The 72089-nt window shown below is 35.9% G+C and overlaps 4 protein-coding genes and 1 long non-coding RNA gene across 11 annotated transcripts; 4 read left to right on the plus strand and 1 right to left on the minus strand.

The window, feature by feature from the left end:
* Window positions 1-15616: 15616 nt before the first annotated feature.
* On the plus strand, window positions 15617-19075 carry LOC113347912. Of its 4 annotated transcripts, none has more exons than XM_026591599.1 (2): window positions 15617-16723; window positions 16936-19075. In XM_026591599.1, exon 2 carries the CDS (start codon window positions 17240-17242, stop codon window positions 18539-18541), a length of 1302 nt encoding a protein of 433 aa, XP_026447384.1. In that variant the 5' UTR covers window positions 15617-16723; window positions 16936-17239; the 3' UTR covers window positions 18542-19075. The 4 variants fall into 4 exon arrangements, with proteins under 4 accessions (XP_026447384.1, XP_026447385.1, XP_026447387.1 ...); XM_026591600.1 differs by lacking the exon at window positions 15617-16723 and adding an exon at window positions 16757-16804; XM_026591602.1 differs by lacking the exon at window positions 15617-16723 and having other exon boundaries at window positions 16811-18246; window positions 18365-19075.
* Window positions 19076-25867: 6792 nt separating this feature from the next.
* LOC113347914 lies at window positions 25868-28214 on the plus strand. Of its 4 annotated transcripts, none has more exons than XM_026591603.1 (2): window positions 25868-26344; window positions 26557-28214. In XM_026591603.1, the coding sequence occupies exon 2, from the start codon at window positions 26861-26863 to the stop codon at window positions 28082-28084; it is 1224 nt and encodes a 407-aa protein (XP_026447388.1). In that variant the 5' UTR covers window positions 25868-26344; window positions 26557-26860; the 3' UTR covers window positions 28085-28214. The 4 variants fall into 4 exon arrangements, with proteins under 4 accessions (XP_026447388.1, XP_026447389.1, XP_026447391.1 ...); XM_026591604.1 differs by lacking the exon at window positions 25868-26344 and adding an exon at window positions 26378-26425; XM_026591606.1 differs by lacking the exon at window positions 25868-26344 and having other exon boundaries at window positions 26432-27867; window positions 27986-28214.
* A 3542-nt stretch (window positions 28215-31756) lies between these two features.
* Window positions 31757-34716, minus strand: LOC113351266. The gene is made up of 5 exons (XM_026595282.1): window positions 34370-34716; window positions 33204-33841; window positions 32686-32969; window positions 32485-32566; window positions 31757-32403 (listed from the first exon to the last, which is right to left on the minus strand). The coding sequence occupies exons 1-5, from the start codon at window positions 34714-34716 to the stop codon at window positions 31757-31759; spliced, it is 1998 nt and encodes a 665-aa protein (XP_026451067.1).
* A 7503-nt stretch (window positions 34717-42219) lies between these two features.
* LOC113347915 lies at window positions 42220-46861 on the plus strand. Its single transcript, XR_003359324.1, has 2 exons — window positions 42220-42994; window positions 46348-46861. It is a non-coding gene; the product is annotated as an uncharacterized LOC113347915 (long non-coding RNA).
* Window positions 46862-48649: 1788 nt separating this feature from the next.
* LOC113353446 (jacalin-related lectin 19-like) lies at window positions 48650-50089 on the plus strand. The gene is made up of 3 exons (XM_026597045.1): window positions 48650-48817; window positions 48920-49144; window positions 49459-50089. Exons 1-3 carry the CDS (start codon window positions 48815-48817, stop codon window positions 49843-49845), a joined length of 615 nt encoding a protein of 204 aa, XP_026452830.1. The 5' UTR covers window positions 48650-48814; the 3' UTR covers window positions 49846-50089.
* The last annotated feature ends 22000 nt before the right edge of the window (window positions 50090-72089 follow it).

The following is a 72089-nucleotide window of genomic DNA, read 5'->3' on the forward strand; positions in this document are numbered from 1 at the left end:
TTTCCTAACCAAAACTTTGGCAAGGAAAAACCCAGTGGGATAAAACGTTGGTACAACGTTTCACATGTAGTACTTCACATGTTTTCTTGTACTTTACATGTAGTTCATCACATGCAATACGATCTTTAAAGATCGATGAGTCTAAGTTAATTTCCTCGTTAAAACTTCGTTAAGAAAAACTCAGAGGGACAAAACCTGAACTAAAGAAAAAGAGTACAATATTAAGTAAACTTAAAACATAGTTGGATGTGTATACGTTGCCTCATTAAAACCTTGATAAGGAAAACCCAGTGGGACAAAACCTTGACGAAGGGGAAAGAGTACAACGTGACAAATGCAAGTAAAGGTGGATCTATTGCAGATGATCACTTTGCTTCGTTGCTTCACAACTCCTAAGGCAGAAATTCCTCGTGGGAACGACAATAGCCTTAGTTGGGAAATTAATTCCCAGTGTTTGTTGTTGTCTCATTAAAAACCTTGCCGAGCAACAAACTACTGTGGGAAAAGTAACCTCGATGAAGGAAAAGAGTTCAACACACCATCAGATGCTCCCCCTGATGTCAGACAATTTTCATTAGTCTAATGCAGTCAAAAAGGAGTTTATCACACATTACTTTGGTGATCTGAATGTTTATAAAACCATGTTCTTGATTTTGGAAGTTACATTGCTTAACAGACTATCGCGTTTCATTTCTTTGATTATGATATTTTCAGTAATATCAACGGCGATCTTTATGTCTTCAACGTTCAACATACTTGATGTTTTTAGTGTTGTATCGCTAAAAACCTTGTCGAGTAACAAAACCCTTTGGGAAAAACTATTCTCGATCGAAGGTAAAAATGAGTACAACACAACTTCAATTTCTAAGTAAAATATGTAGACATCAAATCCTTAGATCCTCCCCCTGATATCGGAATCTCCCGCTGATTACTTTCAGAGTTGTTCCACATAATTCGTTTAGTCATGTACTTTTCGAAACTGAATATCGGTAATGACTTAGAAAATAGTCTACCATATCTCCCCCTGATTACTTTCGTTGGAGAAGATATTATTGTTCTTTCATAATCAACAATATTTGGATTGCACTTTCGTTAGCATTCCTTTTTATGTCTTTGCAGGGATAATTTTTTTTTATGTCAATGGTTACTTTTAAGTACATGATTACATTCACTATACCATTCTAATGACGTTGCGTTGGCGCTGAGCTATATCTAGCTAACAAATTCCCTGAGGATGTAAAATTTAATCGAGTATATTATTATACTAAGTACAACAATGCGTCTATTGTACTTAGAAATGGGAATTTCATCTCCTAACACATATTCGTCATCTTCCTTTAGACGAAATGGTCACACACTTACATTTGAACCTCGACTAATCATGGGAGTGCTATCAGGATGCATGTCTTTGTTAAGTTTCCTTTAGACATATGCAAACTGGTGGAATAATATACCAGAAGCTCAATATTAGGTTGAGCTTTCCCCAGATTTTTCATCTCAAATTCGGATTTCAAATAGCTTTTAAGGTCTCTTATTACATCAAGAGTACCCATCATATATGTACCATCGACATAGACAACTACAATTCCAAATCAATAACTTATTACATCAAGAGTACCCGCCTGATTGCTTGTTCCATCTAATTGTAAACGCACTCTATGGTTTAGAGTTACTTGATTTGGGCAACAAAAGTCTAACAAGTACTTTTGTAAATATCTTCTATCTCTTGATTCTTTTAGAGATACGTAACAACCACATACATATGCTTCATTTCAAGTCCTTTTGAAATTACCAAGCTAATTAAGTAGCGGAACTCTATAACGTTCATTACAAGAGAAAAATTCCAGGGCTTTGTGAGAAACCTCGCGCCACAAGGCGAGTCTTTGTAATTTAAGACTACTTTCTTCTCATTATGCTTTATGACAAATTAATTATGTATGTCCAATAAGCTTTATACTTGGTTGGTTAGCACTACCACACTAAATACCTGTATATTTTCCAAAGAACTAAGTTCTACCTAGATTATGTAGGCCAAATATGCTATTTATTTGAAATTAATCAAAATAAAGCATGGTTCGATCTCATTGTGGTCTACTTCGGAGCAACTGTTTATGAATTATATCATCACTGTGCACGCATGATCCTTCCATTGACTCATGTGCATTCTCATAATACGTCAGGATTTCATTGTTCTCTTGAATCATTTAAAACTTCGGAGCGTCCTCCAGTTTGATTCATGGACATATTCAGAGACAATCTTATGAGATGATTTCTGATGATATAAATTAGTTGTGATTTACTCACCAACTTTCTTTCTAGGTGAGGACTGATCGAACCAAGTGGTCTCTCCAACTTCCCTTATGGAGCCACGACCTCAATCACACTTCCACTGAGTGTAGTTGCAACAATAATGTATATCCCGTATTGAGGATTTATAACTTTGCAGGAAGGTTTGCAGCTGGTATGTGTGATCTCATCACTTTAGCAACATTAGTGTACATTATGAAAATCAAATATTCTTTATCACTTCACATTTACATTTATGGAGTACAAGAATTAATATGAGACACAGTGGGAACAACCATGATAATTCATGTCGTTCCCTTAGAAAATACTTTTTTTTTCTCCCCCTAACGACGGGAAGACTGTCTCATTAAAGTGATAGCCCGCATATCTAGCGGTAAAAGATCTCCTTCCAAAAGTTTTAAAATGCGGATAATTGTTGGGGACTCATTTCCAACATAACTACTTAACAGTTTTGAAGACCCATCATAGTACGATTTGGAGTCGTAATGGCACATATATAGTGCAACCGAAAATGCGTAATAACACGAATATCAGGCTTAAATCTAGTTACCAACTGGTACGTAGAAAAGGTTGACTAATATTGGGCTCCAAAAATGAATTAAGTAAGATGCGTGTAATATTGCATATCCCCTAAGAAATAAAAGATAGGTTGGTATGCATAACCTATTCCTTAGGCACCATATGTAACCTTTGATGATAGCCTCTGCGAGACCATTGGGTATAAGATACTCTATATTGATCCTATTAAACATGCAATATTCATCAAGTCCTTTTGATGTAAATTCTCTAGCATTAACAAGGGTGGTTAGCCTTTTCACTTTGTATTGTATACGTAATATGTGCTAGGAGTTTTCAAAAACGCAAATTTCTTGGGAACCATAACTAGTCCAAAATGTCAAAACATTCACCAGATCCATCAGTCACTTTAATGGTCCGCATTCTGCATGAATATTTTTCTAAATTTCACCTTGTTTTCTTTGTAATATGGAGTTTTTACCATTTGCAACTTAGGATGGTCTCGATCCTGTTTTATTGAAGACTTTGTAAAAATGAGTGATATGCTTTCTTACCTGAAAGCATAATGGGAAGGGGGGTTGTGCATCTAGTAATTTAGAAAACACTTATTGAGATATATGCCGTCACTTTGCATTCTATCAATCTTTTTCCCATTTTCGTTCACTCAAATAAAGTGATATTTGTATGAGTTCTTTCAAAACAATCATCATGTCACAACCAAAGTTTCTTTATGGTTATACCCAAAGCATGTATGAGTCAGTTTCCAACATTTCATCGTCGGGGTCAATATGGATTCAATAATCCAAATATTATAGTGAATTACATTGCACTGGGTTGACTCATTCGTTTCTCTAAAATATATTTTCTTCCAAATATATTAGAGACTATAAAGATGCAATCAATTACATTCTCATCATTTTGAAGTTCCACATGATATCCATTTGCACGGATTACTTGGGAATTTAACAAGGTGTGATTATGTCTTGATACATCTAGAGATTTTGCGACGTCTTTGTTCTATCTTGAAAAAAATGAGCAGTGCTGCGCTCGATAAGATAGTCAATTGGCCAGGCAAAATTCTTGTTGCCATTAAAGTTGATGTGAAAATTGGTTGCTATTATGATACATACAGTAAATTGTATATAACAACATATGTGACCAGGTGCATTTCCAACTCTTTCAATTATGATGGGAGCTAGAGTTACATTTTAGCTTCGTCCCGTATTCAGTTGATCCTGTATTTTGGTGTCACCACTACCGATGAAATAAATACATCTTTGTCTCATGATATATATGTCCCTTTTCACATGCTTTATATGAGTCAGTACGTCTAACCCTTATTACTTCGGGGTTCTTTCCATTTTCAATTTTGCTACATTTAGCTTAATTTGAGAAATTTCTTTATCTCAATAGGCCAAAAGAATCTCACTACACATGTCAACCAATTACTTTAGGTTGAGTAGGTTACTAAATATAGTTCTCTTGTTGTCATATTTCAACGTATACTGGTTCGTTAGTATCATGGATGAAGTAGAGAAATGGAAAATTTCTGACTCATATCATCTTTTGTGAGTTCTTCCACAAAATTTGGAATACATGTGATTTTATTTGCAACGTATCTTTTGAAAATACCGACTCTGAATAGTCGAGCCAGTGGATTGCATCCCACGGAACATTTCAAATTTGGGAAGAAAATATCAAGTACACAATAATGGTGCTCAAGTACTTCTAAACCCAAATAAATACATTGGAATTGAGTTGGTACAACCAATTAAACAAAATATACCATTCAACTATAGCCAATATCATATTCAAGAAAACAAATAGCATTAAGACCAAAATTCTTAATGATTGAGATCAATAAAAATAATTTAAATTGACCGTTTCTATGCTGTTGACTTATTTTAAGACAAAAATAAAAAAACTAGGTATATTCTAAAAACAAATAAATTAGCCTTGCAAGTATTCAATGTAAAAGTCTGAGTTATGGTTACACACCTTAAACCTTGGTTCCCACTATATATACCCAAAACCGGAACAACATTAATCGTGCAGAGGCCAAAAACAGGACACGGAACAGTACTAACTAGGCCAAAAACAGGACACGGAACAGTACTAACTAGGAATATGGACAGACTGGTTCGGTTCGAGTTGTTTCGGTTCAGTTGAACCAGATCTGTTGCAATCGGACCGACCCGGGATGGGTGGGACTGGACCGGACCGGGTTGTCTTTTCCTTCACCTCTTTTCAGGAAGACAGGGATAGACGGATTACCTCTTCCCCGGAGGATGTCGAACAGACGATTACCACCAAAGAACAGACATACAACATAGAATATAATCATCAGTGATTTGGATTTCAATAAATATAAAAATAGTGATCGAATTGGATATCGATCAAATCAATTTGATTGTGCCAAAATCAAAAAGAAAAACAGGAAGAAAAAAAAAATATAAATAGCAGAACAACACTGATGTAATTAGCATCAAGCCTAATCATCGGTCATTTATATAAATACCAGAAGCAACAGATCTACAAATTTATCATGAAAACGATGTTTGCAGACAAACGCAAGAGGGAAAAAAACAAAATTAGTCGTGTGCATCATTCACCCGGAAAAGCCATCAAAGCATCAATTTGGGGCAAGATAACAAATGAGCATGAAGCAACAAATGCATATTGATTTTAAAACGTATAGGAATTAATGATGCATATGTTATAATAAGACAAAAACTTCAACAAAACAGTAATACCAAATGATACCAAAATGATTCACCAAATCAAAGTGATACACCAATCATACATCAGATGTGAATCATGTGAGAAACACAAACAAAAGGTAGTGAAAAGGTTTAAGCATACCTTGTTGCGTATCTCACATAAGGAACAACATAAGTACGAAAATCTCACAGAGATGGAGGTTGTTGAGATCAAACAAAAAGAGAAAGGAGAAAAATTCTTGCCGTAGGGAAGGCCCGACATCTGGAACAGGAACGTTACTGGTCCGGTCGCCTCGGGACGGACTAATGTTTTACTTGCACAACTCTTCATCTCTGAGAAAGGCGATCAGACTCCAGCGGATCCCAAATAACAAAAAACTCTATCATTAGAGTTAACGATTAAGGATTATGATTAATCAAAGTAATATCAAATTACAACACGATTAGGTTAGATTAATTGATCAAAGTAAATCCTTATTAGTAACCTGATTAGTACCAAAATAATCAAAATCATAAACAATACCACCAATAATAAATCAAAATAATTCATAATTTCTGATTAAATCAAATCAAAACAAACCAAATTTAACTTGACAAATCTAATTAAATCCAACTTAGCTTGACGATGATCGTTGGGTTGATTGTAAATCAAAACCCCCTTTTTTTTTCTTTTAACTTGTGCATATCAACCATTTAAAATAAAAAAAATCAATCGATCTGCGGTATAGCATCGGGCATGATAAGGTGTTCAAGAGGAATTTAGTAGAAGATGAAGAGTATGAGAAATGGTAAAAGGGTTCTTATTCATAGCAACAACAACCATATAACATAGCATAGTATGCTTTATATACAAGTAGGAAGAGAACCCTAACTATATTGGGCCGCACAGACATGGGCTTCAAGCCTACAACATAATCCATATTTTTACAGTTGAACAGAGTTTTTTTTTTTTTTTGGAAAAAGAGGAGAACCCCATTCTATTGAAATTCAGTTTCCAGTTGCTCCATATGGGAAGTTTCTGTGAATCATTACACCATTGTTCCAATTTTAAATGTTTAAATACTTTAGGATTGCCCATAAGCTATATCCAGGTGTCCTTAATTGCATACTTATTACAAAACACTACAAGTTTAGCTGCCCAAAAAATGTCTATTCTCCTTACTAAAATAAAAGCATTCGCTCTAAAGTTTATAGGAAAATAACTGTTGTTTCCAAAGTCCCTGCTAATTATGTATCTCGTCTCTCTAGCCTTTGTGTACTTTCTGATCAGCAACATGAAAGTCTGTTGAGACAGTCATTTCTGAAAGTGATTTTATGTCCACTCCATTCTGTTGCCCAAAGGAAAGCCGTTTCTGCGCCTCTTCTGCTAGTTGCTCTGTGGTGTCGCAATCCGTGATGATTCCTCATGCTTCTCTTGTATTTCCTGAGTAATCACGTAATGTTAATGCAATAACAACATTTGAGCCTGAATTCATCATTGTCAAAGCTATATTTATCTTTAAGTCCAAGTACCCTGTCTGCCCTTCTATTTCATTATTAGTTACTGTCAGAGATTCATCATTCAGTGGGTTGTAGTATAGTGTCTGCATTACATTATAGCCTTTTTTGTTTCCATCTTATAGTTATTCAAAAAATTTACTATACTATACGCTGTGACTGCTTTCACTATCCTGTTTTTCTTTTCTTTTTTGAAGACTACGTTGCACCGTGCCTTCCATATATACCATATAGTTACAATACACATGACTTTCCAATCTACACCGCATCTATTGTTATCTTCAAAACAATCATTCAGCCAATTGTGAAAGTCAGATTTCTCATATATTTGAGCCGAAAATTCTACTTATACACGAAAACTATACCCCGCTTACATGTCAAATTTGCATTCGTCCATTCCTTAAAAGGAATCCCTTGTTTTTCCCGGTGAGGTTGGGTGGAGAAGCAATGAACGGTAGAGATCGCTGCCACATAGGGGTGTATCTACCCGGTGTAGATATGTAGCAGCTTCGTATTTGAGCAGAGTGATTAACCGTGAACCCACTTATTCAATAGCTTCTATTTAAACACCTACTTTTAGTTTTCAGTTTCACTATTTCATGAATCATTAGTAATTCATTGAATTGTGTGAAAATGTACGCGTCCAACATTCTAAACACTATGATGAATAACTCTCAGGAAGTAGGAAATGAGGTGTGATTTACATCATGTTTTATTGTTGCAAGTATTTTTACTTGTTAAAATTTGTTACGAGATTAGGCCAGACATGACCAAACATGGACAAGTAAGGGCCGTTGTCCCATATGCCATCTGACTTCTGAGCAGAAAACAACTACGGGTACATTCAAAACCTTTACACAATATTCTGCATCGGCCACACCAATGGCACATGCTTCACCTTCATGAGAATAACATGAATGATTTTTAGCATCCTTATAAATTTATATTAGCTACAATAATTTCGATTAAAAATATATGTGATATGCTCCGGTTTGATTTACTTGTGCGCATGTATGTCGATGGAGAGGCCCAAATTAAGAACAATACTAAAAGGATTTTGCTTTTTGCTTTTTGTTTTTAGAACTTTTAATGCAAAATTTGTATAAATGTGATGCACCTAAAAAGTAGTCTGAAGAACTCAAATCATATATAGGTATTCCTTCAAATTGACTCTTGGTCACTTTTATGGTATCTTATAATTTTAAGGCTTGACGCATTTCTTGCCTCGGCCTAAGTAGATTAAGCAACAAAAATTAGACGAATATGGTAGAAAAACAAAGAAACGAACACATCATGCATTAAGTTAATCTTGATTTAATATTCATAATCTACGAATTACATAGTGCAAGTAACCTTAATTATTCTTATTCATTTTTATTTATTACTTATATTTCATACACTTCACTTGTATATCCCATTTCCCTTGAAAGATTTTCTCCAAAACTGTCATCTTCTCATACAACACTGCAATAATGAATATAAACAAAAAGTTAGATAAACTCATCGGTGGAGAAAAGAGAAGAAATTTGTGATGATATGTAAGACTAATTCACTAGTTAGATAAAAGATTTAGTACTTGTCGCAGTTCATGTCAGGCGAAATGGGTGGGATTTCATAAAGCTTAGACCCGCAGCTGTTTGAGACATCTTGGACACGAGTATTGTTAACAGTACCGATAATAGGAACAGCAAGCTTTATACATTGACACACACTTTTTCTATCTTGCTTCTCGGGCAGTTGTTGGTTGATGTTATCGCAACAACTTGTTGAAGGTACGGAACCAACGTTTTTCAAGTACGATAAACATGGGGCAAAGCTAGTTATCACAGCTAGCATCACATGAAGGTGCAACACTCATGGCTGGCCTGAGAACCAGCAAGAGAGTCATTAAAACGCACACGATGAGGAACTTAGAGTTCATGATGGGAAATGGTAATTAATGAAAGAAAGCACCTAAATTTGTTTCAATTAGTAGTGGAAAGTTGAGTTTGTGCTTAATGGCGATCATTCATGGGGACATCTTAATTATATAGATATTCACTCAATTCAGTTCGGGAAATATTCTTAAAAACTGGTCATGCTTGTTAACTTTTGGTTTTCTTGATTGTAATTATCGCGCAGCTTAATTTATGTATACCCATACAAATTTCATGATCCGTGGCTTGAATATTTGTGGTTCTTTTGGGTCAGCAACAATGGATCAACAGAAACAGCACACTGAAGAATTATGCTTTACATATAGGACTCCTTTCTTTTACGTTTGCTAGGTTCAATGACGGTACATAAATTGTAGAAATTTTGCTATGTGCATGCTTATGCAGTCATATGCATTTTTGACGGAAGTTCGACCTTGACTGAGGTTTGGCATCCTTGTTTTTTTTTTAGGATCCGAGGCGTGATCTAAATTTAATTAACTCACCCCGAGAAAGATGTCAGATTACTTTTTTTTTTTTTTTTAATTATTATTCTGATGTCTAACTCGAAATTTGAGTTTTGAAGCAGATGTAATAAAATCAAGAAAAAAACAAACAACTAAGCATTTGGAACTTACTTTAAGCAGGTTAGCATATACCTATGTAAAATAGCTCAAATCCTCAAATCTTTTGGATTGCATCCCTTAATAAAATTAGCACTCAAGACTCTCTTCACCGAAGGAACTTCAAACTAGCCGGTCGATGTCCTCTTTGCCTCTCTCAATGTGAATCCACTGAACACTTGCTCTTGAGCTGTCAATTTGCTCGCAAGGTGTGGTCCCTTATTCTCCCTAGCCATTTTCCTTGGATCCCATCATTATCAATTCTGTAATTGGCGCAAACCTGGTCAAGTACTACCATCACAGGACCCGCTAAACTGATTTGGGACTTGGTTCCTGCGGCCGTGCTCTGGGCAATTTGGAATGAGCGTAACGCAAGAATTTTTCAGGAAAAATCCCAATCTTATTTTCAAGTAAGTGTCGATGTCAAAGCGTCTCTTCTTGCATGGAGTTTAGCCTTCAAAAGAAACTTTAACTTCAGGTTAGACCACTGCATCTTTTCTTGGGATAGCATTTTCGTTAACACATAGTTGTAATACTATTGTTCCTCTCACTTCCATCCCATTGTGGTTGGAATGTACCCCATTGTTATCTGTTTTCGTACTTCAGTTTCCCTGTATGCTTGTAACTTTTGCTTGTAATTCTTTCTCCTCTTTTTAATAAAATTCCCTTTTCTCAGTCACAAAAAAAAAGATCAAACGGAAACAGTAAAAAAATCAGTATTAGTCACAGATCCACAGGTACTAGACGAATTTAAGATGATGGATGCAACCCTCCACATTGCTAGTGGGATGCCGGATTATTTGGGAGATGTCAAAACCCATATAAAACGGAAGAGTCAAGTAAACTTCGAGTGCACCCCCATTAACAACCATGTACTGTGTACACCCCTAGCTACTACCTAAAAATGGTGCCTTTTACAATACTTGGACAGCATATGGGCAGGAAGTAAGTAAAAAAAATGATTTCGATGCTTGTGTTAAGATATGGGTAGAAGAAGATTTGTCAACAATAGTTACAGATCCAAAAAATCACAAGTTTGATGTATGCTTCAAATGAACTCACGTGTACACAATCCGCAATACTGAGCAATGCATGGTTCTTGAAAGTCAGATCAACCAATTTTAAACTCGTTTGAAAGTGTGGAAAATCTATTTCAAGATTGTAAGTATGAAAAAGGACTTACAAAGTAAAGATGTCGACATACTTTGAACATGTGCAGTAACGCTTATCTTTTATTATTCAAAGATATTGCTTAATAGCTAAAGGAAAATCCCGGATCGAAAATAAGTTGAGAATCTTTTAATTAAGGTTTTCAATTTTATTTTTGTAAAATGAAAATTGGTAATGTGCATTTACTAATTAGAGATTTTCTAAGAGATTTTCGGTCAATGTTTTGACAAAGCATTTCCAGGAATTATGGAAACCGAGTCTGGAATATATTGCATATCTTGAGAATATTTTCGGTTTTGGAAATTCCTTGGTGTCCAAACTTCTTTGGTCTATAAATATCAAAGTTTGCATTTCTAGAAAACTAATCCTCAGAGCCAGCAAAACTACCTAGTTGTGTTGTTACTGGTGAAGCCGCCTATTCGGATAGGAAAGTAACCTAATTAGGCGAAATCTCTTACGGCCGCTCATTTTAAATACTTCTTAGGGATTGAGAAGCTCTATTAGTACCGTTGGTGGGAAACTAGATAATTGCGGTTTATTATTAGTTTTCGATTGATTTGATTGACTAAAGGTTGTTGAACTTTGATTGCACCTAGTTTGTTTATGCTTGAGAATCTTCTCTTCTGATATAATATTTACTCGAACTAGATCGAAGTTTCGACGGGGATCTTTAGACTGTTTGTAGTTCTAAAGACGTCTTGTGATAATTCATTGTCAACAGACTCCGTTATGTGCGTGATTGAACAATCAATAATTTGTTGAAGATCTAAGAAGACTTTGAAGATTTCTGATTTGGGTTCATAATCTTTGGTGTGCACAATACTTGTTTCGGTTAAAGAGGATCCAATTATAATCAGTTTATCCTTGTGGTAGATTGGATTGATTAGTTGAGTAGATCGACATCAATACGTTTCTTTGTGATTCAAAGTATTGATTGAAAAATACAAACGATTACTTCGGGTAATTGTTAGTAGATAGATCAAGGACCTGAAAAAGGATTTTATTGAGATAAACGGAAGATCCTTTTGTTGAACTCACATCACTTGGTTGAAAAGAATTGATACCAAACAAATTTGTTGTTCCTTTACTGTTTGGAATACGAACCAAAGGAATTGTTCCAAGTACATGACTTATTACAAGTTGGAGGCGTGGGAATACATACGAAACTAGGTGAACTATAGGTTTAGTTGATTGGTCTCAACTATACGAAGTTGGTTTGATTTTGTATAGCGGCTTAATCCTGAGAGTATTCAATTCTGGACAAGGTCCCGGGATTTTTCTGCATTTGCGGTTTCCTCGTTAAAAAAATCTTGCTATGTCTTTTACTTTTCTATTTCCGCAATTATAATTGTTTTTATTATAATTAAAAGTAAAATACACAAACGTTAATTCCTATTTACTTGATAGTAATCCTATTGTGTTTGGTTAAGTCAGAACCTCTTATCAAGTAAACATACTTCGTTGTTGTATTGTCTCGATCTCGTATCCATAGACGATCACACGAAGTGTGAACCGATTAGTTGTATTGTCTCGACTCAGTCCATAGACAATCACTTTCTGAGAAAGGACTTATAGGTGGAAAGTTTTTAGATTGAGGTATATTTGGGTACCCTCGTCTTTTCAATTGGTATCAGAGCAGGCAAACACAAAAAGATTTAACAATCTGTGTTTGGTGCGATCCAACCTATAAGAAATTGAATCTAATGGTCGATTCAGTTAACGTAACGACAAGATTTGACTACTTCAAAAATTCGTGGTGGAAAACGCGAATGATGTGTGTAATACTCTTGTTCCTAAATGTTTTAGGGATAGGAATTATGTCCATGTATGTCTTGGAAGAATTACATAATCAGTGGGATATCATAGAATTGTATATCATTGTCTTGGATACTAACATGTTTAGTAGTAATGATACAATACTCTATGAGACATGTTGTATCTCGAAAACGCATAAGGTTCCTCTTAGAATTTTTCATTATATGAACCATGACTATTGCGTTCTAGAAAAATCTGGAATCTTAAATATATTTTGGATAAATTACCAAAGTATATATATGCATTTTCAGAGAAAAGACTGTCAGTGTATTGCCGTATAGGAGACGATTTTGGAAGATATGTATTCCTAAAAGGAATGAGTTTTCAGTTAATATCTCTATTAACAATGGATTGCTTCATACACCTCACAACTGTTTTAATGAAGCAAGTGATCTTTTAAGATACTACGGGGTTTATGATTCTGATGATATTTTTAACAAATATCATATTTTGTTCAAATTTATATCTGTATACTCTACTATTGCTTACTTGCCCGCACCGGGAACAAATCTAGTACTTATAAATACTGGGGTTGATATTTATTAATAACAATCGTTTTCGACCATGGTGGTCTTACAAAGCAAATCATACAAGAAATATCAAGAATATGATAAACCACCCATCATCCAACAAAGCACAATACACATTAGAAAGAAAAAAAATGAGCACTGATCAGTCTTGAGTCTTGTGCTACAGTTTTCTCGCTAGACCTGATATAGTTCTAGCAAATCAACGCCTAACATCTCTGAGTGATCATAATAATCGTAAACCACACGAATAATAATACGGAAAATGTGTCATTTGTCCAAAAAATTTTAAAACATGGTTCAAATGGACGAGTAAAAATTAGTATGGGTGAAATGGACAAAAGAAAAATAGCAAAGATGAAACTGGATTCATCCTGGCTTAAACTTATAAAATAGTAAGGATGAAACTGGATGCATCCTGATATAAATTAGAAATAAAAAAATATTTAAAAATAGGCAGGATGAAACTGATTACATCCTGGCTATTTTTATACTTTTGTCCATTTAAACAGTATCAAAATCTAGATGTCTTTTTCATCCAAAAATTATTGATTTTGATCTTTTTAACCAATTTTGTGTAAATAATAAAGAAATTCAACCCCACACCATCAGTAATTTTCTTTTAGGTGACAGTGACACATCTTCCCTCACCAAACAACTTCTTCCAGCCACCTTTGCAGGACAATAATGGTTGTCCACCAATTTCAAGATGACAACATTCGTCCCTCAAAAGTCCACATTTATAATTCTCTGCACTGCACGCTACACATGTGTAGCTAGTATCGATACTGCATTCTGTTCCTCCGCAGCATTTACCGCCAAAACCACAATTATCACCGGCGAAGAGACATTCTGACTCAGCAAAATAAGACGACGAAAAGATGATAACCAACACAAAGAAAAAACAAGTAAACTCTTTGCCTTCCATAGTCTCTGGTCTTCTGGTCGTACTATTGATACATGTACGTTTTGCTACCATATATATATAGGATTCGAGAAGTTGACATTTTAACGTACTCCTTAATTACTTTATTTATGTGGCATCACATGAATTCTCAAAGAAATTCTTTTTCTATAGTATTAATAATCCAATCGTGCTACTTGACCATAACAGCTGAGTGGCCGCGATTCCTGACATAACGAACATCGTGGGAGAGAGTTGTTTTTCTTTCTATCGGCATTGCCAAAAACTATGAAAAAAGAAAAGGGTTATTTAACGTTTGATACCCAACGAATGTCAGCACCTAAATTTGGTATCCAATATTTGAAATATTATCATTTGGTATCTTGACTTGTTAAGGACTGTTAAGTCCAACTGTTGACTTAACAAAAAATAATTATGTTTAACAATTTCCTATTTTTTTTTATTTTAATAATTTGTGTGAACACGTAAATCACGAAGGCATCTATATGTTCACAAACAATGTTCGCATTCTATACACATGCTCGCACTGGTGAGACGATTGTATTGATTCCTTGGCTCAAAACCTTCGGATTTATCATTGCCTCGTCTAATATCATCACCAGAGGCGTTCACATAGAGGAAGATAAAGAAAACGAAGTGTAAAAGTAATACTCGTGGAGTATGAACTGGATGTAAAGTGCTGAAATGTAAATAAGACTGGGATTTACGTGGTTCAGCACTAAGGCCTACATCCACGGGGTTGTCGTTTTCACTATACATTTGATGATTACAGAGGTAGTCGAATGACTTTGGAGTTTACATAGGTCTGCGAATTTTAAAAGGTAAACTTACCCTAACAATTCTTCTCTCTCGACTTCTCTCTAAACCTCCCTCTCTTTTTCGATCCCCTCTCTTGGTGGAGAGGGGGTATTTATAGGGTTAGAGTGTGGGACCCGTTTCTGAGAGCCGTTGGAACCTTATCTTCTTGTGCTTTGTGTCCATCACGCAGAGGTCTTCGTTCATTGCTTGATCACGCAGAGTCATCCTCGTTCGTTCCACGGGTTGATCGACACGTACACTGCTCAGAGTGTTTAATGCGGGTAGTTGAGACTCATGCTCGTGTCAGACAAGTGTCTTCTGCCCCTGTCACGTCCATGTCAGTCAACCTTCTCTTCACCGTTGATCTTGGCTTCTTTTGGGGATGAGATAAAGTAACTCTTCGGGAGTTATTTGGTGCTCCGCAGTACACCGTGCTTTTGGTACATCCTTTAACTTCTGCCCTTGGATTTGTTCGGGCGAAGATCCGACGTCGACGGGATGGGCTTCTCGGCTGTGGGCGTGTGTCATCATGTTTTCATGACTTGGTCCGCATGCTCTTCACGTGTCTTCTCACATACACGTATTTGATGATGAAATATGTACACACAATTTGTTAATTAATTTAATAATATTTTTTTTTAAAACCCAAGAATGATCTTAATCCGACGGTTCCAAAAGAAGATCTGGTATCAACATAGCTAGTAATTTAAAGGTCTCTAGTGTCTTTCCTATCATAATCTGAATGAGACCAAGTCATTCTGTTCTTCCTTCTTGTCGTGAAGAAAGCGCGTGTTGACTCCATCGAGCCATGAGTTCTGGTGGTGATCAAATGGTTTGGAACTTTGGAGAGGGAGGTTATTGGTTCGACTAGCCAAGGAAGAAGATATTGTGGGTTATTTTTATCAGGTTGAGATGGGTTCTTATGATATGAGTACCTCACTGGACAAGAATAACACAAAATTGGTTGATGTGAATGATATGAAATCAAAGTTGGCTGGTTGGAATTAAGGTCGATTCGAGAACGAAGTATATGAACATATTTTTATAGCAACAGAACAGTCACTGAAATTAAGCTGTTGTCGTTGATTCCAGACGAATGGAGCGTACTGAAGCCATAATGAATGATTGGAATTAATGAAGGCTTATGTGTCGTGACAACATTGGGGATATGGTGGCCTATGGGTTTGTTTTACATTTGAATTTCAATACAGGGAACTCGAATACGGGGCAACTAATCGAGCCACAAGTAGAGAACCTGATCACCAGTCGTTTGACCCACAAAGTTTTTGTAGAAAGCCCCGAATGAGCACTTTACCTTTCAGCAGCTCCTGTTATTCCCTGAACCAAGTCTCTTCCACCATGTAGTTAGGAGCTTAATTAAGAGGATTGAGATAAACAAGGAAATAATATCGGACTTTTGGAAGTCGGAGAGAATTTGTAAAGAGCTTTTAAGCTGGAAAACATCCAAAAAGTGATGTTAATGCCATTGGATTAAGCGGTGTCCATGAGTTTGTACTAGACTAGAAGACTTGGGTCTCCATCTGATTCGAAATTCTAGGGAGGAATGGAGCTGTAAGAGAAGACCTAAAAGCTAAAACAGATGAATGCCATACCCCCTCTCACACCCGTTTGCAGTACTCAAGTCATTACTACATCACTTAGTTGACTGTAACACAGTAGAAGAGCAAGGAAGAAGACGGTTTTTGTCAGGGGTAAACTCCTCGGACTAATTTTATTTTTTCAAAAAAAGTTAGAAAAAAGAAATATAATTTGGTCAACGGAAGTATTTAACAGTCAATCATTGGTCAAGGACATTCCCGTTGGTGATTAACTACAACCCGTTTGATTGATAATGATTTGCGAGTAGTCCCACCGAGGTGCCGGGCCGGATGGCCGGTCGTGACAAAGGCAGGTAAGTGTTTTTGATTTGGGTATGTTAGGAATACTGCAATTGATGGATAGGTTACATCTGTGTTTCTGTTTCTTTCCTCCTGTATGTTGTGCTAATGCTTCTTAGTATAATTCCCCCCTTTTTTAATTTTCTGGATTTATAGTTTTTGGGTTAGCTTGATCAGTTTGTTGATTCTTTTCTAAGTTTCGATGATGTGTTGTCTTATAAAATAGGGTTTCTAGTTGGGGGTTCTCAAATTGAATTTGCTGCCAAGAAGATGGCAAGGAGCTACAACAAGGAGATCCGGTTCGCAATTGAGGTGGAAATTATCGCGTACTTAAGGAGATAAGCAGCAACCACGTCAAATTAAGCTGTAAGAAATGTTTTTCTCTTGCTCATGTTTATACTCGAAAGCTATTCGACCGTGGGAAAGGATTTAAGCTTATTAAAGGTTTTTCTCATTTTTCTGGTGTCTATGAAATCGGTTATTATACAGCTACTTCATGTTCGTTGGCATTATATGTTTGTTCAATTTTAATGGCCAAATACAATGGCAATTGTGTTCATGAGCTGATTAGCAAATATGGGTATCCACCAGATGGTTTTTTTAGTGAAACAGTTGCTTGCATGTTTACTAATGGCGAGTTTACTGATACTGCTTCTTCGGTGTTATTTGGTAAAATTCCTGAGACTGAAGCTTGGTGTTTGGGTGATTTTCTGTTACAACTTAAAATGTCTAAAATGAGTTACAAATTGATAGTTGATGAAGGTCTCCTTGTAACTATCAAATCTGTTCGGCGGATATATGATCGTGGCAAAATGTTTGATAGTGTAAAAGGTTGTACTTTTTCTGCCAGTGCTTATGAATCATGTGCTAATACAATTACTTCTTGGGAGACTGATCTTATTGGGTCACTTTTGAAGTATGTTTACAATGGTGATTCCGTATGTAAGCTAATTCAAGAGCCTGGGTACCGTTTAGATATGTTATTCGAGTCTTCAGATGTGTTTGTGTTTTTCGGAAACGGTGAGAGTCATAATGCTTGCAAGTTATTTGATATGATGTTACAGCAAGTTATAGGAGTTGATATTGCAAATGCGCTAGGACAGTTGGGTAGAAAGCTTGAGAATATAGTGTGGAGTTGGACTGGTTGTGATGATAATATTCTCTTGCAACTCCAAATTGGTTTACATAATGCTATGGGGGTCATACTTGGTGAATTGTTGAAGGAGGATGCAATTCAGAATGGGCACGGGAAGGTGCTGCGAATACACTTGGAGGAGTTCAAGTATCTTCTGATGCTTCTTTCAGTTTCCATAAAGGTGAGAAGCCACTTTTGTCTTACGAGAAAAGAATTCTTTTGGCTCTCTCTTTTACTTCTTGAGAAAATTCTGAAGAGAATTTTTCATTCCAACTGGATTAGTTTGGACACACCTTACTATGCTCCATATGCTACTTCATATTACAACCAATGGATAGGTTTATACAAAATTGAATTCATTTGGTTACGGGAATATAGCTGCATCGATTTTGTATTTGCAAGGTTAGTAGGAATTCTTTTCACGACTGTAGCACTCCGGTTGGTTGTTTGCTTGAGGCGGAAACTGCCCGCAACTTATGATGCTCAATTCTATTGTTTTCTGGTGCGTGTTCTTGAGCAGGGATGGATTTTAAATATATCAACGCCAAGACCTTTTCTCATCGAAGTTTCTGCGTCCACTTCGCTTATAGTACCCACATGTGTAGTGAAGAGTTATACTGATGTGCTTGAGCAGCTAAAGGTTGACCTTGGGGGTTTCAGCCAAGTCTTTTACTCCTTGTCAGCTTATGGAAGCTAATGAAAAAGGTGAGACGCTACACCATTCAGTTGTATATAAGGTGAATCCCGCTGTGGGAAGTGCTGTTTGTATGAGTGCATACCAAGCCAAGAGAAGTTTTAAAGTTGGAGATCATTTCTATCTAAACCTACAGCCATACATACAGCAGTCAACAACTCGAAGAGTATTTCATATATCGAAGTGGAAATTGGCGGTAGTTCCGACGACAGTAGCTACTTCACCGTTGCCTGATCAAGTAGGTGAACAAGATGATATATTAGTCGCAGCTTTAACCTTGAGGCCAAGGTTGGTCTGAAGGGGACGGGAATGATAAGACTCGGCCACAAACGTGACCAAGGATGGCTTATTAGAGTTAGCGCGGCATTACTGGTCCATCTGCGTGGACCTAGTGTTTGGTTATTTGTTTTTATTTATTATCCTAGTCATGTAAAAGTTTGTCCTGGAGTGTCTTGTAAACAGTTATATACCCAGGTAGGGTATTGGTCTTGGGATATCGAATAGTTGAATCTAAGGTTTATCCTTCATTTTCTCGTCTGTCTGCCCCTTCGGGTAAGAACCCTGGCTAGGTTCTTATCAGTTGGTATTTCAGAGCCAACCGCTGCTAAAAAAACTCAATTGATGCCTAAAAAGAACGAAAACATCTACAAGATCTCACTAGTCAAATTTCTTTTATGGCTGAATCTAGCAATCGATTGGTAAGAGTGTTAGAAGCAAGATAGTCGGCATCTCCACCTGTGAATACGGGATCTAGAAAACAAACCGACGGAATGGGAAATTATTGTTTCCTCACTTTGATGGAACCGATCCTGAAGGTTGGATATATAAAGCTGAACTCTATTTTGAATTTTATGAAACACCACCACTACAACAGGTTAAAATTGCAGGTTTTCCATCTAGAAGGTAAATAATTACAATGGTATAAATGGATGAAATCATTGAGAACTAAGTTCGCATTTGAGTTTCTTGGGATATCTGATGAAGAACTTGATGGATCTGGTGAAAATGGTGAAGAATTTGGTGTTGAGGGAGAAGAATTATATCGTGACCTTTCAGGCACTTGTTGATCACCTACTAACACATCTTGATTATATTTGTTCAACACCTTCAAAATATGAACTGTTTTCCATGTTTTGCTGCCAATCCGTACGAACCTTTCTTTCAACATCAACATCCACAAGGACACTCTCCCGGCCTCTCTTGGCTTGCATTATCAATCCAACATAAGCAGTTACTTCCCTGTTGATTACAATGAAGTGTTCTGCCAACTCTTTTGCATCACGAGAATTGATGTTCATGGTTTCTTCTCCATATTTACAAAATATATTTTCCCACATGGTGTTACCATGTTGTTGTGCACCAATGATACAATCTTGGTTAAAAAAAAAAGATAATTACGACAAATGCATTCGTATTCTATCATGGTGTATTTTATACCCCAGACTTTGACCTTTTTACCTTTACCCCCATTCCCACATAGTTCCACTAAATTAAATCATTAAAGCCATTCCATATTACATACTGGAGTAACTCTTGTGGCAATGCTTTCTCTTCTATTCATTTACCTTACTGCACGGGAAGCTACTCATTTCCAATTTCCTTTTTTCAGTAAAGCATTTCCAAATTTTCACCTTCAAAATGTTGTATTTCTAGATATACTTATTCTGTTCTGTAAATAAAATACGACATTACCTAATATAAAACTCAAGGAACAAAAAAAAATCTCATCTCCCAATATGTCTGAATCTTGATATGACTTTCTACCAGAAAAGTTCCAACAACGAACAAATAAGAAGCTCAACATGGAATAATCAGTCCATCTTTTCATAAAGACAGATGAGTATATTTATTCATAAACTACAATCTGAAATCGTTAAGCATAATTTAATTTCCACCAACATCTAAATATTCTCCCCTAAATCAACATCGCGAAATTCGTAATCCTTCTTCTTATAGTTGAGCAGAGTGATCAATTGTGAATCATAAGTATTCATTGAATGTTGTAAAAATATATGCGCCCAACATCCTAAATACTATGATGAATGAATTTTAAGAAATAGGAAACGAAGTCTGGCTTACGTCATGTTTTGTTGATGCAAGTATTTTAACTAGTTAAAGGAAATTACGAGATTAGGCCAGACTAAACATGTTCAACTGAGGGCTTTTTCCCCATATACATTGTCACAAAACAACAAGCGGTGCATTCAAAGCCTCTACCACATGCTTCACCTTCATGCGCATAACATGAATGATTTTTAGCACCAATAATCTTGATTGAAGATTTCTATTAACTAAGATCAATCTAAAATTTTCATTAACTTCTATTCTTCATTACTTTTCAAGTGAAACATCAATATTGCTTGTTATTGGATCGATTAAAAAATCACGAGTTGACTCACCTGGTACAAAGGAAGACTGATCCAAAAACATTTGTTTCCTCCTTAGGACTTTTAAAGGAAAATTTATATTCCTTCAAATTGAGTCTTGGTCACTGTTGAAGGTTTGTCAAATATTTAAGGTTTGACGCATTTCTTGTTTCGTCCTAAGCAAATCAAGCAACAACAACTAGACGATAATGGCAGACAAACGAACACATCATGCATTTACGTTAATATTCAGTTAATATTAATAACCCCCAAATTACATAGTGAAAGCAACCATAATCATCCTTATTCATTTTATTTATTACTTTTGTTTCATAAACTTTATATCAAACGATTAGTTGAGTAGATCGACATCAATACTTTTCTTTGTGATTCAAAGTATTGATTGCAAAATACAAACGATTACTTCGGGTAATTGTTAGTAGATAGATCAAGGACCTGAAAAAGGATTTTATTGAGATAAACGGAAGATCCTTTTGTTGAACTCACATCACTTGGTTGAAAAGAATTGATACCAAACAAATTTGTTGTTCCTTTACTGTTTGGAATACGAACCAAAGGAATTGTTCCAAGTACATGACTTATTACAAGTTGGAGGCGTGGGAATACATACGAAACTAGGTGAACTATAGGTTTAGTTGATTGGTCTCAACTATACGAAGTTGGTTTGATTTTGTATAGCGGCTTAATCCTGAGAGTATTCAATTCTGGACAAGGTCCCGGGATTTTTCTGCATTTGCGGTTTCCTCGTTAAAAAAATCTTGCTATGTCTTTTACTTTTCTATTTCCGCAATTATAATTGTTTTTATTATAATTAAAAGTAAAATACACAAACGTTAATTCCTATTTACTTGATAGTAATCCTATTGTGTTTGGTTAAGTCAGAACCTCTTATCAAGTAAACATACTTCGTTGTTGTATTGTCTCGATCTCGTATCCATAGACGATCACACGAAGTGTGAACCGATTAGTTGTATTGTCTCGACTCAGTCCATAGACAATCACTTTCTGAGAAAGGACTTATAGGTGGAAAGTTTTTAGATTGAGGTATATTTGGGTACCCTCGTCTTTTCAATTGGTATCAGAGCAGGCAAACACAAAAATATTTAACAATCTGTGTTTGGTGCGATCCAACCTATAAGAAATTGAATCTAATGGTCGATTCAGTTAACGTAACGACAAGATTTGACTACTTCAAAAATTCGTGGTGGAAAACGCGAATGATGTGTGTAATACTCTTGTTCCTAAATGTTTTAGGGATAGGAATTATGTCCATGTATGTCTTGGAAGAATTACATAATCAGTGGGATATCATAGAATTGTATATCATTGTCTTGGATACTAACATGTTTAGTAGTAATGATACAATACTCTATGAGACATGTTGTATCTCGAAAACGCATAAGGTTCCTCTTAGAATTTTTCATTATATGAACCATGACTATTGCGTTCTAGAAAAATCTGGAATCTTAAATATATTTTGGATAAATTACCAAAGTATATATATGCATTTTCAGAGAAAAGACTGTCAGTGTATTGCCGTATAGGAGACGATTTTGGAAGATATGTATTCCTAAAAGGAATGAGTTTTCAGTTAATATCTCTATTAACAATGGATTGCTTCATACACCTCACAACTGTTTTAATGAAGCAAGTGATCTTTTAAGATACTACGGGGTTTATGATTCTGATGATATTTTTAACAAATATCATATTTTGTTCAAATTTATATCTGTATACTCTACTATTGCTTACTTGCCCGCACCGGGAACAAATCTAGTACTTATAAATACTGGGGTTGATATTTATTAATAACAATCGTTTTCGACCATGGTGGTCTTACAAAGCAAATCATACAAGAAATATCAAGAATATGATAAACCACCCATCATCCAACAAAGCACAATACACATTAGAAAGAAAAAAATGAGCACTGATCAGTCTTGAGTCTTGTGCTACAGTTTTCTCGCTAGACCTGATATAGTTCTAGCAAATCAACGCCTAACATCTCTGAGTGATCATAATAGTAAACCACACGAATAATAATACGGAAAATGTGTCATTTGTCCAAAAAATTTTAAAACATGGTTCAAATGGACGAGTAAAAATTAGTATGGGTGAAATGGACAAAAGAAAAATAGCAAAGATGAAACTGGATTCATCCTGGCTTAAACTTATAAAATAGTAAGGATGAAACTGGATGCATCCTGATATAAATTAGAAATAAAAAATATTTAAAAATAGGCAGGATGAAACTGATTACATCCTGGCTATTTTTATATTTTGTCCATTTAAACAGTATCAAAATCTAGATGTCTTTTTCATCCAAAATTATTGATTTTGATCTTTTTAACCAATTTTGTGTAAATAATAAAGAAATTCAACCCCACACCATCAGTAATTTTCTTTTAGGTGACAGTGACACATCTTCCCTCACCAAACAACTTCTTCCAGCCACCTTTGCAGGACAATAATGGTTGTCCACCAATTTCAAGATGACAACATTCGTCCCTCAAAAGTCCACATTTATAATTCTCTGCACTGCACGCTACACATGTGTAGCTAGTATCGATACTGCATTCTGTTCCTCCGCAGCATTTACCGCCAAAACCACAATTATCACCGGCGAAGAGACATTCTGACTCAGCAAAATAAGACGACGAAAAGATGATAACCAACACAAAGAAAAAACAAGTAAACTCTTTGCCTTCCATAGTCTCTGGTCTTCTGGTCGTACTATTGATACATGTACGTTTTGCTACCATATATATATAGGATTCGAGAAGTTGACATTTTAACGTACTCCTTAATTACTTTATTTATGTGGCATCACATGAATTCTCAAAGAAATTCTTTTTCTATAGTATTAATAATCCAATCGTGCTACTTGACCATAACAGCTGAGTGGCCGCGATTCCTGACATAACGAACATCGTGGGAGAGAGTTGTTTTTCTTTCTATCGGCATTGCCAAAAACTATGAAAAAAGAAAAGGGTTATTTAACGTTTGATACCCAACGAATGTCAGCACCTAAATTTGGTATCCAATATTTGAAATATTATCATTTGGTATCTTGACTTGTTAAGGACTGTTAAGTCCAACTGTTGACTTAACAAAAAATAATTATGTTTAACAATTTCCTATTTTTTTTTATTTTAATAATTTGTGTGAACACGTAAATCACGAAGGCATCTATATGTTCACAAACAATGTTCGCATTCTATACACATGCTCGCACTGGTGAGACGATTGTATTGATTCCTTGGCTCAAAACCTTCGGATTTATCATTGCCTCGTCTAATATCATCACCAGAGGCGTTCACATAGAGGAAGATAAAGAAAACGAAGTGTAAAAGTAATACTCGTGGAGTATGAACTGGATGTAAAGTGCTGAAATGTAAATAAGACTGGGATTTACGTGGTTCAGCACTAAGGCCTACATCCACGGGGTTGTCGTTTTCACTATACATTTGATGATTACAGAGGTAGTCGAATGACTTTGGAGTTTACATAGGTCTGCGAATTTTAAAAGGTAAACTTACCCTAACAATTCTTCTCTCTCGACTTCTCTCTAAACCTCCCTCTCTTTTTCGATCCCCTCTCTCTTGGTGGAGAGGGGGTATTTATAGGGTTAGAGTGTGGGACCCGTTTCTGAGAGCCGTTGGAACCTTATCTTCTTGTGCTTTGTGTCCATCACGCAGAGGTCTTCGTTCATTGCTTGATCACGCAGAGTCATCCTCGTTCGTTCCACGGGTTGATCGACACGTACACTGCTCAGAGTGTTTAATGCGGGTAGTTGAGACTCATGCTCGTGTCAGACAAGTGTCTTCTGCCCCTGTCACGTCCATGTCAGTCAACCTTCTCTTCACCGTTGATCTTGGCTTCTTTTGGGGATGAGATAAAGTAACTCTTCGGGAGTTATTTGGTGCTCCGCAGTACACCGTGCTTTTGGTACATCCTTTAACTTCTGCCCTTGGATTTGTTCGGGCGAAGATCCGACGTCGACGGGATGGGCTTCTCGGCTGTGGGCGTGTGTCATCATGTTTTCATGACTTGGTCCGCATGCTCTTCACGTGTCTTCTCACATACACGTATTTGATGATGAAATATGTACACACAATTTGTTAATTAATTTAATAATATTTTTTTTTAAAACCCAAGAATGATCTTAATCCGACGGTTCCAAAAGAAGATCTGGTATCAACATAGCTAGTAATTTAAAGGTCTCTAGTGTCTTTCCTATCATAATCTGAATGAGACCAAGTCATTCTGTTCTTCCTTCTTGTCGTGAAGAAAGCGCGTGTTGACTCCATCGAGCCATGAGTTCTGGTGGTGATCAAATGGTTTGGAACTTTGGAGAGGGAGGTTATTGGTTCGACTAGCCAAGGAAGAAGATATTGTGGGTTATTTTTATCAGGTTGAGATGGGTTCTTATGATATGAGTACCTCACTGGACAAGAATAACACAAAATTGGTTGATGTGAATGATATGAAATCAAAGTTGGCTGGTTGGAATTAAGGTCGATTCGAGAACGAAGTATATGAACATATTTTTATAGCAACAGAACAGTCACTGAAATTAAGCTGTTGTCGTTGATTCCAGACGAATGGAGCGTACTGAAGCCATAATGAATGATTGGAATTAATGAAGGCTTATGTGTCGTGACAACATTGGGGATATGGTGGCCTATGGGTTTGTTTTACATTTGAATTTCAATACAGGGAACTCGAATACGGGGCAACTAATCGAGCCACAAGTAGAGAACCTGATCACCAGTCGTTTGACCCACAAAGTTTTTGTAGAAAGCCCCGAATGAGCACTTTACCTTTCAGCAGCTCCTGTTATTCCCTGAACCAAGTCTCTTCCACCATGTAGTTAGGAGCTTAATTAAGAGGATTGAGATAAACAAGGAAATAAATCGGACTTTTGGAAGTCGGAGAGAATTTGTAAAGAGCTTTTAAGCTGGAAAACATCCAAAAAGTGATGTTAATGCCATTGGATTAAGCGGTGTCCATGAGTTTGTACTAGACTAGAAGACTTGGGTCTCCATCTGATTCGAAATTCTAGGGAGGAATGGAGCTGTAAGAGAAGACCTAAAAGCTAAAACAGATGAATGCCATACCCCCTCTCACACCCGTTTGCAGTACTCAAGTCATTACTACATCACTTAGTTGACTGTAACACAGTAGAAGAGCAAGGAAGAAGACGGTTTTTGTCAGGGGTAAACTCCTCGGACTAATTTTATTTTTTCAAAAAAAGTTAGAAAAAAGAAATATAATTTGGTCAACGGAAGTATTTAACAGTCAATCATTGGTCAAGGACATTCCCGTTGGTGATTAACTACAACCCGTTTGATTGATAATGATTTGCGAGTAGTCCCACCGAGGTGCCGGGCCGGATGGCCGGTCGTGACAAAGGCAGGTAAGTGTTTTTGATTTGGGTATGTTAGGAATACTGCAATTGATGGATAGGTTACATCTGTGTTTCTGTTTCTTTCCTCCTGTATGTTGTGCTAATGCTTCTTAGTATAATTCCCCCCTTTTTTAATTTTCTGGATTTATAGTTTTTGGGTTAGCTTGATCAGTTTGTTGATTCTTTTCTAAGTTTCGATGATGTGTTGTCTTATAAAATAGGGTTTCTAGTTGGGGGTTCTCAAATTGAATTTGCTGCCAAGAAGATGGCAAGGAGCTACAACAAGGAGATCCGGTTCGCAATTGAGGTGGAAATTATCGCGTACTTAAGGAGATAAGCAGCAACCACGTCAAATTAAGCTGTAAGAAATGTTTTTCTCTTGCTCATGTTTATACTCGAAAGCTATTCGACCGTGGGAAAGGATTTAAGCTTATTAAAGGTTTTTCTCATTTTTCTGGTGTCTATGAAATCGGTTATTATACAGCTACTTCATGTTCGTTGGCATTATATGTTTGTTCAATTTTAATGGCCAAATACAATGGCAATTGTGTTCATGAGCTGATTAGCAAATATGGGTATCCACCAGATGGTTTTTTTAGTGAAACAGTTGCTTGCATGTTTACTAATGGCGAGTTTACTGATACTGCTTCTTCGGTGTTATTTGGTAAAATTCCTGAGACTGAAGCTTGGTGTTTGGGTGATTTTCTGTTACAACTTAAAATGTCTAAAATGAGTTACAAATTGATAGTTGATGAAGGTCTCCTTGTAACTATCAAATCTGTTCGGCGGATATATGATCGTGGCAAAATGTTTGATAGTGTAAAAGGTTGTACTTTTTCTGCCAGTGCTTATGAATCATGTGCTAATACAATTACTTCTTGGGAGACTGATCTTATTGGGTCACTTTTGAAGTATGTTTACAATGGTGATTCCGTATGTAAGCTAATTCAAGAGCCTGGGTACCGTTTAGATATGTTATTCGAGTCTTCAGATGTGTTTGTGTTTTTCGGAAACGGTGAGAGTCATAATGCTTGCAAGTTATTTGATATGATGTTACAGCAAGTTATAGGAGTTGATATTGCAAATGCGCTAGGACAGTTGGGTAGAAAGCTTGAGAATATAGTGTGGAGTTGGACTGGTTGTGATGATAATATTCTCTTGCAACTCCAAATTGGTTTACATAATGCTATGGGGGTCATACTTGGTGAATTGTTGAAGGAGGATGCAATTCAGAATGGGCACGGGAAGGTGCTGCGAATACACTTGGAGGAGTTCAAGTATCTTCTGATGCTTCTTTCAGTTTCCATAAAGGTGAGAAGCCACTTTTGTCTTACGAGAAAAGAATTCTTTTGGCTCTCTCTTTTACTTCTTGAGAAAATTCTGAAGAGAATTTTTCATTCCAACTGGATTAGTTTGGACACACCTTACTATGCTCCATATGCTACTTCATATTACAACCAATGGATAGGTTTATACAAAATTGAATTCATTTGGTTACGGGAATATAGCTGCATCGATTTTGTATTTGCAAGGTTAGTAGGAATTCTTTTCACGACTGTAGCACTCCGGTTGGTTGTTTGCTTGAGGCGGAAACTGCCCGCAACTTATGATGCTCAATTCTATTGTTTTCTGGTGCGTGTTCTTGAGCAGGGATGGATTTTAAATATATCAACGCCAAGACCTTTTCTCATCGAAGTTTCTGCGTCCACTTCGCTTATAGTACCCACATGTAGTGAAGAGTTATACTGATGTGCTTGAGCAGCTAAAGGTTGACCTTGGGGGTTTCAGCCAAGTCTTTTACTCCTTGTCAGCTTATGGAAGCTAATGAAAAAGGTGAGACGCTACACCATTCAGTTGTATATAAGGTGAATCCCGCTGTGGGAAGTGCGTTGTATGAGTGCATACCAAGCCAAGAGAAGTTTTAAAGTTGGAGATCATTTCTATCTAAACCTACAGCCATACATACAGCAGTCAACAACTCGAAGAGTATTTCATATATCGAAGTGGAAATTGGCGGTAGTTCCGACGACAGTAGCTACTTCACCGTTGCCTGATCAAGTAGGTGAACAAGATGATATTTAGTCGCAGCTTTAACCTTGAGGCCAAGGTTGGTCTGAAGGGACGGGAATGATAAGACTCGGCCACAAACGTGACCAAGGATGGCTTATTAGAGTTAGCGCGGCATTACTGGTCCATCTGCGTGGACCTAGTGTTTGGTTATTTGTTTTTATTTATTATCCTAGTCATGTAAAAGTTTGTCCTGGAGTGTCTTGTAAACAGTTATATACCCAGGTAGGGTATTGGTCTTGGGATATCGAATAGTTGAATCTAAGGTTTATCCTTCATTTTCTCGTCTGTCTGCCCCTTCGGGTAAGAACCCTGGCTAGGTTCTTATCAGTTGGTATTTCAGAGCCAACCGCTGCTAAAAAAACTCAATTGATGCCTAAAAAGAACGAAAACATCTACAAGATCTCACTAGTCAAATTTCTTTTATGGCTGAATCTAGCAATCGATTGGTAAGAGTGTTAGAAGCAAGATAGTCGGCATCTCCACCTGTGAATACGGGATCTAGAAAACAAACCGACGGAATGGGAAATTATTGTTTCCTCACTTTGATGGAACCGATCCTGAAGGTTGGATATATAAAGCTGAACTCTATTTTGAATTTTATGAAACACCACCACTACAACAGGTTAAAATTGCAGGTTTTCCATCTAGAAGGTAAATAATTACAATGGTATAAATGGATGAAATCATTGAGAACTAAGTTCGCATTTGAGTTTCTTGGGATATCTGATGAAGAACTTGATGGATCTGGTGAAAATGGTGAAGAATTTGGTGTTGAGGGAGAAGAATTATATCGTGACCTTTCAGGCACTTGTTGATCACCTACTAACACATCTTGATTATATTTGTTCAACACCTTCAAAATATGAACTGTTTTCCATGTTTTGCTGCCAATCCGTACGAACCTTTCTTTCAACATCAACATCCACAAGGACACTCTCCCGGCCTCTCTTGGCTTGCATTATCAATCCAACATAAGCAGTTACTTCCCTGTTGATTACAATGAAGTGTTCTGCCAACTCTTTTGCATCACGAGAATTGATGTTCATGGTTTCTTCTCCATATTTACAAAATATATTTTCCCACATGGTGTTACCATGTTGTTGTGCACCAATGATACAATCTTGGTTAAAAAAAAAGATAATTACGACAAATGCATTCGTATTCTATCATGGTGTATTTTATACCCCGGACTTTGACCTTTTTACCTTTACCCCCATTCCCACATAGTTCCACTAAATTAAATCATTAAAGCCATTCCATATTACATACTGGAGTAACTCTTGTGGCAATGCTTTCTCTTCTATTCATTTACCTTACTGCACGGGAAGCTACTCATTTCCAATTTCCTTTTTTCAGTAAAGCATTTCCAAATTTTCACCTTCAAAATTTTGTATTTCTAGATATACTTATTCTGTTCTGTAAATAAAATACGACATTACCTAATATAAAACTCAAGGAACAAAAAAAATCTCATCTCCCAATATGTCTGAATCTTGATATGACTTTCTACCAGAAAAGTTCCAACAACGAACAAATAAGAAGCTCAACATGGAATAATCAGTCCATCTTTTCATAAAGACAGATGAGTATATTTATTCATAAACTACAATCTGAAATCGTTAAGCATAATTTAATTTCCACCAACATCTAAATATTCTCCCCTAAATCAACATCGCGAAATTCGTAATCCTTCTTCTTATAGTTGAGCAGAGTGATCAATTGTGAATCATAAGTATTCATTGAATGTTGTAAAAATATATGCGCCCAACATCCTAAATACTATGATGAATGAATTTTAAGAAATAGGAAACGAAGTCTGGCTTACGTCATGTTTTGTTGATGCAAGTATTTTAACTAGTTAAAGGAAATTACGAGATTAGGCCAGACTAAACATGTTCAACTGAGGGCTTTTTCCCCATATACATTGTCACAAAACAACAAGCGGTGCATTCAAAGCCTCTACCACATGCTTCACCTTCATGCGCATAACATGAATGATTTTTAGCACCAATAATCTTGATTGAAGATTTCTATTAACTAAGATCAATCTAAAATTTTCATTAACTTCTATTCTTCATTACTTTTCAAGTGAAACATCAATATTGCTTGTTATTGGATCGATTAAAAAATCACGAGTTGACTCACCTGGTACAAAGGAAGACTGATCCAAAAACATTTGTTTCCTCCTTAGGACTTTTAAAGGAAAATTTATATTCCTTCAAATTGAGTCTTGGTCACTGTTGAAGGTTTGTCAAATATTTAAGGTTTGACGCATTTCTTGTTTCGTCCTAAGCAAATCAAGCAACAACAACTAGACGATAATGGCAAACAAACGAACACATCATGCATTTACGTTAATATTCAGTTAATATTAATAACCCCCAAATTACATAGTGAAAGCAACCATAATCATCCTTATTCATTTTATTTATTACTTTTGTTTCATAAACTTTATATCCCTTTCCCTTTGAAAGCTTTCTTTGAAGACCTTCATCTTCTCATACAACACTGCAAAACCAAAATAAAGACAAAGAAAAGTTAGACAAACTTATCAATAGAAAAAAATAGAAGAAATTTGTGATGAATCGATGATATAAGAGTAATTCATTAGTAAGTGATAGGATTATACGTTTTAATTTTACAGTTAATTTATTTTGGATCGTTGAATTTCATGACAATCACTCAATAAAATATGCAAAAATAGTTTATATGGAATACCTGTAGCGCTAATCCATTGTATGTTACCGATCATCTTTGGAGCATCGATAATACCTTGTGGAGGTCATGGTTTCTCTCTCTTGACCGTATCCATAATGATTCATTCCTTGTATACAACAGTGATGGTTATTGTTTCCCTTTCATAGGTAGAGATAGGACCAAGCTCCTAGGGTTTTAGTTATATCATTATATCTCGACAGTCCATCAAAGAAGAGATATAAAGGAAATAATCCCAGAAATGGTAACCGACATAGTTTAGCAATATTCTATAATTAACACAATTATTACATAGCCCAAAGGAATAATCCTATGTATAGAAATATTCTTACATTCTCCCACTGGTCCATGTGATAATTATTTAACGGTTAATCGTAGAAAAATATACGTGCACATAATTGCTAAATAAAATTTAATGGTTCAAACATAATACCTTAACCAAGTAAATCATTATGCGAGTCATGGCGGTCGCACGTTGTCCTGTTATCAACATGTTCCCCTCCATGCACCACAACACAAATAACTTACTTTTTTTTTGATGCAAAAATTTCTTTTATTGAGAGATTAATGTGTTACACTGTTATCCTGATCAATCCAGCCTTTTATGTCAGGTGGAAAATCAGACTGAAAAACAAACTAAGTCTTTGTGACTCTAGCTCTTTTAGCTAGTTTATCAGCAACACCATTAGCATCTCTTCTAACTGAGTTACACTTCCAGTGCCTAATACTAACAAGTAAAAACTGAATATCCAAAATAAAATGCTTGTTCATCCAATGAACATAAGAGATATGCTCATTGATTGACTTCACAACTACCTCACTATCACTCTCAAAAACTAGTTTATTAAGATTTTTTGCTCTTGCTAAAGTGACAGCTGCTAACATTGCTCTACACTCAAGCTCCTCCACTTCAATTCTCTGCTTCATTCCTCCATTAATGTATTCCCCTTGGAATCCAAAGCAAACACCTGCAAAATTCCTAATAATTAGTCCAATTCCACCATGAGAATGCAGTTTATGAAATGATGCATCTAAGTTAATTTTCAAATAACCATCATTAGGAGGTATCCATCTTTGAACCTGCAGGGGATTTGCAATACCATTTGAAGAAGAACAATTCAAAATAGTTAAACCATTAATCCTTGCCACTGAAAGAGACCTATTAGGATTTCTATTATCAAAAACTTTGGCACACCTATCTTTCCATATGGTCCAAACAGTGACCATAAGTGTTTTGTTAATTTCTACCCTTATAATACCAGAACCAAAAACAAATTTTGCACCTGCAGAGAACCAGGATATAACCCAGTTTCTAAAAGTACCATGTTGTGCTATCACAGCTCACATTATTATTTACTGCTAACCGGATAGATCTTGCATAAGGACAGTTAATAAAAAGATGATCACTAGTTTCAGCAACATGATTACATAAACTGCAGTGGAGCTCTATTCCATTCTTATATCTAGAAAAACTTATCCCTAGTTGGTATTATATCCCTAATGCATTTCCATGTGAACAATTTAACTTTATGAGGAAGTTTAACATTCCAAATAGATTTCCAAACCTGAGCTGAGACAACAGTTGTTCCTGCAGAAAAATTTGTATTTTTAGTAATCACATTGTATACACTTTTAACAGAGAATTGACCTCTTCTATCTGGTAACCAGATAAGTTTATCATTACCAGCAAATGGCACATTCATAGCAAGAATTTTTTCAGCACATTCCTCAGTAAAAAGGTAGTAAATCAAATGAACATTCCAAGACTTAGTATTTTCCATAAAAAGATCAGAGACATAAACAAAAAAAACAGTATTCAAAAGTCCAGTAGCAGGGATAGGAGGATGATCTAATCCAACCACCCAACAGTCTAACCAAATTTTAGTTTTAGTGCCACAACCAATAGACCAAAAACTGTTATCCTTAATGATCCCAATACACCTATAAATACCCCTCCATATCCATGAGCAACTTTCATTAAGTTTTTCTAAATGAAGTATACTACAATCTTTAAACTACTTAGCACTTAAGATCTGAACCCATAATTCCTCTTCCTCAGTGACAATTTTCTAGATTAACTTACAAATGAGTGCAATATTAAAGTTCTCCAGATCTCTAAATCCTAAGCCCCCTTGTTCCTTGGACTTATTAGTACTATCCCAAGAGATAAATTTAATACCCTTACCTGTCTTGTGCCTCCAACAAAAATTCAGTTGAAGAGAATCCAGCTTATCAATCAGAGTAGTTGGAATCTTAAAACATCTCATTTGGTATGTAGGTGAAGAATTCAACACATATTTAATTAAAGTAGACCTACCATCCTGATTGAGAGTGATACTTACAAAGTTTTTAAGTCTAGATTCAAAGGATTTCACAATGGGATCAAAATATTTCACCTTAGAATGTCCTAATAACAGAGGAGCACCCAAATATTTCTCAGAATCTGAAACAATGGAAATATTAAGAGCTCTAGCAAGAAATTCACAGTAGCCAGGACTGAGATTATGGCTGAAATAGACACAAGATTTGTCAAAGTTAAGCATTTGACCAGATAAAGAACCAAAATTCTCTAAAATCTTAAGGATATCATTAACATGCTGCATATTAGCTTGTCCAAAAATAAGAATGTCATCAGCAAAAAGAAAGTGAGAAATGAGAGGAGCCTTCCTAGAAACCTTGACACCAGTTATAATTTTGTGATTCTCAGCAACTAATAAGGACCTAGAGAGGTATTCCATGGATAGAATAAAGAGATATAGGATCTCCTTGTCTAATACCTCTAGTTGGCTCAAATTGTTCACAGATTGACCCATTCAACAAAACATTAATACTGGTAGTAGTAACACATTGCATTATTATATTACAGAAATCAGTATTAAAGCCAAATTTCAGAAAAACATTGTTGAGAAATTTCCATTCAAGTCTGTCAAAAGCCTTAGACAGATCAAGTTTAATAGCCATAGTACTATTATAACCTTCCTTATGCTTCATAGAATGGATCATTTCATGAGAAATAATAATATTGTCATGAATTTCCCTTCATGGTACAAAAGCAGCCTGATAAGGAGAAACAAGTTTTTTCAGAAAAGGTTTTATTCTATTATCTAAGATTTTAGAAATAATATTGTAAGAAACATTGCACAGACCTATTGGTCTAAATTCAGATGGCATTTTAGGACTTTTACACTTAGGGATAAGAGAAATATAAGTCTTATTAAGACTCCTAGGCATGTGACCATATTGAAAAACCTCTTAACAACTTCAATAACATCCTTACCAACAATCTGCCACTGGGTTTCATAAAAACCTGCCTGAAAACCATCAGGTCCAGGAGAGCTCCAAGAAGGCATGCTTTTAACAACATTCTCAATTTTAGTATCAGTAGGAATCATATTTAGAAAAACATTATCGGCCTCAGTAATGACACTAGAAATAACATCAAAATCACCATCTGAGTAAATAGGATTAGAAGTACTAGAGACAGTTCTAAAATGAGCAGTAAGCAAATTACTAATACCATTTCTTTCCTTTAGCCAATTCCCATTTGAATCACAGAGCACATTGATAGTATTAGAATGCATTCTCTTATTAACCATGGTATGAAAATATCTAGTATTGTTATCCAAATCCAAACCAGTTTTATCTCTAGACTTTTCCTTGTAAAATTCAAATTGAATTTTATACCATTTTTCAGGTTCATTAGTAAGATACTTCACTCTATCATGTTGTGTGTCAGAATAGGTTTCTTTTTGAGCGAGTCAAGAACATCTTGAAGATTTTTTACATTCTTATGAATATCACCAAACTCCATCCTATTCCACTGAGATAAAGCTATTCTAGCATTATGTTGTTTTTGTTTCAATTTAAAAGCAGGACTTCCTTGAAAATCAACATTCCAAGAGTGTTCAAGTTGATCTTTAAAACCATTTTGACTTATCCCAGTTCTAAAAAACTTAAAAGGTCTCCAAAGATGTTTAAGGATAGGATCACTTATGAGAAGAACAAGACAATGATCAGAAGAAATGAAATTCAAATGAATTAATTTAGCAGAAGAAAAGGAAAGATCCCAATCATTATTGCATAAAGCCATATCTAATCTTGCTTTCCTATTACCAATACCAAAATAATTACTAGTCCAAGTGTAGTCTCTTCCTTCATAACCAATATCAAATAAACCTGCATCATTAACTTTATTTTGAACCCATCTATCAGAAGTGTTATTATGCTTATCTAAATGAAAATTTAGGTCCCCCAAAAGAATCCAAGGTTGTCTAACATCATTACTAAAATCAGCTAGGTTCAGAGTAAGTTGAGCCATACATGAAAGAGATAAGAGACTTAGGTTTACTAGGATCCAACTGTATTACTACATGGATTATATTGTTTTCACAACCTATAATTTCAACATTTATACCATCTTTCCACATAAGAATTATCCCCACAGCTTTACCTACTCTATCAATACAAGTATAATTGAGATAATGTACTGACTGATCTATAGAAATCATTCTAGTTTCACCAACTTTTGTTTCACAAAGAAAAATGAAATCAGGATTTTGAGACCTAACCAAATTTTGAAATTGCTGTTTAGTAAAACTATTTGCAATACCTTTCACATTCCAAGAAACAATTTTCATCTTAAAAAGATTTTTATAAAAATAGAAAACAAAAAAATTAAGAAATACCTTAGTCCTAGTTGTGCTCCCAGTTTGATTATCCCTTGCTGTGATCATATGAGTTGCTTGTGAAGACACAGGATTATCAGCACTATTAGCATCATGTTCCAAAACATGTGATTCTGGATTTTTCATTTCTCTGCCTTTTACCAAGTCTTTCCCCACCATTCACATGATCCTGGGAAGCTCCAACAGTTGAGCTAGATACCACAAGAAGTCCATCCTTTGGAGGTACAAAAGCTTTCCATTTGCTGATATTTTTCTGGAGTAAATTAGGTACTTGATCACCTCCCTTGGATATCAAAATTTGCTTCCTTTCACCCTTCTTAGTCTCACCAAAATAATGTGGTTTCTTATGAACCTTTGCTAGATAATCTGCAGCAGCTTTGCAGGCATCTTTAGTGTAATTGAGAATAAAATACTTGGGACATATTTTGTGTGGCTGTTTTTCATAGAAAAACTTAATCCATCTAGTTGATCCTGCATCTGTGATAGCCATAGCACCCTTTCTCAATGGATAATTAATATCCACTTGGACACAAACTTTCACAGGCTCTTCTTCAAGTGGCATACCATCTTCAGGCTGAATTGCTAGTACCTGACCAATGGTTCTTCCAATCTTAGTAATTTCCTTCACATTCATATGTTCTGGTAATATTCTCTTCATCTTGAATCCAAAAACATTGCTTATCCCAGTCTAATTCCTGATAAAGAACACCAGAATCATGGAACCTCAAGTTGATAAGATAACCATTTCTTAAAACGAAACTTAATGATATTATCATCAAGTTCATAAACTTTAAGACCCCCTTCTGAAATAAAATTCCAAACATAACTAATGTTCTTCACAACTTTCAACTCATTTTTCCTTCAATGATTATTTTCCTCACAAGACTAAACTCTGCATCTCTTTCTTTTTTATCTTCAACATCTTCAGCTTCATGGTACACAACCTCGTCTATATCACCAAGATCAATAGCAGTTTGCATAAATTTTGAAGCCAGATCATAAACAGATTTTTCACCTTCCTCCGCCATGGATACATGACTAATCTTCCTATGTACAGATTGATGAAATTAATTGGTACAATAGAATATAGTTTTCAATTGACATTTATAATGAAATAACCCTAGTGAATTAAGGGATTGAGTTGAATTTTGATAGATATTCAACCGAGAATCATGAGATAAAGATAATCCTATGAATGGTTTGTTTTCATTTTTTAGGAAAGTTGTTTTCCGAGAGTTGAATTCACAGTTGTGAATTGAAGCGATAATTACGAGTGAAAATAAAGAAAGTTGTTTGTAACAGACTTTTTTAATTTTCAGAATCCTCCAAACGCGACATTTGTTAACACACTGAGTCACTGAGGAGAATCGGCAGAGAAATAAACCCAGACAATAGAACTTGATAATATGTGAGATCACAGTATCTTCAAAAAAACATCATAACAACTTCTACAAACGCTTGAATCACAACTTCAAAAATGGCAAACACCATATGGGATAATACTAACTGTAAGCACATTCAGGAGAAAATTAGAAATACATGGTTGAAATTTAAAACCAAAAGTGATAAAAAACTAAAGAAACCTGCAAAAACCAACTTAAAATCAGTATCAATTCAAAATATACTTGAAACAGTTAAAAATAGAAGCAAAAAGGAAAGATTTAATCGAAAATTGCAGTAGAAATTCGATGAAAAATTAGACTGAGTTGACTCAACTCCGTCGCCCAATCCGCTTGACTCTAAAATGTGCCTTTGGTGGTATGTTGAACAAATAACTTACTTAACTAGGTCTTAAGTTGGGATATCATAATGGTCCACTGATGTCTTCAAAAGAAAGACAATTTCTGTTAGCATTCATCTATTCACATAAACGTATACTAAATATGGATACAGAAATAATTCTGAATGACATTAATAAGAGCTCAATGAGTGTTCAAAATGAAGCATATAAATTAGTTGATTTAGTAATCAATTACTCCCACGGACCTAATATTTTAATCTTTTCTTAAGAGGTCGTAAGAGGTAATTGTTCATTAAGTGCATCTCCGAATGCAATTGTGCTGAAGTGTTACATGAACAACTATTGTTTCTGAATTTATTAATTCACGCATATATACTCAAGGTTCATGTGTTTTGTTCCTTTTGTATCAAATCGTGCTTTGATGCTGCGAAACTAAGAAGATAAATTTCAGCAATGTACAGAGAAAACCTTAAGTCTATAAGTATCGCAGTCATAAATATTCAAACTCAATTGTGAGACTAGTATTAATGGATTCTTCATTTATAGAATCCATACATCCACAAAATTGAAGTCTGAAAACCCAGTCAACTCTAGTTGGGTTGGCTAACTAATTATAAGACATAAGTTAAGATAATATCTCAAAATTCTTGATAGCTTTCTCGTAATTTGTTCTTCGATTCTTAAGGCATTTAGTTAACATATCAACAACTTGTTATAAGTTTCATATCAGAATTAAGACGTAATGAAGATTAAATTATATCTTCTATCAAACATGAAATAAAATCTGTTAAATATATGTTATTATTTCAAAATTCTTCGAATATTCGATATATGCCTTATATGAGAGCTTTAATAATCCATATGGTATGTATTATCACATGTTAAGCTTCATTGCTATCCTTTATTTCAAAGTAAAGATCACTACTTGTAGGTAGTATGTCTTAACATACATGACCAAGAGTATGTATTTCTCCCACTGATCTTGAGGTATATGCATAAATCTGTAATAATTTCATCTAAAACTTGAAACATTTATAGTTTTGTTGAATTTCATATACCATGATGGGAGGATGCTTAAATTTCATACTTTTATTTCTAAAAATTGTAGACTAAAATTTAGCATTAATAAAGGCTATTTTCACATTTAATTAACGTAACTCTTAGGTCATACTGAGCTACTAATAATACCATGATAACTCTGAATAAGTCTTTCTTTGACACGAGAGAAAACTTATTTATAATCGATGCATCATTTCAGAGTAAAATATTTGGCTATAAGTCAGGCTTTATATCGTTTAGAGATGCAATTACAGTCATGCTAGGGCTGAAAATACCTACTTACACACAACTGTTTTGTGTCATTAGAGCAACTAAACAATATTCCAGACTTGACGTTTAACCATTGATTTTTTATTTCATAACATCAATCCATTAATCAAAATTATTATACACATAATAGTTTGTGAACCAGAAACCGAGTCTTTGCTATTCCATATCAAAATAAAATAAATACTTGTAAGCAAATCAATGAAACAACATGAATAACTTTCTTTTAATATTGGAAGTAGTTTTATTATGGAGTATTGGATCAATAATTTGTGGTCTTTCATTGTCTAACATTCCGACAATGAGAAGATTCACAATATCTGCAGAAATATTAAATAATGGGATCATTATCAAAACTTCTTGAACAGATATATCCACATACTCCCACTAATTATGCCATCAGTAATGAATTTATATTTTCGGTTTCAATAAATCTCATACTACAGTTAGAACATTAAAGAATACCATTTGAATTATTTCGGAAACCCAATGAACCAATAATAGTTTTCAAATCCAATTTGCATTCTTGGGAATGTAAGCCCTCACCTACAACCGAAAAAACCATAACTTAAAGGTGATTTAAACTAGGTTTCCATCCTTTCTAGTTCAAAGTGTGTCTTTGAAACTGCTTTACTCGGAAATTTATTTAAATCACACAGTTGTAGATAGAACATACATTCACAGATGTGTGGACGTTATGCATATGCCTCTAACCATTTTCATAAAAGTATGATTTCTCCTTTTGCTATACACCATTATGCCAAGGATAATTTGGCCTTGTGTATTGAATAACAATTCCAAACTTTTGGAGATACTATGTAAAAGATTTAGGATATTATCATGTTTTGTCATACCTTTCACAATATTCACCACCTTTGCCAGATTTTATGATTTTCACTTTCTCTATAATTTTCTCTCAATTTCAATAATGAATATTCGAGAAAATATCCACGGATTGAGATTCATAATGCAATTGATAGATGTAAACAGTAACGCGAAAAATCATCAGGTGATAAATAATTTTATCTTTCAAAATTGGACCGTAAAAAGTCTACAAAATAATCATAATCAACAATTCATAAGAACAAAGGCTGAATTTTATAATAGAGATAAATGAAATTAAGCTTACAATAGTTTCAGACCTTCAATAAGATTCTCATGTGGGTAAAACCTTATCAATGAACAATGTGAGAAATGAAAAACATTTGTAGATATCTTACCTTCTCATAAACGTAACTTTATATTTGTTTAATAGAACAACTAGAGTTACATGTGGGAGAATCTCGTCGTAACATGTATTAACAAACTCAAATAATTTTGATGTTCAACCTAATACAATATGAATTGTAGTCACCTGTGGGTGGCTATTATTTCACATGTATATGAAACATTCAGATAACCTTAATGCTTGTTTCAACGTGTGAATCAAAACTACTCGTGAGCAGCGTTGTTCTAATCGATAAACAAACTAAGAGGACTTAAAAGATAAGATTTTAGTATCACTGTGGTGATAACTAAAAAATCTAGCAATTAACAAGTACAAATGCAAATATCACACTAACTTTTCTTGTGATATTGCATAGTCCCACTCAATGATATGGACATACTTGATATGATCATAAATTTATTCGATTATGAACAATTATGAGTAACCCTAAAACATTAGTCATAAACATATACTCAAAAGCATGTCCTATACAAATTGCGAAAATATCAACACCCTTTGATAGAAAAAAATCCATACATGATGAAATCTTTCTTAAACCAGAATCGACCATTAAGCAAGTCTATAAGTATAATTCAATAATGAAATTTCGTTGAAGAAAATTCTCTGATGCATCGCTAATTTGAATTTGATACAAGATTAAAGATCGTTTAAACAAAAGGTATAATAGGGATAAAAAAGAAGGATGTTTAGACTAGGCAAATGAACATCACATATTTTCACAAACATGGGGGAATTTATCCAAAAATAAAACCTCAATTTTTATAGAGTATGCAATAAGTTTTGCATAAAACAACATAATAATATTTATGAACATCTGAAAAATCCATAATGGGTTATTCAACTCGATAGTAAGTTAATTTAAGCAAATTTTGTTTTATGCATTTTATAAAATATAATAATAAATTACATGGCATTTACTTAATCATTATCATTATTTTTATGTCTAACAAATGCAGTAAAAATTTGCACTCAAATTAGAAAAATAAAGATAAATAATAGTCGTCAAGACGTAAAGTGATTCAGATCCATAATGTAATGATGAAATAAAGATCATATCCTTCAGTAATCTCTTAAATATGTGAACTCGAATCACCTGTGAGTGGTCCTTGTTCTAATATATTTATGCCAACAATAACATTTTAAGCATCTGACAATATGCTGATTACGACTGAAAAGTTATTTAACATCACTGTGGTGATTGCTAAAAAACTTTGCTACAATGTCACTATCATAGTATCCAATAATTGCAAAACCTTAATTTATGGTTTGATGAAATGCTTAAAGCAAAGTTACAACGATTATCGCTAAGATAACACTCGCTAGTATCACTATGATGATAGCTAAAGAGTCCTGACAAAATAGTCTTAAGCACAATAACCTTACACAATTAAAAAGATTAATATTGAAGAGAAACAATATCATAATGTACAAGCAGATTTAATGGTGTCGGAAAAATAATTTTACCATAAAGTCATTTGATAAAAAAAAAATTCGATCAAAAATTGGCTTAAGTTAAGCACGAATAATTTTTGATAAAGCGGAAGCATATTAGTTGGTTCACATTTATACGTGGAAGAAAACCATTTCATAATTTCTTAGTATTATCATTGGTATTGGTTCTACTTATATACTGATTTCATCTATTATTGTGCTTAAAATAGCTTAATAATCTAATTTATAATATCATTAAACCAAAATAAGCCTAAGTCCGATTCCGTCGGAACCAATTTGTCGAAGCAAAGTCAACGGTCAAACCAAAAGACATAAGTGGTCTGTCAGACAAGGAACCAATAATATTAGGCCATCGTTAGCTCCCTTGTAAGGCCCAATGACTTACGTTAAAGCCGTTAAAACGATACTTTAATACTTTCTTTTCCATTAGTTTTTTACTTAAAAACTTTAATCCTTTATTTTCAAATGGATATGTAAGTTTTGGTTCAGGTAGGAAGACAGGAACTGACTAGGTTCTGTTATATGGGCTTATTAAACGTCAAAACACGTATGTCCCACTAATCGTTTTAATTTTCAACTTGTTAACTTAACCACACAGGCCCAAAATGTTTTAACCTAATTTGGGATTTTCAGACCTATTTTTCTTCCTAATACGTTGTTAGTGAGAACTACCACCACATCCATTTTTGAGTTTTTTCTCTCCCTCGAATCCACGCGCGCACCCGTTTTCAACGAAAACATTTCACCGACGCCCAAATTTTTTAAAATTATGTTTCGTATATCTTTTGGTTCCTTTAATACCCTTTCGTATACACCCTTCAATATTTACATCTCGATTCCAGTTGAAAAACCTATTTTCAACATTAGTAGTTTGCGTTCTTGGAGATTTCTGTGAAATCGATGGGGAGAATCGATGAAGATCATCATCAACAGTTAAATCAGCAGATTAAATTATCAAAAACGAAAGCGTAGATAAGTTTTTTCTAGCGTTATCAAGTTTTTGTTTTTCTGATAAATGATTTTACGATTTCGAAAAATTTAAAACTTTGATTACAACTCAATTTCTTGATCAGAGCAAAGATCTAATCTCGATCTCTCTTTTGAGAAAAAAAGTTCCAAAAAGTTTAGCATTTTATTAGGGTTCTTGACTGAAATTTTGATTTATCTTCCAATTTATTATTTTTATCGAAAATCTATCTTCATATTGGAATTCAGGGCATCTAAATCTCTGTTACCCATGAAATCATTTTGAATTTGGTGAATTTTTAATTTTCGAGGTTTTTTGGAATTTTTTAAGGATTTAATTTGATTGATTAAGTGGTTTTGTGTTTTAGGTGAAGAGAAATGCAATGACAAAGGTGAGATGGATAGATCATTACCAACTAAGTATGAAGAAGATGTATCTTTAATGCTATTGCTGACGATGTTTGACTTGTTTAAAGGTATATTAATTCCCAACCTTTGCTCCTTTCTGCATACGACAGTGGTTACCGTTTTTGTTAGAAATTTCTTTCTATTTTCTTAATTAATCTGTGAATTTGTGGTAAAATGTGGCAGTTCGACTCCATTAGAAACATGAGTTTCAAACAAAACATAGATTTTGATGTATGTCTTAGGTAGTGGAGCCTAGATACTACTATGATGCACTACCACGTTGTGTAACGGTAAACACCCATGAATATTTTTAAAGAACTAAGTAATGTGAATATTGGTTCTGTTATACATGATTTCGTAATACTAATTGGATGAATAGTTACATGCACAGCCGTAGGAAAGAGTAATACACTTGAACCTAAAGATAATGGTAAAGTATAGACATGGAGTGTGCTTGTAGAAACTTTTAATTTGTATATTGAATTACAATAAATGGTGTGAAGCCTATTTGCCTCTGTGATTAGCTTTGCATGCTTCAGGTCAAGGGACTTTTTATCCCATCAAACTGATATTATTAATCTTTTCAGTCGTTTATTGTGCCGAGCGACCTTGTACTCGAGTTGGTATTTATTTCTCAATTATAATGCCCTCTTCACTTACCAGCTACTGAAACATGCCAATAGTAATTCTGGTATGGACATGCTGTAACCGGCAACGATGCGAATCAGATTTTTATTCTTTTTTTGCATATATATATCGTGTTGGAATAAGACACTTCCAACCTCTGAGAAGTAAAAAACCATAACTAAATACTAATTTTCCTAGAACAGAACAAGGAATCTGTGGTTATTGCCATCTTAATGTACATACTCCTTAAGTTGGTATTATGAAATGGTATTATGAAATCCAAAAGACAAATTTCAGAAGTATATCTGTATAAATTGGTGTAGTGAAATGTATTAATTAGTGCGTCTTTACCACACTATAATGAGATGAATCATCAAACTCAAATTTACTAAGTTTGGTCAGTGACTCCATTATGCTTCATTTTTGGCATCTTACTGTATCAAATGCATACAAACACTCTATAAGGATATGCACATCATTTTTACCACACTATGGGTTGTTGTATTCTTATTTTATGTATAAAATGGTCAAGTTTTCTAAAAGCAACTATGTGTTCACCCACTGGCAAGGTGAGTATAGACTGAGAATTGAATTTTTCTTCCAGCAGATTGTGATGGTGGCTGGTAGTGACATTCTAGTTGACGATGAAAAAGTAATTGTATTTTTTTGTAATTGCAAGACTTGTTTTTTTTTTTTTTGTAGTATAAGGATTTTTGGAAGTTCATTTTTCTTGTTTTTTAGTGTTTGGTGTTTATATTGCGCATTTTCTGTAATGGTTGCATAATTTGTTATGCAGTCACTAAAATGGCTGCATAACCTATTATGCACTAGAGAAAATGGTTGCAAAAGACATTATGGAACCTTTTTTTCCTTTCGTGTGCTTAAGAATTGATGCATAACATGTTATGCATTCGAGAAATTGGATGCATAACATGTTTTCTCGAATGCATAACATGTTATGCATTTGAGAAAATAGATGCATAATCTGTTGTGCAACTACAGAAATGGCTGCATAACTTGTTATGCAGTCATGCAAATGGATGCATAATGCATCATGCAGCCATTTTCTTTTCGTTAGCATTGAAATCAACCAAAAAATGGCTGCATAATCTGTTATGCAACAATAAAAGTGTATGCATAACATGTTATACAGTAAAAAAATGGTTGCATAATGCATTATGCAGCTACTTTTTTTGTTAGCGCTAAAATAATAAAATGGCTGCATATTTTGTTATAGATCTATAAATATGGCTGCATAACTTGTCATGCATACGAGAAAATAGATGCATAACTTGTTATGCATTCGAGTAAATGGCAGCAAAACCCATTTATGCAACAACATTTTTGTTAGCATTAAAATTTATCAGAAAATGGCTACATAGCATGTTATGCAGTTTCAAATTTTGTTGCATAACTTGTTATACAGTCTAGAAAATAACTGCATTTATTACTATTCAATCTTTTTCTTTTGTGAAAATGTTACTTTTTAGGTTTATACCGCTTTTTAGTGGGTGCGTAATTATATAAGTGGATGCATGCATCAAAGTATGTCCGCACAATTTGTCATGCATCCATTGTGGTGGTTGCATAATGTGTCATGCATTATTTTTCTTTGTTAGAATGTTATTTCTAGGCATATCAATCGTTTTAGTGGTTACATAACCTAACTAGTGGATGCATTAATCAAAATATGGTTGCATAATTTGTTATGCATCTTTTGTGGTGTCTGCATAATGTGTTAGGCATCCTTTATGGTGGCTGCATAATGATGATGTATCCAGTTTTCGAAATTTCTCCCTAAAACTACAATCACTTTTGATATTTTCGTAAAAAATTCAAATTTGATATTGTAGTCTGTACTCGTTTTGTAGATCTCTTTAAAAGCTTTCCAACGAGATACAATTTATAAAATTCTAAGGCGCGGTTTTTTAGATATGTTATATTGAAGTTTGCATATCAATTATACCCCTGAAAAAATAGGATGCATAACGAGTTATGCAAACCATTTAATGAAAAGACAGAAAATCCGAGATTCCGTTGTTATACAAGTAGAAATATTAAGGGTATTTGTGTTTTATTTCTCTCTTTTTATAATTTCAAATAATTGTGGGTGTGATGGTAGCTGAAAAATATGTTGGGCCTATCAATAAGAAAAATATTTTTTCTGGGCCTTAGCCTAAGTTTCCCCGTTAACAGAAGAAATCAAACTCCCTTTTACGCAGTGAATCGGTGATAAGAAAATCAAAATCTTCCTACGATTAAAAGATGTGGCCACAAACAAAAAGCACATACGACTATTGCATCTAATCAACAGACGATCATGAGTTTTAAAACGCAAGCTCTAGATGCCAATTATAAGTTTTAATTTTATAGTTACTTGATTTTGGATTATTGAACTTCATGACAATCACACAATAAAATATGTAAGAACAGTTTATATGGATTACCTGTAGCGCTAATCCATTGTATGTTACCGATCATCTTTGGAGCAGCGATAATACCTTGTGGAGGTCATGGTTTCTGTCTCTTGACCTTAGCCGTAATGAGTCATTCCTTGGATACAATAGTGATGGTTATTGTTTCCCTTTCATAGGTAGAGAGAGGACCAAATTCCTAGAGTTTTAGTTATATCATTAGATATCGACCGTCCATCAAAGAATAGATATAAAGAAAATAATCCCAGAAATAGTAACCGACATAGTTTAGCAATATTCTATAATTAACACAATTATTACATGGCTCAAAGGAATACTCGTATATATAGAAATATTCTTACAAGGATTACTTGTCGCAGTTCATGTCTGAAGAAATGGGTGGGATTTCGTAAAGCTTAGATCTACAACTGTTTGAGACATCGTGCGCACGAGTATTGTTAACGGTACCGATAACAGGGATGGCAAGCTTAATACATTGACACACGCTTTTTCTATCTTGCTTCTCGGGCAGTTGTTGGTCGGTACTTTGATGTTATCGCAACAACTTGTTGAAGGTACGGAACCAACATTTTTCAAGTATGATAAACAAGGAGCGAAGCTAGTTATAACAGCGTCACATAAAGGTGCAACATTCATGGCTGGCCTCACAACCAGCAAGAGAGTCATTAGAACACAGACAATGATGAACTTAGAATTCATGATGGGTGTGGTGATCAATGGAAAAAAATAACTAAATTTATGTTCCAATTAGTAGAGGAAAGTTGAGTTTGTGCTTAATGGTGATGATTTATGGGTACGTTTTATACAGATGTTTACACAATTCAGTTTGGGGAATACGGTTAAAAATTGGTCATGCTTGTTAGCTTTTTGAGCTTCATGGTTTTCTTGATTGTAATTATCGCGCGGCTTGATTTATGCACCAATACAAATTTCATGATCCGCTTAAATATTTGCGGTTAATCTTAAAATTTGGGTCACCAACAATGGATCAACAGAAACAGCACACTGAAGAATTATGTTTTCCATCTCGGGTTCCTTTCTTTTTACCTTTGCTAGGTTCGATGTCCCATGACCGTAGAAATTTTGGCATGCACTTATGCAGTCACATAAGCTACCCACGCAAGGTACATTGTTGGCCGGAGTTTGACCTTGACTGGGATTTGGCATCCTAGAAACGTATCTGAATTTGATTTGGCTCCAGCCAGATGTCAGATTACTTATATTCTCATTCCTCTGATGTCTGACTTGATATTTGAATTTAAAGCATAAGTATCCGTAAAATAAAAATTCTCAAAATCTGAAAAATAAAATAAAATAAAATCAACAAACATTAATCACATATACTAAACTAATCCAAGACGACCGGTACCTCCCTAACTACTACCTGAAAATGGTGCCTGTTTTACATTTCAATAGTTGGACAACATTGGATGGACTAGTAAGAAAAAAAATGATTTTGATGGAATGTTATAATGGGTGAAACTTGGAAGAAGATATTTTTAACAATAATTACAGATATTTTTTAAGTCGGGTTATGTTCTTTAGATAAAATCAACAGTAGTAAAAGCAATGAAAATAGCACTGCTTCTGCAGTAGATAATCAGAGTCGATGTCGGGTTTGTTGTCGGATGATTATATTATGGTAACTTTACTTTCCTGATTATATGACAACACCCTTATGTTTTGTTGTTATGTTTTCTTCTTTTCTTGGTAGTATATTTTATCATTACCAACTGATGAGCTACAGTATTTTAGCTGGCTTTGCAAATAGATGGATGAGTAGACTTCTTCTTAAATCACAATCCGAAAGCATAACTCAATTTCCACCATCATCTCAATCTGTTGAACTATAAACCAGCATCTTAATATTTTATCCGTCTGCAAAACCATCGTTCTGCCAAATAAAAAGAAAAGAAAACACTTAGTTGAGCAGAGTGACTATGAACCAATTTATTTATAGCTTCATCTAAATACCTCTCTATATATATATATATATACTAGCCTAATTTTAGTTTTCACTATGATCATGAATCATAAGTTATCCATTTAATGGCATAAAATATACGCGACCATAAACTAAACAATTGATGAATGAATTGAATCTGAAATGAAGTGTGACTTGCATCATTTTTCACAGTAGCAAATAGTTTTACAGTTCTACTTGTTGTCGAGGAAAAAAAAAGATGAAATTAAGCCTGACGGAACAAGATGTGGACAAGTGGGGCAACTGCCCCGTATGCCAAGTGACTTCCGAAACTAATTTATATATAGATAGTTGGATAGTCAAAAAGAAGTTTCTAAATTTGTCTTAGCTTGTTCCCACTTACATATGTTGATCCTATTTCAAAGTCTCATGCCCGATAAGGCTCCAAATAAGTGGGATTCGCAGGTAACTGTTGGGGTGGCCCTGCCTCTGATTCAGCTGTTCAAACTTTGTTGGTACATTAGACTCAAATGTGATTCGATCATATTTTGTTCTTTCAGAAAAAGTAGAAAGATTTTGCAAATTACATTAGCAAAAAGGAAAACTAGTAGTGGGTGATTGACGAAGAGTCTCGTCGAATCAGATCCTAAGCACATTATACCAAAGAACACCTGTGAGGACCATATATAAACACTAGGAATAAGTTAACAAAAGTGGAGCTCATGATAATATTGAATTCAGTTGAATATAGCTAAGGAAAGAATCAGGTTCTTCCTCTCTAGCTTTTACATTCTTTTGATATCAACACAAAACCCTACCAACTCCATACCCATCTTCAAGTTCCATCTCCATCTCCAACCCCGAACTGTGAATCCTGAATCCGCTTTCTCTACTCGAATTACATGGTACGAATTTACATAACTTTGATGCTCTTTTTTCTTCTTCTTCTGATTTAAATCTTTTGCTAGGCCTTGTACATTAATGCACGAATTTGTTTGTGTGTGTAGGATGCTGAGAAGGAGAAGAAAATTGTAGGAAGGAAAACTATAAAAGTAGGGCCTTGGGGAGGACATGGTGGAACTAGTTGGGATGATGGAAGTTTCAATGGTGTAAGAGAAATCACAATTGTTTATGATCGATGTATTGATTCGATAAGAATTACGTATGATAAGAACGGCAAGCCGGTGTTGTCAGAAAAACATGGTGGTACTGGCGGACACCGAACCTCTAGTGTGAGTATAATAAGATCAATCAAAAATTTCCTTCACTTAGATTCTTCATTACTTTGTCAAGCAACATCATATGCTACCTTTATTTGGATCACTCGTATGACGATTTGACTCATAAACAGGTCACCCAGCTAGTTATGTCAACCAAGTCGTACTTAGACCGATTTTAGCCAACTTAACTGATTGAGTCATAACTCAAATCATTTTCCCTTTAGTATAGTATCTAACTCGTTCAACTCAGTATGGTTGAGCCTAGAAGAAATATAATTCATATGAAAGCACAAAGTGATCTCAGTATAACTTTTAATTTCATGTAGATCAAGCTACGGTACCCGGAGGAGTTCTTGACGTCTGTAAGCGGCTATTACGGCTCTGTCGTACATAGCGGCACCCCTGTAATCCGATCGTTAACGTTCAAGAGTAACCGGAGGACATTTGGACCGTTTGGAATAGAAGAAGGAACACCATTCTCATTCCCAATGGATGGAGGTCTGATCGTGGGATTCAGAGGGAGAAGTGGATGGCATTTGGATTCCATTGGGTTTTACTTGTCTCGTGCCCATACAACGACGTTTTTGGATAAAATACATGCGCAGTTCAAGAAATTACTTAGGCCGAAGAATGGAGAAGAAACTCATAGCCCGAAGAATGGAGAAAAAACGCATACGCCCAAGCAGAAGCCTGGTAAAGATTATACATATTAAATCTTCCTCCACAATAAAGGGCATGACATATATGCACGAGAGGAAGCCTGATTAAGCTACCTATATATTAAGGTGTTGTTGCGTCACAATTTGCATTAGTATTGAATCTATTTATAAGAAAAGATAAATTTGCTTTGGTAATATTGATGGGTTTTTGTTTTTCCATAAATTTCAATGTAGGTAAGCTGTCTAAGATCTTATTGTAATGTTTTCCAGCAGTTTTATAAAATCTGCTTGATATAAGCTATATTCATCTAGCATAGTTTTTGCTCGCGCCGCTTGTACTTTTGATCTTGATTCTAGCTGCTAGCATCACACCCACCTATTTTACAATATGAACAACATTTTAAGAAATAAGTTAATTTAATTGTAGATACCAAAATATGGACCGCCACGTGGACATAGGGAAGACGCGAGAATCAGGCCAGAAGATCCTGTACCGTGTCCCGAAAATCTTCGTCAGTGACTTGTCAAATCAAGTCAGAGTCACCATTATTGACTAGTTAACGAGGTAAAAACCATGTGCGAGATAGTGTTTCATCACGAAGTAATCTCCTAGGGGAATATGGGCTATGAAGGATCAGTGGAGTACCCTACAAGATACTAGCCGCGAAGTAGAAAAGGACGAAGTAAGATTACTTGGATGAGAAGACAAGCCACGAAGTAGATAAATTATGGAGCAAGAAAAGAGACAGGTGTCCCGAAAAGCCCATGTGAGAATAGCGAAAGAAGGGGAAAGAAGGGGAAAAACTTTATGAAAAATGGTCTGGACGAAGTATAAGGCACCTCCGCGAGAACGTAGCGAGGTAAAGTGAGTTGTACACCAATTGGGTTGGTTGGCCTATAAATAGAGGTCCTTGGGAAAGATTTAAGGGATCGGATTTTGGGAGAGTGAGAGAGCTAAGCCTAGAGTGAGATTATGGTTTCCTTGTATTCAAGAACTTGTATCTTTGTCACTTTGAATGATTCATCAATAAAGATTTCTTTGTTTATATTACTTAGTATGTCATAGATCTTGGATACTATCATTGTGGGTGTGCTATTGGGTTTCTAGTAGTTACATTTTGGCGTCCAGAAACAAGGAACTTAGATTGGGGTTTATCCTCATCTAAGAGTTTGTGAGAAAATAAAACCATTTTAAGGTTGTAATAGTTTGAAATCTAGGCGAGTTGTTTTGTGCAGAGAGTTCTGTAGAGTTAGTGATTTAGTCGTGTATAAAGATCTAATATCTGAAAGAGAAAGTCGGTGAGGCGGCAGAAGGAAAAACAGACATAACAAGAGTTGAACGATGGTAGGAAAAGAAAGACGAGTGGAACCCCTAACGGCGATAAGGAAGAGAAAGCGGTTGGAAGGAAGCCCTGAAGAAAGGGGAGAAGGGAGAAACTCCCATAGCAGATGAAAGACGAGAAGTCATAAGGCAACGTAAAGGCAAGAAGAGTGTAGAGGATGAATCCATGACGGAACCATCTCAAATCGTGAAAGTCTGGGCTATTACATAAGGGGAAACGAATCGAGAAGAAGTGGAGGGGAATGAGGGTAATAAAGAAATGATATCGGAAAAACCGAGTAAAGCAATCCGTCGAGATAAGGGGCGAGTGAAGTACCAGCCGGAGTGGCAAGAAGGAACTGCAAAACGAGGCAGTCAGACAAAACGAGAGGAATACGAACGTGGCAGCAAAATGGAGGTTGGAATCTCGCGAGAAGAAAACGCTAGTTCATAAATGATAACAACTTCATATCAGAAATGACCATGTATGGGGAGGAGAGTCCCTACGAAGATTACGAAGAAGATGACGAACGGAGAATGCAGAAAAAAAGGTTGCTAAAAGGATATGACCGGGAAAGAGACCTAAGAAGGATGTTAGTGGAGGCGAGAACGGAAAATCATAAGCTAAGATACGAAGAAGGAAGGAGGCGTGAGGAGGAAAGCGAAAGCAATGAGCGAGAAAGAGATATTGATGAATCGGTAAGAGGGGTAATGGACCACGAAATCTTACGAGAGCTGCGAAGATTGCGGATTCAGATGGGAAATTCGCAAAGACAAGACAAGTTGCAATGGATGGAGAATAAGGTTATGTTGACCGCTATGGTGAAAACAACATCAGAAGGAGAGCTGAAGTGGGTTGACCGAAAGCGGGAAAAATCCTCGCAGAAGGATCTAAAGTCGCGAAGTGATAAAGACGAAGGACACCAGCTGAGGAACATAAATCCAACGAAGCAAGGAGTAAACGCTAGGACAGAGTTAGAATTCCCAAAGCTTAACACAACTGTGGAGAGGATATGGGAGGAAGTGATAGTGACTGAGGAAATTCCAACACCACCAAATTTGGGAAGAGAACCAACTCCTAGGAAGAGTCACGAGTTATGCAGATATCATAGTTTTCATGAACATCATACGAACAATTGCAGGAGTGTTAGGAAGATCATATTTCACCTCATGGAACAGGGAAAACTCCCACATTACGTAGAAGGTCTCAACATTATTATGAAGACCTGACGGGACAACATCAAGTCAAAGCAGACCAAGGAGGGAAGTCGTTTGGCTTCAATTTTGTAGTACATTCGAAGGAAGATTTCCTCAACTTCCAGGATAACGTGCTCTCAAGGATATACAAGGTGGATTACGAAGGGAACGAGATATTTCCAGTAGAAAAGAAAGATCCACCAGAAGAATGGCAAATGAGAGACATATCATTTTCAGCACGGGATGCACCAAAAGGAGGGGCTCAGCATATGGATTCATTGGCCATCACCTTGACCATTTGTAAACATTCGTTAGAAGAAGAAAGCAAACGAAGAATGTGGGTTGTGGACAAAGTTTTGATAGATATGGGGAGTTCGGTAGATGTCCTCTTCTACCATATGTTCAGATCCCTGGGGTATGAGGATTCTGACATGATACCATCGACATATACACTTTACGGATTCAATGGGTTGGCAACGAAACCAAAAGGTGAGATATGAGTGAGGATCCTCGCAGGAGAATTAGAAACAATAGTTATTGTTTGCGTGGTGTATGTGGAGTCACCCTAAAACGCCCTCATGGGCCGACCATGGATCCATAGGATAAAGGGAGTCATGTCAACCTACCACCAATTGTTACGATTCCCCATGCCCAGTGGGATTGGTGAGATGCGTGGAAACAACGAAGACGCGGAAGAATATGATGAGAAGGACATTGAGAATTACGAAGGAAGATTGAAAAGGAAGAAGGGACGAAAGAAGAAAATACTCGAGCTGAAAAAAGAGGACGAGCTAAGGGTATACATGGAAAGAGCTAAAGAATGATGGGAAATACCCAGGGAGATACCAGAAGAAGAGGGAGATCTTGTGAAACCGATAAAGGAGCCGACACCACTAGGAGAACCGGTCATGAATTTTGCTGCGGTAGAACCAACAAAGGACGTAAACTTAGGGACTGACGATGAACCCAAGATCCTAAAAATTGGGATGACAATGGACAAAGAAGAAGAAGCGAGGCTAGTTGAATTGCTAAAAAAATATGGTGACATATTTGCGTGGAGCATGGAGGAAATGCCAGGAATTGATCCACGAGTGGCATGTCATAGATTAGATCTAGATCCGGCAATCAAGCCAATCAGGCAACGAATAAGGAAGATCGCCACAACATATTATGAGCAAATTGATAAGGAACTTCAAAAGATGATGGATGCAGGAATCATAAGGCCGGAAAAATATCCAGATTGGATTGCGAACATGGTAATCGTGCCCAAGAAGAACAATGTAATAAGAATATGTATTGATTTTAGCGACCTGAATACCGTGTTCCCCAAAGATAGCTTTCCACTACCAAATATCCCACAGACGGTGGAGTCAGCATTTGGATACAAAAGGTTGTCATCCATGGATGGGTATTGTGGATACAATCAAATACCATTGGCTGAAGAAGGCCAGGAACACACGGCTTTCTTCGCTCCTAGAGGGTTGTACTGTTACACAAGGATGCCATTTGAATTGAAAAATGTGGGGCGACATATCAACGGATGGTGGAGAAAATTATCGCCAAGTGGGTACACACAAAGTTAGAAGTTTATGTGGATGATATGCTAGTCAAGACAAAGGATTCAGGGGATCATGTGGAAGACTTGAGGGAGATCTTTGAACAAATGAGGAAATACAAAATGAAGATAAACCCAATAAAATGCATCTTTGGGGTGGAATCAGCGAAGTTTCTGGGACACATAGTTTCACGAAAAGGCATAGAAGTTTACCCAGCAAAAGTCCAGGCTATACTAGAAATGCCCTCACCCGCCACCATAAAAGACGTACAAAAATTAAACGGGAAGTTAGCAGCTTTGGGAAGATTTATCTCGCGATCCTCAGACAAATGTAATCACTTCTTTGACATTTTGAAGAAAAGAGAAAAGTTCGCATGGACGCAAGAGCGTGAAGAAGCGTTGAAGGGTATAAAGGAGTGTTAGAGCATTGCTCGGTCGAACTCGCATGCGTTGCTATCTCAAGCATGTTTAGTGATAAAAACTATAAGTCTTGATTTCTAGTCTACTATAGATAAGTCTCGTACTAGGATAGAAAGTGTAGTTGAGCTCAAGGACTTCATGGCGGTTCATCATACAAGAAGAAGAACTACTCAAGGAACCGGTGGAACTTCTCGACAGAAAGATATGTGAAGACTTGAACTTATCTGTCACTCAAAAGTCTATCTACTCTATCTCCTACTTCTTGAAATAAAAAGTCGTATGCTATATATAGACTTAGATTATACACATTTGGTATTTCGAGCCGAGTATACCTCGCCTATCTATATCTCAAAATATGTGTTGGTAAGAGTTTCGCTTCGACCATGTTTATCTTTACCTAGTGACGTAAGTCATGATATGTTTCAATCACTTTGAAAATTGATTTGACGAGAAATGGTGTAACAACTATATAACGTCCTCTAAGAATGTTTCAATGGTTGGAATGAGAGTTTAGATTACATAACCAATGATGGACATAAGTATTTTTGTGGAAACAGATATGTGCATAAGTCCTATCCCTTGAACCAAAGTTTACGAACTTTGTTGATCAAGAGAAACCGGAAAAATGGCTTGTTTCCAAGTCCGCAAACTCAGTCCGCGAACTGCCGAACTTCTCATCCAGAGAAATTCTGCTGGAGTTGACAAACTTGTTGCGTGAGTACCAGTCCGCGAACCCAGTCTGCGAACCGGAGGAAAGTCTTTGTCGAGATTTTCTGTTGGATTTTGTAAACTCTGCCCTGTTGCTTAAGTACGCGAACCTAGTGTGTGAACTTAATAAAGTTACATATCTGAAGATGATTTCTGAACTTAAACTTATAAAGACTAAGGAATGCAATTTACAAACCGTGGTTGTAAAGTTCATGAACAGATTCGAGTGAATCAAATCATATTTGCTTCAATTGTGTCTTGTGTAGTACATAAGATTTCCTTGAAATTAATTGAACAAATATCTAACTAGTTCATTTGAGTCGTTTGAACTAGTTATGGTGAGTAAGAATATGGTTGGTTATCAAATGCTCATATGGATAACCTTTTGGTTAAATATTGTTGAACCAACAATGTACACGTTTGGGTACGGTTAACAAACCTAGAAGCGTGCATTTCATTTGTGTATAACAAGCTAAGTTTTCGATCTAACGGTTGAGAAATATTAGTTTGAATCTAAATAAGGTTTTCATCTAACTGTGGATATTGTTTGATTTGTGACCAAGGCGAAACCCTGAATTGAAAGACTATATAAGGGGACATCTAGAAACTCTGCAAAACTAAACCCCACACCTCATGTGTGATACTAGTTTGGGTTCTAGAGTCGTTTCTCCTTTAACCTTTGGTTTTCTTCTTCTAAAACCAGGTTAAAGAATTAAAGACTTCATTGGGATTGTGAAGCCAGACCTATACTACTTTATCGTAATTGTGTGATCTGATCTTGCATATTCTATCATACGAGTACAATCAGATTGATTGGCTTGAGATTAATATCTACGATAGGCAAGATATAAAAAGTAGTCATAAACATCTTCATCTCATTGTTTGTGATTCTGCAACATCTTGTTTCGCTACCATACGATTAAGATTGTTGTGAGGTTATTGATTTATCTAGGTTGTTCTTCGGGAATATAAGACCGGATTATCAATTGGTTCCTGTTCACCTTGATTATTATCAAAATACGGAACAAAAATTTTAGGGTTTTTCTATGGGAGACAGATTGATCCTTTGATAGACTTGTCTGTGTGAGACAGATTTGTTTATTGTCAAAGCCTGCGATTTTGGATCGTAGCAACTCTTAGTTGTGGGTGAGATCAGCTAAGGGAATCAAGTGCGCAGTATCCAGCTGGGATCAGAGGCGTAGGGAGTATAACTGTGACTTGTATCAGTGGGAGACTGATTGGGGTTCAACTACAGTCCAGTCCGAAGTTAGCTTGAAGTAGGCTAATGTCTGTAGCGGCTTAATACAGTGTGTGTTCAATCAGGACTAGGTCCCGGGGTTTTTCTGTATTTGCGGTTTCCTCGTTAACAAAATTTCTGGTGTCTGTGTTATTTCAGTTTCCGCATTATATTGTTTTATCTTTATAATTGAAATAATACAGTTTGTGCGTTAGATCATCAATTAGTGTAATCCAACCTTTGGTTGTTGGTTGTCATTGATTGATCCTTGGATATTGGTCTTTGGTACCATCCAAGTTATTCCTTGTATTTGATTAGTACTCGCAGTTTCTGTTTGAGGAAATCAAATCAAGAGAGAGAGATATAAACTCGTTGATGTACTTTTAATTGATTGAGTCTTGTTGATTCTCTTAAAAGTATATTTGAGTTTGTCTCTACAGATTGCTAAGCGAAATATTGGGTGGTGTTGTTAGACCCCCGCTTTTTCAAGGAGTACCTTATTAAATTGTCCATCTTATAAAAACCAGAACCCAGAGAGGAACTGTTGCTTTGTCTCGCGGAAATACCAAACACTCTTAGTGCCGTCTTACTTCGGAACGACGAGGGCTAGAGAAACCAATCTTTTACGTCAGCAAAACCCTTAGCTTCGCGGAGAAAAATTACCCAAAGATTGAAAAATTGATACTGTCATTGTTTTACACATCACGAAAGTTACAAACCTATTTCCAAACCCACAAAATTAAAGTCCTTACAAGAATTCCTATAGAATCGGTCTTAAAGAATTCAAAAAGAGTTGGGAGAGTAGAAAGATGGAATACCCAAATTGATCAATTTAAGATAAAGTATGAAGTACAGACTTCTACGAAGTCGAACATAATCGCAGAGTTTCTTGCTGAATTTCCCTCGGCAGAAGATGAAAGCATAGGGGAAATGATGGATGTAGACGATAGTCGGCCAGACCCTAAGGACTTGTTACAGTAGAATCATCCTAGAAGGTGGGAAATATTCGTCGATGGATCATCAAACAGTTGTGGAGTAGGAATAGGAATAGTATTCACTTCGCCCACAGAGATCAGGATAGTTTTATGCTTTCGGCTGGAATACAAAGCAACAAATAACGAGACTGAGTATGAAGCAGTGATACAAGCTTTAAGGATTGCGATAGAAATGGGATTAGATGAAGTACGAATTACCAGTGATTCGCAGCTAGTGGTTCGCCAAATTGAAGGTAGATATAACGCAGTTGATCCGGTGATGCAAAGATATCAGCAACTCGTGAAAGAATGCTCAATAAAGATATGAAGCCTTATTTTGAGAAACATAGGCCGAGACAATAACAGGCATGCAGACGCACTTGCCTTCATAGACTCAATGATTGAGGATCCAAAAATCGGGCATATCATGATTGAGCGGTTAATGCAACCCTCAGTACACAGAGAGGAAACAGAGTCCCAAGTGATGATGATAGAAGAATGGGATGTGGAAATAAGCGATGATGATTGGCGAGCCCCAATCTATAACTATTTGATGAAAGGAGATCTCCCGCGAGATAGGGAAGAGGCAAATAAAATTAAAAGTAAGTCCAAGAATTACGAGGTGCGAGAAGGAATCCTGTACAGAAGATCGTATTTGGGTCCGATGATGAGATGCTTGTCACAGAAAGAGGGGATAGAAATCATGAAATCAATTCGCTGTGGGGACGCTGGTAACCATAGTGGAACCAGGTCACTATCTCTCAAAACCAGGACACAAGGGTACTTTTGTCCATATATGCACAAAGACGCGAAAGATATCTCCACGAGGTGTGAATCCTGCCAAAGATTTGGGAAAAGGATACATGCACCATCCACGAGCTTAAACTATGTATTAAGTGTATGGCCCTTCGCCATGTGGGGAATAGATATCGTGGGACCATTAGTAACCGGGACAAAACAAAGGAGGTACCTGATAATAGCAACAGATTATTTCACGAAAAGGGTGGAAGCAAAATCCTTACATCACACGCGAGACGGTGACGTATACGATTTCATCCTGGAGCATATTATTTGTAGATTCAGAATACCAGTCATGATCGTTTCGGACAATGGGAAACAGTTTGAAAGATAAAATGTAAGAATGATGTTCAACGCATTCAAAATTCAATCCGAGAAGTCAACTCCGTTATACCCACATAGCAACGCGTAGGCGGAGGATACAAACAAGACGCTAACAACAACATTGAAGAAAAAGTTGTACGTTCATCATAAAATATGGTGTGAACAGATCCCAAACGTGTTATGGTCATATAGAACCACCAGGAGAGATGCAACGGGTATGTCACCCTTTTGTTTGACATATGGAGTTGAGGCGGTGCTTCCTGTCGAAGTCATCCTTCCAACCACGAGAAGAAAAGCATGGGAGAAAGGGCTAAACTCGGATTTGATTCTAGCGAAGTTAGACGACCTCGAGGAAAAGAGGGAAATTACGTTACAACATATGGAAAATTATCATCAGAGGTTTTCTAAGGGAGTATAACAAAAGAGTAAAACCCCGAAGATTCGTACCTGGAGAGTTTGTGCTACGAGAAATATCCCCATACCAAAGGGGATCAGGAGGAAATATAGAGCCTACGTGGGAAGGCCCTTATATCATGAAAATGGTAGTTGGCAATGGGGCATATGAGTTGGAAGATTGCGAAGGGAAGGACACAGATGAAGAAGGGAATATAATATATGGCGAGATTGAGATGCAAGATCGAAAATTGGATCATCCCTGGAATCCAGTCTATATCAAGAAGTACTACCCATGAATGTAAGTGATAATGCAGAAAAGGCAATAAATGTGTAGCTGAATGGAGTTTATTAATGAAATATCTCTTCCATAATCAACTTATACAGTGGCAAGATCTTTGAAATAAGAAAACAAAACTCACGAGATAACTAAAGAGAAATAAGACCTCACATTAGGAGGAAAATAAGATTCATGAAATAAACAGTTTCTAGGGAAACTTAAAACCTTCGCCCAGGAAGGCTGAGAATCCACGGCATACACCCTAGTTCGCATGAAAGTTCAAGAGGCAAGAGCTAACGCATGTCGTGAACAACTCTTAGAGAGATAAGTTAGGGGCAATGATAAGACCTATCCGCTGAAGGTCCTTTTTATGATGGCCTTCAGTAAGGGGTGCAAAAATATGACCAAGGCGCCGACGTATTCGGTTGAGATGTGGGTTCCTGAGACGTCTAGAGCGTTACCGACCATATCCGTATGGCATGTCTTGGCTACGATGCACTCGATCCCAAAGAAACCTCACTTAGGGTGTGTCTTCTTAACCCCAAGCCATATCGGCGAAGGTGATAAGAAGCCACGAAAACAACTGAATTTCGTAATAACTGGATTGGGAGGAGACCAACATGCATGTCAGGGTTAACCTCCTTGAAGAGGCAATCAGGGGGAATATAAAGGGATGTCACCCTCCAGATTAGAGAGCTGTGTGACCAAAAAAGACGGCAATTTCATGGGGATAATGTTCATGGGAACATCTAGGCTTGTCGCATTGTCGCGGAGAAAAATAAAATAAATGTTAATACCAGATAGATGGATTATTATGCGCAAGGGTACTAAGCGCCTGATACTTCGTCGAATTAAGATTCTTCAAAAAGGATGAGGCATAATAAGACCTTAACTAGGAGGCGCAACACAATTTTTTCTGAGTAATTGGCCATGATAAGACTAGAAACTACATGGGTTAGATTTAAAATATGGATTGAAAGCTAAGAATTGGAATTATCGATCTACATCTCTTGATTTAAGAAACAATTAGGAAAAAGAATTATAAATCTAGGTCTTTAAAAGATAATAGTAAGAAATAACAACTAAATATGACAAGGGTAACGGATCACTATAAAAGTTTTACCTCGTAGGCTCCATTAGTTCATCACTAGAAGAAAAAAATTAGGTCGGAACCAAGCACCTCATAAAGAATCGTTTAAATACATAATAGAAAATTGAACATCAAACACACATACACATTGATAAATCAATGAAGGAACATAGATAAATTAGAGTACCTGTCTTTAAATCATCTCAGTTCTGAACGATTTCTACGAAAACGGAAATAAAAAAACCCCAAAATTTCATTTATTTATCAGAAAACCCACAAATCTCAGATCTAAAGGATTTCTATGAGTTTTAATTAATAATATTAAGGTTTACGAGAGACATATTTTGATTTCTGAAAATTTGGTTTTGATTTCGAAGAACTCGAATTCTCGATCTAGGTTTAGAAAGAAGAAAACAAATAGGAGAACAAGATATTTTGGAGAGATAAGAGTTCTAAATCATGAGATTAAGATTCAGGATAGAAAGATTTTGGTTTCTGCAAATGTGATTTTATTTTCGAAGATGACGATTTAGGTTTAGAAGAAGAAAAAGAAAAAATGAGCAGAAGAAGATAATGTTTTGGGAGAGAAAAGATAATGGGGTAATTTGCATTACCTCCCCGGAAAAGATTATAATTTGAGTTACCTCCCTTACAGATTTTAAATTAGCAAGACCTCCTTTTATCATTATTCCGTCCAAAGATTTCGTTATATGCCACGTAATACATGTATGTGTGGCAGATCCAATATGAGTTTCGTACGAGAAGACATTACCCTCTTAGCTCAGGTTTTCTCTTCACGTGTATGAGAACGGTGAAGGAGAAGACAACATTTCAGAGAGTATTTAGGGCACGTGTAAATATGTAATGATCTATCCCAGATGATTGATTTCAAACCGTTCATGAATTTCGATTGTTTCTAATCATAAGATCAAATTCATTATATTGCAACGCTGTGGTAAGTTTCTACTTAATTAAAACAAAACTAGTGACAAAACCCCTAGGTGAACAAACTAGTGATAATAAAAAACCGGTCATTTTATTTTTAACAAATAAAAACCGTTTCAAACAAAACTGGGACAAAAACCCCAATTCAAATAAAAATTTTAAAATTCAGTTTTTATTTGATTTCTAAATTCCAAAATTAACCTTCCGCATATAAAAACACTTTCAAAGGAAAGTTTGGCGGAAACAAGAAAGAAAAAAATTTCCTCTCTGAACCGAACATATCAGATGAAAGTGTGATTCTTCTTTCCTAGTTTTCTTCGTTTTTTTCGTTTCAATTCAAAGATTCGTCATCATCTTCTCCCAATTTCAATTCAAAAATTGAGAGAGCAATTTTAGGTTTGTTTGATTGAAGAACCGGAGGAGAAGCTACAAGTTTTGAGATCTGTTTATTCGAGATACGTATAAGAATCCAATTCAGTTGTTCGAAGAAGAGAAGATAAACGTAGTTGTTCGAAGAAGAGAAGAATCCAATTCGTTATTCGAGATCTGGTTGCAATTCAGTTTAGCTGAAATCATATTTCCGCTTTTCAAGTTGAAATTGAATCTCGAATTGAAGAATCCATCTGAACAATCAATCAACTTCGTGTTGATCATCTTCGTCTTCAAAGAATCAATCAACTTTTCAGGTATTCAATTCTCTTTTTTGTGTTGATTTTTGATTTTGTTTGTGTGAATTTGCTAGTCACTCTTGTCGAATAAACTGAATTGATGTTAGCATATGTTTTTTTATGTTTGCGTTGATGTTCTTATGAAGGATTCCATCTCTTTGGAACTGTTTTTCAAAAAAAAAAAATTGTTGTTGATATTCACATCTGGTGAAACTGTTTTTGGTTTCATCATTTTGTTCTGTAGATTATGGATTCTGTTCTCGCACTTGTATGTCACAAAGAAGATTGTTTAACTCTTCGTATTGGCCTCCAAGAGTCTTTTGCTAATTTGAAGACTAGTATATGCTCAAGTTGGTGTGAATTCTCTCCTCCTTCTATGGAAATTTTTCACATGGTTGATGATCAGCAAAAGGTCATTCATTCTGATTTTGATCTTCAATGTTTGGCTCTATTTAGTATGTATAATAAAGAAGGGATTATGGAGTTACTCGTTAGTCATAAAACTGAGATTTCTGGTTCAATAAGTTCAGGAATTATAGCTTTTGATGACCAGCCACAAAGTTCTGGAATTATACCTTTTGAGAAGCCACGGATTGATTATGATGTTCCAGATAAAATTAAGGAACCGTTGAAGTCTGCTCACTGGTTACATCTCTTTCAAGGAGTTGAACAGTTGTTTCCGGGAGGTGTTGAACAAGTTCGTTGTGATTTACAGAAGTATCACGCAGCAGCTGGTTATGAATACATGGTATATAGGAATGAGAAGTTGAGGATTGGTGCACGTTGTGCTAATAAGAACAAAGAGGAGAAATGTGACTGGCATTTATATGCTGTGTCTGTTGATGGTGTTGTAGGAAGTCCTTTTATTATCAAGGAACTAAATAATCAGCATACTTGTGTTGGTGGATTTGTTAACATGCCACGGATATCGAAGAAACTAGTTAGTAGCTTGATTATTGATGAAATTAAACAGGATCCTAATAAGAAAACTAAGCATATTATGGAATCTTTTACGAGAGACTTCGGCTTTGACATTAGTCGTTATTATGCATACGCAGGTAAGAAGCATGCACTGAATACTTCATGGGGAGAGAACGAGAAATCTTTTATGTTCTTGAACTGGTATAAAAACAAGTTGATTGAAACTAATCCTGGTTCTCACGTGGTTTTGGAAGTTGAAGAAGGGACCCATAAATTTCAGAGGATGTTTATCTGTTTTGAAGCTTGTAGTCGTGGATTCAATTTCTGTCGTCCTGTATTATTCGTTGATGCGGCTCACTTGAAAAGCAAGTACCTTGGTCATATGATGGCAGCAACAGGTCTAACCGGAAATGATGGTAAGGTTTTTATCATTTTTTTATGTTGGTTTCATCATTTTTTTATGTTGGTTTCATCATTTTTTATTTTGGTTTTCATCCCATCTTATGCTTGTGTTATGCTTTCTGTTCATGTTACAGAAATCTTCCCTCTTGCTTATGGTGTTGTTTCATCGGAGAATGAAGCGAACTGGAAATGGTTTTTGGATAATTTGAAGAAAGTCCTTTCTCCTTTGCGACCAAAGCTTACTTTTGTGAGTGATCGAGGTATTGGATTGGTAACACAAATTCCTATTGTTTTTCCTGAGGCTTTTCATGGTTGGTGCTACTGGCATATGGAATGCAATATCAATACATGCTTACCAAAGAGTTGCAAAGTTTATAACAAATATGTATTGGGACTGTTTAAGAAATGTGCGTATGCTTCTACTCATAAAGAATTTTCAGAGAATTGGGATAAGTTGAGGAAGGTTCAAAATCAGAAGTTACAAGACTATCTAAGTAGAGCTCCTCTTGATAAATGGGCAAGTTTTTTCTTCAAGGGTCGACGATATGGTAGGTTGTGTTCAAATATTGCTGAGAGTTTCAATGGTTCGGTCGTTGAAGAGAGAGAGAAGCCTATAGCCATCATGGTTGATGAGATCAGGGTGAAGCTAATGGACCAAATGTGTAAACGTCGTGAGGACTCTGCTAACTTAATGAAATGGCGTCAAACTCTATGTCCAGAATATGAAGCTCTACTCCACGACAACAAGATGCATGGATGTAACTACCAAGTCACCAAGTCGTCGGAATATGTGTTTGAAGTTCATGCTTCATTAACACAGACTGTCGATTTGAAAAGAAGAACATGTTCTTGCAACCGTTGGCGTATTGACGGTTTCCCGTGTGCCCATGCTGTCCGTTGCATCATGGTGAATGGAGAAGATCCTTACAATTATGTTGAGCACTATTTTACAGTAAAGTTCTACCGAGAATCGTATAAACATGCAATCAATCCTGTTCCCACAGTCGAAAAGCCCGTGACAGTGTCGCCGAAATCGATGGTTTTTGGTCCGAATAATGGACCACAACCAGGACGTCCATCGAAGAAGAAGAGGATTCCTAATACAGGTTCAGTTGCCAATAAGAAGATGAGAACCTGTGGTTCCTGCAAGGTTTTGACCACCCATAATAAACGGACATGCCCTTCTCGTCAGATTTCATGAGAACTTGGGGTCATTTCGACTAGACTACAATATGTGGTTCCTGCAAGTCATCGAATTTTACTCTTAGTTTCGTTTGCTAGACTACAATATGTGTTTCATTTACTATTTCATATTTTTTTGTTTTAGAAGTTAATATGCTGCAGGTGTTTTCATTTTATATTTTGACTAAGAATAATAATTTTGATTAAGTTTAAGTTTTTCAGAATTTTTACAGGCCTTTATAGTTTGGTGTAACCGAATCAGGTTTCATCATTTTTTTGATGAAACCACAAAGGGTTTCATCATTTTTTTGATGAAACCAGAAAGGGTTTTATCTTATTTTGGTGGAACCATTGTTTTACTGTCACTTTTTCTTCTATATTTTTTGACAACACAGTAGATGATGTTTTGTCTACTGTTTATTGGTGCCGCAAATATATGACACATCATTTATGGATAGTTTTTAAAAATGAGACATCATATTTTTGTAGACATAAGCTTTTAAGGAAATACAACTGAAATAGCACGAAATCGTTTTTTATATAAACTGTAACCATTTCACAAGTACATTAAACTTCAACTAAAACTTGAATCTGCAAGGAGAACTGTATGTCAAGGAGTATCATCATTACAATAACCATTTCAAAAGTAATTTAAAATTCAACTAAAACTGAATGTTCAATAGGACTGGCACGACATGCGAGTATTATTCTATATTGTCAAGGAGTATCTTCAACGCCAACTTTGGTCTCATATTATGCACCTTTTCTCGTATATCATCTTAGACATGTTTCCTTTCAAGAGGCTCTTCATGTAATAGCAAACATGCAGGCCACAATCGTTCCTGAAAAACCAAAACAATGTCTCAATTGTTACAAAGTGACTAGCTGAGAGTGTTCTGATATTAGTATCTATATGTAAAGCATTCGGTTACAAGTGATGTAATGATTTCAAGCATATGCATATGTGAAATATAAACTTCCAAACATAACTTACCCTATTTGTTCACAACATGTAGGGTTGTGCAAAGAGTATGTTGTTGGCTGACTTGCCTGCTGATCACAGGGGAGCTTTGCGTCGTGCTGTGCAAATGCTGATACTATACGTTGTTTCATGCTTTCAGCACTTTTTCTGCATTCCTCTCCCGTGGAAGCCAAGGAGTTGTAGTGATAAAATTCCCCGGTTTCAAAATCAAAAGTAAGCAATGTCCAATGGTTTACATCTCCAAGTGATGTCAGCAACGGAACGAACAAAAACCGCACGCTATAATCCATTTTGTCGATGAAGCCTTCTATTACAGCACCACATTTCTTTCCTAATGAGTGACATGTCTGAAACAAAATACCAGATAAAAGCTCCTTAATTAGTTACAGACATGCAAGTTTGATGAAACCAAACTTTGTTCCATCAAAATTAACCATATAAACAACATCATTTTTTGTTTTCCACAACTATTTTTTATGCCAAAAAATTTACATTAAACAATTTCGGAGTAAACTTACATAGGCAAATGTGCTTATAAACACAGCTCTCTGGTACTTTGGAGAACCATCTTGTTTCAACTTATTTTTTTTGATGTTGTTTTGCAGCTTCAAAATGTAGAACTCTATAATGTCTCCTGCGACGTCACCCTCTCTCATCAAATTATCCATCATCTTCCCCGATATATGTAATTGAAGATTTAAATGCTCCCACGCCGTTGACCTGTTAATTTTATTTTTTAAAAAGCTAGTCAATGATGGATAAAAAAAGGAGAAACAATGCATAACTTGGAACAAAATTTTGATGAAACCAGTCTTGGTTACATCAGTTATTTCCCAATTACCTTTCATTATTCTTTCTGAAAAAAGTGGTCACGAGGGGTTTCTCATTTCTGTTGAGTACTTTCAAGATCTTCAAGTTATCAACTGGTTTCAACTTCACCCCCTGTACTTCCTGCACCTTCTTGTTCTCCTTGCACTTACGAGCTGTAACCTTTCTTCTTTTTTTCACACTGGTGTTGTAATCCTGCATTCTGATAGGTGGAACCAAATTCCTTCTGTCTTCCCTCATTCTTGTAACCATGTTACTCATCCTTTGCGCAGCACTGAGTTCTCCATGTCCTTTCTCTTGACTGTCACACTGCGACAGTCCTAAATCAAATCCAGGTTGTTCATTCTCTAACTCAAGTAAATCATTCGCCATCTTTACAGCTGAGTAGTAGTATACGCTTCCAACATTTGGCTTTGACGACGAACAACCTTTCTTATTGTATTCATATTCCATTTTCCTGATAACATCTTCATCAATTACAAATTGAGTTTCGTTTTCTTCTTGTTCAATAATTTGCTTCATTTCAGATTCTACCCGCTCTGCCACCTTGATATCCTCAACGGTATTTGGAGTCAACTCAGTACCCTCTCCTTCTTGTTCATCATTGGTGACTGGCATCGACGAAGAAGCTTTGCTCATTTCAGATTCCACCCGCTCTGCCACCTTGATATCCTCAATGGTATTTGGAGTCAACTCAGTACCCTCTCCTTCTTGTTCATCATTGGTGACTGGCATCGATGAAGTAGCTTTCTCCATTTCAGATTCAACCCGCTCTGCCACCTTGATATCCTCAACGGTATTTGGAGTCAACTCAGTACCCTCTCCTTCTTGTTCATCATTGGTGACTGGCATCGATGAAGTAGCTTTCTCCATTTCAGATTCAACCCGCTCTGCCACCTTGATATCCTCGATATTATTTGGAGTCAACTCAGTACCATCTCCTTCTTGTTCATCATCGGTGACTGTCTTCGACGAAGAAGATATGACCTGCTCTTGTTCAGATTCTTGTTGATTTATCATGTTAACATCCCTTGTTATCACCTGCAATATTAAGATACCTAAGTTATTTTACTTTTCATCTTCCTGTGTCAAAACCTAATGCTGTAAAAATCAAAAACTTCTGAAAGAATAAAAAGAACTGGCCAATTCATCAAACAAACATTAACTTGAAATGATGAAACCAAATCTGGTTTCATCAAAAAAATGATGAAATGTATAAGAAAATTGTAATATATGCGAGTAATTCAATTGTTACTAAGAAAATCAAATCTATCTTTGTACCAGTTGTTGTTCCCTGTCCTCGGCATCATATTTTGCTAGCAGTGATTCTTCTTCTTCAGAAAGAACATATGTAGCATTGGTCCTAAGCTTTTCAATCAATGATCGCGCAAATTGGTATTTGGCTTTGAAGGAGTTAGCTTCACTGCTAGCACCAACATTTTCTTCATCTTGCACTTTGACCGGCACTTCATTTTCTTCATCTGGCACAACAATTTCCACTTCATCTACGGGATCAGCCAAGCGCATTTCTGATTCGTCATACTGAAGCAAGAATGATCCCTTTCGGTGACCAATATTCTCCTGCAGTACACAAGAAAAATTGGTTTCAGCTAAAAAATTTGATGAATCCAAAACTGGTTTCATCAAAAAAGTAAATCTGAACAAGAAAATATTTACCAAAATTCGTTTAAAATAAAACAGACGACATACCAAGCATAGCATTTTTAATGGTAACAAGTAATGGTAACAACTCATAGCAATAATCTAATAAAACCCTCGAAGATTTCGAATATTGTCTAACAAAAATATCAAATAAAACCCTCGAAGTTATCTAAGAAACAAAAATTCAGCTAGAATTTTTGATGAAACCAAAATTGGTTCCATCAGAAAAGTAAATCTTCTAAGTAAATATTTACCTTAGACCAAAGTTCTGTTTTTTCTTCAAGATTCTCAAAGTTAGACAATACTTGTTGACAGATGTTGCTAAGGTTCCATCTAGCAAACCTCGGATACTTGTCTAGCCCATGCTTTCTTTGTGCGATCTTTGTCATCTCTGCCAACCAATACTGCAAAAAAAAAAAAAACAACCAATATTCAAATTAATCATCAAAAACAAGTCGCTTAATATTCAACAACCATTATTGAAAAAAAATACTGAACTTATGAAAAAAAAGAACAAATCTTAACTTACCAGAGGGTATATTACACAACCAACAACATTTTCTACGTCTGTTCTGTTTGTCATTATCGAATCAAGTACATAGTCATGGAAGACTTCCGGCCAGCACACCTTGTTCATATCAAACACCATATACAAGTACTTTGCTGCGAGAGTCTGCCCACATTTGTTAGGGACAAATACTGAAACCAACAGAAACATTACGAAAAACTTGACAAAGTCATCCGCTCTGGTTTCATCATTTGCGGCTTCCAGCATACGCTTTTCAATATCGGTTTTTTTTGTCTTTTTATTTCCAGCAAAATAATTAGCCACAAAGACGTTAACCTTTTTAACCAGATCTTCATCAATGTCGTCTGCTTCTACATAATTCACCATTTGGAAACCAAAAGTCACAGCAAAATGTTCTGGAATTGTCCGCAAAATCATTTTCCTTGATCTTGCTAATTTGAAACAATACGGGAGCTTACCATCAAGTCTGTTTTCAATTGTACTTAAAAACATTATTATTGCTTTTGTCTTTTTGATGAGCTCATCTTTGCTCATTACGCCATCATAGAACGGCTCAAAGAAACGCCAGAAAGGACATGATTTAAGAGCTTTCAAATGCAGTTGCTTATTTTTTATCAACTCCTTAATTTTCACTGCTAGCTCGCACAAATGATGCAACGAGCACCTGTATGGTTCCTTATCTCTTTTTTTACCTATTGTGAAACCAAAATTAAACCATAAGAGAATAATAAATAATAATGATGAAACCATAAGACATAAACTTGTAATGATGAAACCATAAGCACGAACAAAGTGATGAAACCATAAGCATAATTGAAACTTGTATGAAACCATAAGATTACGTAACATATCGCCAATCTCCACAGTTTGAATTCAAATCAACAGCCAATAACAACTCTAGAAGTAAACCAATAACTAAAAATGATGAAACCAATTTTGGGTTTCATTAAGAAACAGAAAATGATATCTGGTTTCATCGCAAATCTGTTACATCATTCTTGCAGACCTAAACATAACAAATGAAAAGTGATGAAACCCAGAATTGTTTCATAAAAAAAAACAGATTATACTTTGGTTTCATCAAATAAACAACAAATGAAATATGGTTTCATCAAATAGAAAAAAAAATATCTGGTTGCATCAAGTATACAAACAATTGAAATCTGTTTTCATTTGGTTACATCAAACAAACTGAAACCTAAACCTAAACCAAAGAAACGATGTAACCAAATGAAAACAGAACCTAACCTAAGAAATGAAACCTAAAAGCAAACAGAAAACCAACCCATAAATCAAATGAAACCTAATAATCTTTTGAATTCAAACTCGAAATCAACTTGAAAGCAAGTTCGATTTCTTACCTTTAGGAGATGGTTTCGCTATTTTCTTTAGCTTTTCATCTTTCTTTTTCGCCTGTTGATTTTGTTTCTTCACCATTTGTGGTTGAAAAATTAGGTCAGATTTTGTAGCAGTGGTTGAAATACGCAACCTTAGAATAAGAGAAGAAGGTAAAATCGAGAAGATGATGACGAATACAGATTGATTTTGAACGATTTTGGCTTAGGGATGAGCAGATTGATTTTGAATGAATACAGGAGCGGATTGATTTTTGAACGAACAGAATGATTTTGAACGAACAGGAGCGGAGGTTTTAAGAAACTTTTTCCGTTAGTGGGTCGTTTTCTTTCTCAGCTTCTTTTGGGTTGAATTAGGGGAGGGTAGTTTAGACAGTTTATGATATTTGGGGTTTTTTTATCACTTTTGTTTGGATGGGTTTTTTGTAGATGGGTTATAACCCCTTTGGGGTTATAACCCGCGGACCGTAATTAAAAAGGTATTACCGGTTTTTTTTTTTAAATTTAAGATATTATAATGACACACTGGAATGGACACCTGTATATTTTTGCCACATGTATATTTTTGCTGAGTCAACTAACTTGAAATGGACGAAATTTTTAACGAGAGGAGGTTTTGCTAATTTAATTTTTGTAGGGAGGTAACTCAAATTATAATCTTTGTTAGGGGAGGTAATGCAAATTACCTCAAAGATAATAGAAGAAAAAGAATAATATTTAGGTTGCAGTATACATTTAAGTCCTAGACTTTTATTATAAAGGCAAGCATGTCCTTTTTTCTATTTTTTTTATAAATAATCAGAATCTAGTGCAACGGATTTGGCTTATGAGCAACGGAAAAAGGTCTGCAACGCCCATATCCATTGCACACCGAAAAACTAAGGCGTTGGAAAATCCTGGATACGGTGTAGTGACCGATGCGAGCAGTCCCATTCTCGTCGAAACCCACACCAGAGGACCTTCGGCTATCAAAGGAAACATCATCCAATCCTCATCACTGGAAAGACGAAGATATTTGTTCGTTTTGCACCAGTAGGATCAACATCCAAAAGAAGAGCCTTGGACGGGTCAGCCAAAGTTTTGCGAGAAAGCTTGACGGCCCACTCCTGATAGGCTCTCGTGGTCATATCCTGGCCAGTGTAGTTTACAGAGAATGAATCAATATTGTAATCTGCGGGAACGAAATCGTGAACCAAGAGTGGAATCTGGGAAGTACCACCATTTGACCGTCTGACGAATTCATTAACAAGACGGATGGCATTTCCACTCAACTGATAAACGCCTCTCTGAAGCTTAACTAGGATTTCATAAAAAAGAGGGTTCCTCGGGTCATAAAGGAAAAAGAGAGACCCGCACTCAGTTGACCAGCGGTGATCAACATCTTTGTAGAAGACCAAGTTCCCGTCTGAATCCATCGGTAATTTAACTCCATGAATTTGGTTGTGGTAATAGGAGGAGAAACGGAGGAATCAATCGTCGGAGATAGAGAAATACCCAACTTTTGAAGATCGACTTTAAATTCATCATAAGTCGTGGATGTAGTAGGCTGGGGACCTTCTTGGGAGCCATTGGAGGAGAACGAAACGAAACCCAAACTTATAGAAGGCAGGAAAAGGAAGAGAAGAAGGTAAAGCTTAAAAGGGTCTGAGAAAGGGGGTATTTATAGAGATGACTGGTCAAACCAAGCAACCCACGATCGAAGAATATGAACCGGTGATTAATGGTTACACGAGAGAAGGGACCACGTGGAGAGCATTGATGGGGAGGAGTGACGGTTATCGAACTTCAGACGGTTCTTATTCTCCTTTCCCTACGATCGAGACGAATAAGAAAAAGCAAAATGTAGATACCAAAATATGGACTGCCACGTGGACATAGGGAAGACGCGAGCATCAGGCCAGAAAATCTTGTATCGTGTCACGAAAATCTCCGTTAGTGACTTGTCAAATCAAGTCAGAGACACCATTATTGACTAGTTGACGAGGTAAAAACCATGTGCGAGATAGTTTTTCATCACGAAGTAATCTCCTAGGGGAATATGGGCTATGAAGTATCAGTAGTACCCTACAAGATACCAGCCGCGAAGTAGAAAAGGACGAAGTAAGATTACTTCGCTAAGAAGACAAGCCACGAAGTAGATAAATTATTGAGCAAGAAAAGAGACAGGTGTCCCGACAAGACCATGCGAGACTAGCGAAAGAAGAGGAAAAACTTTATGGAAAATGGTCTGGGCGAAGTATAAGGCACCTCCGCGAGAACGTAGCGAGGTAAAGTGAGATGTACACCAATTGGGTTGGTTGGCCTATAAATAGAGGTCCTTGAGCAAGATGTAAGGGATCGGATTTTGGGAGAATGGGAGAGCTAAGCCTAGAGTGAGATTAGGGTTTCCATGTATTCAAGAACTTGTATCTTAGTCACTTTGAATGATTCATCAATAAAGATTTATGTGTTTATATTACTTAGTATGTCATAGATCTTGGTTACTATCATTGTGGGTGTGCTACTGGATTTCCAGTAGTTACATTAA

Source organism: Papaver somniferum, chromosome 2 (genome assembly GCF_003573695.1).
Source record: "Papaver somniferum cultivar HN1 chromosome 2, ASM357369v1, whole genome shotgun sequence".
NCBI classification, from domain to species: Eukaryota; Viridiplantae; Streptophyta; class Magnoliopsida; order Ranunculales; family Papaveraceae; genus Papaver; species Papaver somniferum.

What these genes read in the sequence shown, in the direction of transcription:
- LOC113351266 (XM_026595282.1), bottom strand. Translation starts at nt 34,716, where the DNA reads ATGGTTAATAAGAGAATGCATTCTAATACTATCAATGTGCTCTGTGAT. An exon ending in CTTTAATATTGCACTCATTT is followed by an intron (nt 32,970 to 33,203) that starts GTAAGTTAATCT and finishes TGGTTGGATTAG; the next exon opens with ATCATCCTCCTATCCCTGCT. An exon ending in CAACTGTTGTCTCAGCTCAG is followed by an intron (nt 32,567 to 32,685) that starts GTTTGGAAATCT and finishes AGAATGGAATAG; the next exon opens with AGCTCCACTGCAGTTTATGT.
- LOC113347912 (XM_026591599.1), top strand. Translation starts at nt 17,240, where the DNA reads ATGGCCAAATACAATGGCAATTGTGTTCATGAGCTGATTAGCAAATAT.
- LOC113353446 (XM_026597045.1), top strand. An exon ending in GCGGACACCGAACCTCTAGT is followed by an intron (nt 49,145 to 49,458) that starts GTGAGTATAATA and finishes AATTTCATGTAG; the next exon opens with ATCAAGCTACGGTACCCGGA.
- LOC113347914 (XM_026591603.1), top strand. Translation starts at nt 26,861, where the DNA reads ATGGCCAAATACAATGGCAATTGTGTTCATGAGCTGATTAGCAAATAT.